The sequence below is a fragment of the Hordeum vulgare genome, chromosome 3H (genome assembly GCF_904849725.1).
Source record: "Hordeum vulgare subsp. vulgare chromosome 3H, MorexV3_pseudomolecules_assembly, whole genome shotgun sequence".
NCBI classification, from domain to species: Eukaryota; Viridiplantae; Streptophyta; class Magnoliopsida; order Poales; family Poaceae; genus Hordeum; species Hordeum vulgare.
The window spans coordinates 549,716,785-549,788,873 of record NC_058520.1 but is presented as its reverse complement, the minus strand read 5'-3'; the positions used below and the strand labels follow the sequence as shown (position 1 = coordinate 549,788,873).

General features: G+C 45.0%; 3 protein-coding genes across 3 annotated transcripts; all 3 read left to right on the top strand.

Moving 5' to 3' along the window:
* Positions 1-13,719: 13,719 nt before the first annotated feature.
* LOC123444926 (elicitor-responsive protein 1-like) lies at positions 13,720-15,353 on the top strand. The gene is made up of 5 exons (XM_045121810.1): positions 13,720-14,055; positions 14,224-14,289; positions 14,465-14,603; positions 14,800-14,938; positions 15,047-15,353. The coding sequence occupies exons 1-5, from the start codon at positions 13,989-13,991 to the stop codon at positions 15,098-15,100; spliced, it is 465 nt and encodes a 154-aa protein (XP_044977745.1). The 5' UTR covers positions 13,720-13,988; the 3' UTR covers positions 15,101-15,353.
* Positions 15,354-23,739: 8,386 nt separating this feature from the next.
* LOC123444925 (elicitor-responsive protein 1-like) lies at positions 23,740-25,080 on the top strand. Its single transcript, XM_045121809.1, has 5 exons — positions 23,740-23,950; positions 24,067-24,132; positions 24,257-24,395; positions 24,517-24,655; positions 24,759-25,080. Exons 1-5 carry the CDS (start codon positions 23,884-23,886, stop codon positions 24,819-24,821), a joined length of 474 nt encoding a protein of 157 aa, XP_044977744.1. The 5' UTR covers positions 23,740-23,883; the 3' UTR covers positions 24,822-25,080.
* Positions 25,081-37,299: 12,219 nt separating this feature from the next.
* LOC123444922 (elicitor-responsive protein 1-like) lies at positions 37,300-38,645 on the top strand. The gene is made up of 4 exons (XM_045121808.1): positions 37,300-37,590; positions 37,704-37,769; positions 37,898-38,039; positions 38,147-38,645. The coding sequence occupies exons 1-4, from the start codon at positions 37,524-37,526 to the stop codon at positions 38,364-38,366; spliced, it is 495 nt and encodes a 164-aa protein (XP_044977743.1). The 5' UTR covers positions 37,300-37,523; the 3' UTR covers positions 38,367-38,645.
* Positions 38,646-72,089: the final 33,444 nt, after the last annotated feature.

Here is a 72,089-nt window from a genome sequence, read left to right as displayed (position 1 = left end):
TCAACCACGTTCTCTAACGCTTCTGCTGTACGATCTACAAGGGTACGTAGATCACTCATCCCCTCTCGTAGATGGACATCACCATGATAGGTCTTCGTGCGCGTAGGAAAATTTTTGTTTCCCATGCGACGTTCCCCAACAGTGGCATCATGAGCTAGGTTCATGCGTAGATGTCTTCTCGAGTAGAACACAAAAGGTTTTGTGGGCGGAGATGTGCATTTTGCTTCCCTCCTTAGTCTTTTCTTGATTCCGCGGTATTGTTGGATTGAAGCGGCTTGGACCGACATTACTCGTACGCTTACGAGAGACTGGTTTCATCGTTACGAGTACCCCCCTTGCTCAAAGATGACTGGCAAGTGACGGTTTCTCCAACTTTAGTTGAATCGGATTTGACCGAGGAGGTCCTTGGATGAGGTTAAATGGCAACTCATAGATCTCCATTGTGGTGTTTGCGTAAGTAAGATGCGATCCTACTTGATACCCTTGGTCACCACGTAAAACATGCAACAACAAAATTAGAGGACGTCTAACTTGTTTTTGCAGGGTATGATTGTGATGTGATATGGCCAATGATGTGATGTGATATATTGGATGTATGAGATGATCATGTTGTAATAGAAATATCGACTTGCACGTCGATGGTACGGCAACCGGCAGGAGCCATAGGGTTGTCTTTATACTAACTTATGTGCTTGCAGATGCGTTTACTATTTTGCTAGGATGTAGCTTTAGTAGTAATAGCATAAGTAGCACGACAACCCCGATGGCAACACGTTGATAGATGATCATGGTGTGGCGCCGGTGACAAGAAGATCGTGCCGGTGCTTTGGTGATGGAGATCAAGAAGCACGTGATGATGGCCATATCATGTCACTTATGAATTGCATGTGATGTTAATCCTTTTATGCACCTTATTTTGCTTAGAACGACGGTAGCATTATGAGGTGATCTCTCACTGAAATTTCAAGACGAAATTGTGTTCTCCCCGACTGTGCACCGTTGCTACAGTTCGTCGTTTCGAGACACCACGTGATGATCGGGTGTGATAGACTCAACGTTCACATACAACGGGTGCAAAACAGTTGCGCACGCGGAACACTCGGGTTAAGCTTGATGAGCCTAGCATGTGCAGACATGGCCTCGGAACACATGAGACCGAAAGGTCGATCATGAATCATATAGTTGATATGATTAGCATAGGGATGCTTACCACTGAAACTACTCTCGACTCACGTGATGATCGGACTTGGGATAGTGTAAGTGGATCATGAACCACTCAAATGACTAGAGAGATGTACTTTTTGAGTGGGAGTTTAGCATATAATTTGATTAAGTTGAACTCTAATTATCTTGAACATAGTCTAAGTCCACTTTGAATATATTTGTGTTGTAGATCATGGCTCACGCAAGTGTCATCCTGAATTTTAATACGTTCCTAGAGAAAGCTAAGTTGAAAGATGATGGAAGCAACTTTGTAGACTGGGCTCATAATCTTAAGCTAATCTTACAAGCTGGAAAGAAGGATTATGTCCTTAATGCTGCGCTAGGAGATGAACCACCCGCTACGGCTGATCAGGATGTTAAGAACGCTTGGTTAGCACGTAAGGAGGACTACTCAATAGTTCAATGTGCAGTCTTGTATGGCTTAGAGCCGGGACTTCAACGTCGCTTTGAGCGTCATGGAGCATTTGAGATGTTCTAGGAGTTGAAGTTTATCTTTCAGAAGAACGCCCGGATCGAGAGGTATGAGACCTCCGATAAATTCTATGCTTGCAAGATGGAGGAAAACTCATCTGTCAGTGAACATCTGCTCAAAATGTCTGGGTACTCAAACCGTCTAGCTGAACTGGGGATTGAACTCCCGCAAGAAGCTATCACTGACAGAATCCTCCAATCACTGCCGCCAAGCTATAAAGGCTTTGTGTTGAACTACAACATGCAAGGGATGAACAAGTCTCCCGGCGAGTTGTTTGCGATGCTGAAAGTCGCAGAGTCTGAACTCCGTAAAGAGCATCAAGTGTTGATGGTAAGCAAGACCACTAGTTTCAAGAGAAACGGCAAAGGCAAGAAGGGCAATTCAAAGAAGAGCGGCAAGCCTGTTGCCAATCCGCCGAAGAAACCCAAGGATGGACCTAAGCCTGAAACAGAGTGCTTCTATTGCAAGGGTATGGGTCACTGGAAGCGCAATTGCCCCAAGTATCTGGCAGATAAGAAGGCGGGCAAAGAAAAATCAGGTATATTTGATATACATGTTATTGATGTGTACTTAACTTACTCTCGTAGTAGTGCCTGGGTATTCGATACCGGTTCTGTTGCTCACATTTGCAACTCGAAGCAGGAACTGCGGAATAGACGAAGGCTGGCGAAAGACGAACTGACGATGCGCGTAGGAAACGGTTCCAAGGTTGATGCAATCGCCGTCGGCACCGTGTCACTTCAACTACCATCGGGATTAGTGATGAACTTAAATCATTGTTATTTAGTGCCTGCGTTGAGCATGAACATTATATCTGGATCTTGTTTATTGCGAGACGGTTACTCTTTTAAGTCTGAGAATAATGGTTGTTCTATTTCTATGAGTAACATCTTTTATGGTCATGCACCGAATGTGAGAGGATTGTTCATATTGAATCTCGATAGCGATATGCATATACATAACATTGAGACCAAAAGAGTTAGAGCAAACAATGATAGCGCCGTATTTTTGTGGCACTGCCGCTTGGATCATATTGGTGTAAAGCGCATGAAGAAACTCCATACTGATGGACTTTTGGAGTCACTTGACTTTGATTCACTTGACACGTGCGAGCCATGCCTCATGGGCAAGATGACTAAAACTCCGTTCTCCGGAACAATGGAGCGTGCAAGTGACTTGTTGGAAATCATACATACCGATGTGTGTGGTCCGATGAGCGTGGAGGCACGCGGTGGATATCGTTATTTTCTCACCTTCACTGACGATTTAAGTAGATATGGTTATGTCTACTTGATGAAGCACAAGTTTGAAACATTTGAAAAGTTCAAGCAATTTCAGAGTGAAGTAGAAAATCATCGTAACAAGAAGATCAAGTTCCTACGGTCTGATCGTGGGGGTGAATATCTGAGTTTCGAGTTTGGTGCTCACTTAAGACAATGTGGAATTGTTTCGCAGTTAACACCGCCTGGAACACCACAGCGTAATGGTGTGTCCGAACGTCGTAATCGTACTTTGTTAGAGATGGTGCGATCTATGATGTCTCTTACTAATTTGCCGTTATCATTTTGGGGTTATGCATTAGAAACAGCTGCATTCACTTTAGATAGGGCACCATCAAAATCCGTTGAGACGACACCATACGAACTGTGGTATGGCAAAAGACCAAAGTTGTCGTTTCTTAAAGTTTGGGGATGTGATGCTTATGTCAGAAAGCTTCAGCCTGAAAAGCTGGAACCCAAAGCGGAAAAGTGCGTCTTCATAGGTTACCCAAAAGAGACAGTTGGGTACACCTTCTATCTCAAAACCGAGGGCAAAGTGTTTGTTGCTAAGAACGGAACTTTTCTCGAGAAGGAGTTTCTCTCGAGAGAATTGAGTGGGAGGAGGATAGAACTTGACGAGGTTGTCGAACCTCTCATCCCTCTGGATGGTGGCACAGGGCAAGGGGAAACCTCTGTCGTTGCGACGCCGGTTGAGGAGGAAGTTAATGATGATGATCATGAAACTCCAGTTCAAGTTTCTGTCGAACCACGCAGGTCGACGAGACCACGTGCTGCTCGAGAGTGGTACGGTAATCCCGTCTTATCAATCATGTTGTTAGACAACAATGAACCTGCGAATTATGAAGAAGCAATGGTGGGCCCATATTCCAACAAATGGCTGGAAGCCATGAGGTCCGAGATAGGATCCATGTATGAGAACAAAGTGTGGACTTTGGAGGTACTACGTGAGGGCCGCAAGGCCATTCAGAACAAATGGATCTTTAAGAGGAAGACGGACGCTGACGGTAATGTGACCGTTTATAAAGCTCGACTTGTGGCAAAGGGTTTTTCACAAGTTCAAGGAGTTGACTACGATGAGACTTTCTCACCCGTAGCGATGCTTAAGTCCGTCAGAATCATGGTAGCAATAGCTGCATTTTTCGATTATGAAATCTGGCAGATGGATGTCAAAACGGCGTTCCTTAACGGTTTCCTTAAGGAAGAGTTGTACATGATACAACCCGAAGGTTTTGTCGATCCTGAAAATGCTGACAAGGTGTGCAAGATCCAGCGATCCATTTATGGACTGGTGCAAGCATCTCGGAGTTGGAACAAACGTTTTGATGAAGTGATCAAAGCATTTGGGTTCATACAAGTGGTTGGAGAATCTTGTATTTACAAGAAAGTGAGTGGGAGCTCTGTGGCGTTTCTAATATTATATGTGGATGACATATTACTGATTGGAAACAACGTAGAGTTTTTGGAGAGCATAAAAGGTTACTTGAATAAAAGTTTCTCTATGAAGGACCTAGGAGAAGCTGCTTACATTCTAGGCATTAAGATCTATAGGGATAGATCAAAACGCCTGATAGGACTTTCACAAAACACATACCTTGATAAAGTTTTGAAGAGGTTCAAAATGGAACAGTCCAAGAAAGGGTTCTTGCCGGTGTTACAAGGTACGAGATTGAGTAAGACTCAGTGCCCAGCAACTGATGAAGATAGAGAGCATATGCACTCCGTCCCCTATGCTTCAGCCGTAGGCTCTATCATGTATGCAATGTTGTGCACTAGACCGGATGTTAGCCTGGTCATAAGTATGGCAGGTAGGTTCCAGAGTAATCCAGGAGTGGATCACTGGACGGCGGTCAAGAATATCCTGAAGTACCTGAAAAGGACTAAGGAGATGTTTCTCGTGTATGGAGGTGACGAAGAGCTCGCCGTAAAAGGTTACGTCGATGCAAGCTTTGACACAGATCCGGACGACTCTAAGTCGCAAACCGGATACGTATTTATTCTTAATGGGGGTGCAGTAAGCTGGTGCAGTTCCAAGCAAAGCGTCGTAGCAGATTCTACATGTGAAGCGGAGTACATGGCTGCCTCGGAGGCGGCTAAGGAGGGTGTCTGGATGAAGCAGTTCATGACGGATCTTGGAGTGGTGCCAAGTGCACTGGATCCAATAACCTTGTTCTGTGACAACACTGGTGCCATTGCCTTAGCAAAGGAACCAAGGTTTCACAAGAAGACCAGACACATCAAACGACGCTTCAACCTCATCCGCGACTACGTCGAGGAGGAGGACGTGAATATATGCAAAGTGCACACGGATCTGAATGTAGCAGACCCGCTGACTAAACCTCTTCCACGGCCAAAACATGATCGACACCAGAACTGTATGGGTGTTAGATTTATTACAATGTAATTCACATGGTGATGTGAGGGCTAGATTATTGACTCTAGTGCAAGTGGGAGACTGTTGGAATTATGCCCTAGAGGCAATAATAAATGTATAGTTATTATTATAATTCCTGTATCAAGATAATAGTTTATTATCCATGCTATAATTGTATTGAATGAAGACTCATTTACATGTGTGGATACATAGACAAAACACCGTCCCCAGCATGCCTCTAGTTGGCTAGCCAGTTGATCAATGATAGTCAGTGTCTTCTGATTATGAACAAAGTGTTGTTGCTTGATAACTGGATCACGTCATTAGGAGAATCACGTGATGGACTAGACCCAAACTAATAGACGTAGCATGTTGATCGTGTCATTTTGTTGCTACTGTTTTCTGCGTGTCAAGTATTTATTCCTATGACCATGAGATCATATAACTCACTGACACCGGAGGAATGCTTTGTGTGTATCAAACGTCGCAACGTAACTGGGTGACTATAAAGATGCTCTACAGGTATCTCCGAAGGTGTTCGTTGAGTTAGTATGGATCAAGACTGGGATTTGTCACTCCGTGTGACGGAGAGGTATCTCGGGGCCCACTCGGTAATACAACATCACACACAAGCCTTGCAAGCAATGTAACTTAGTGTAAGTTGTGGGATCTTGTATTACGGAACGAGTAAAGAGACTTGCCGGTAAACGAGATTGAAATAGGTATACGGATACTGACGATCGAATCTCGGGCAAGTAACATACCGAAGGACAAAGGGAATGACATACGGGATTATACGAATCCTTGGCACTGAGGTTCAAACGATAAAGATCTTCGTAGAATATGTAGGATCCAATATGGGCATCCAGGTCCCGCTATTGGATATTGACCGAGGAGTCTCTCGGGTCATGTCTACATAGTTCTCGAACCCGCAGGGTCTGCACACTTAAGGTTCGACGTTGTTTTATGCGTATTTGAGTTATATGGTTGGTTACCGAATGTTGTTCGGAGTCCCGGATGAGATCACGGACGTCACGAGGGTTTCCGGAATGGTCCGAAAACGAAGATTGATATATAGGATGACCTCATTTGATTACCGGAAGGTTTTCGGAGTTACCGGGAATGTACCGGGAATGACGAATGGGTTCCGGGAGTTCACCGGAGGGGGGGCACCCACTCCGGGGAAGCCCATAGGCTTTTGGGGGACACACCAGCCCTTAGTGGGCTGGTGGGACAGCCCCAAGGGAGCCTATGCGCCAAGATAAGAAAATCAAAGGAAAAGAAAAAAAAAGAGGGAAGAAGTGGGAAGGGAGGGGGACTCCTCCCACCAAACCAAGTCCAACTCGGTTTGGGGGGGGGAGTCCTCCCCCCCTTGGCTCGGCCGACCCCTTGGGGGTCCCTTGGACCCCAAGGCAAGGTCCCCCTCCCTCCTCCTATATATATGGGGCTTTTAGGGCAGATTTGAGACGACTTTCTCACGGCTGCCCGACCACATACCTCCATAGTTTTTCCTCTAGATCGTGTTTCTGCGGAGCTCGGGCGGAGCCCTGCTGAGACGAGATCATCACCAACCTCCGGAGCGCTGTCACGCTGCCGGAGAACTCTTCTACCTCTCTGTCTCTCTTGCTGGATCAAGAAGGCCGAGATCATCGTCGAGCTGTACGTGTGCTGAACGCGGAGGTGCCGTCCGTTCGGTACTAGATCGTGGGACTGATCGCGGGATTGTTCGCGGGGCGGATCGAGGGACGTGAGGACGTTCCACTACATCAACCGCGTTCTCTAACGCTTCTGCTGTACGATCTACAAGGGTACGTAGATCACTCATCCCCTCTCGTAGATGGACATCACCATGATAGGTCTTCGTGCGCGTAGGAAATTTTTTGTTTCCCATGCGATGTTCCCCAACAAAAGGGTGACATTGATATTACCCATGTGGGTACCGACATGCAGTTAGCCGACATTTTCACCAAGCCACTTAGCGTAGCTAGGTTCTGTCAACTTAGGCGTGAACTTGGTATCTTGGAGCTTGACAACATATCTTGAAACCTTGCACACATACACACATGTGCCTCATTTTCTCTGGCATGAGATTCGGCTTGCTAGCTTTCAGTACAAGCGAGCCTTTCCTCATGCCCCCTTCATCCAGGCTCTTATTAACCATGCTGCTGATTTCTCTGTGGCTGTCACTCACACACATCGCAAGTGGGTCATTCCCGCTCACATGACGGATAACTATGCTCCCAAGAAAACCCCCTCATCCTCCACATCCACTCGCCGCACTGCTGCCCGGTCAGCCACCCCCTCATCTAGCTCCGCTCCTCTCGGTCGCATTGCCAAATTCCTTGGCAAGGCACATTCTGCTATGATGAAGTTCGTCTCTTTCCAGTGTGGTCAAACCCATGATGTGGTTTCTCGCTTAGTCTCCTCCAAGAATGCCCTCAAGGCTCGTCTGAGAGCCTCGGGCGCTCTTGATGTGAGTGATGATGAGGCCCCTCCTGCTGCTCCTCCTACTGACTTTGGCTTCCCATCTGGTCCCGAGTGGGCTGATTTCCTTGACGAGGCTGGTGGCAGTGGCTTGCCTGATGATGCTGATGATGATGCTGATGAGCTCTGAGCGTGGTTGGTGCTATTGGTGCCTCCCTTTTTAGTACTTGGTGCCAAAGGGGGAGTAATGTATCGTAGTTTTTAGTCTTTGGAGATTTAATGTAATGGATAAACTCATGTATGGATACTTATGAATGATTGTGGTTGCTATGGATTGCTATGATATCATCATAGACTATTATGTTTGCTCCACTACTTCTATGATGATCTATTGTCTTTCTGTGATGATCTATTATCTTTACATGTTGATCCATTATATGTTTGATAAACACATTTAAGGGGAGCTTCGATATTTTATCATGCATATTCTAAGGGGGAGCTCCGTACTAAATATCTCCTAGGCTATAATGTATGTTAAATCTTTTTGAGACCTATGTATATGTTGTCATCAACTACCAAAAAGGGGGAGATTGAAAGTGCATGCTATGCCCCTAATCGACTTTTGGTGTTAATGACAACACATACATAGGAAACTAATCCTATTTGTTGAGTGTATCTCACGATGGCAAGTACTTTAGTAGGTTGAGAATTATGTGCCAAAGGTGGTCTGAGAAGATCGGGGTTTTGTACTTCGAGAAGGCTCGGGATTAAGAAAAGATGATGTAGACTATACTTTTGAGTTTACTGATATTGAGTATAGGGATCCCGCACTATTAAGAGGGGATCACGGGTTTTGCGAGGAACTTGCTCATACCACATCTTCACTGTCATACCCAATACCACATATTCTCCACTCTGTTCTTATCTCAAAACAGGTCTATTGCCTCGGACGTCCGGCTCCCTCCGGACGTCCGAGGGCCAGACGACCGGCAGGCTTCGGAAATCCGGAGCCCTTCACCAGAAGTTTGTGAGTCATATAACTCGGATTTCCGGCTCCCTCCGGACATCCGAGGGCCGGACGTTCGGCCAGCCTCGGAAATCCGGAGCCGTGCACCAGTAGAACATGAGCTCTATAACTCGGATTTCCGGCTCTCTCCGGACGTCCGAGGGCCGGACGTCCGTTCCCCTTTGGAAATCCGGAACCTCCCACCAGAAGAAGTTGAGTCGAATAACTCGGATTCCCGGTCCTCTCCGGACGTCCGGTCGCTGTTCAATTCACATTATTTTCAGTCATATCTACAGGCCTCGGACGACCGACCCCTGTCGGACGTCCGACCCCTCGCGGATGCCCGGACTTCCGGCAACTGTCGGACATCCGGACCCTGTGTGACTTAAAGTGTCCCCAACGGCTGTTTTTCACTCCCCACTATATATACTCTTCTCCTACCTCGTAAAAGGTTGTTCAACACAGCTAGAATACATCCAAGAACACCTTTCTTCTCACTCACTCTTGTCTACACCAAATCCTAGATCCCAAGAGCATTTGTGAGTCCCTTTGAGTGTTGTTCCAATCAAAAGATAGATCGTCTCCCTCTCCTCCTTCCCACCAAAGTGATTTGTGATTTGAGCAAGTTTTGAGCAATCCCCGTGATCTTGTTACTCTTGGAGGTTGGAGACTCCTAGGCGGTAGGTGTCTTCGGAGAGGAATCAAACCATTGTGATTTCCCCCGGAAAGTTTGTGAAGGTATGGAAGCCACCTCAAGGCTTACCACTAGTGGTTGAGAAACGCCTTTGTGGAGTTATCTCAAAGGGAGAATAGGGTGAGCCTTCGTGGTAACATCCGCCCCTCTAACGGTGACGTAGCTCCCCTCCAAGGAAGTGAACATCGGGATACATCCTTGTCTCTCTTGGAGTTTCGGTTATTCCTAACCCTAACTCTCTACTTGTGTCAATCGTTATTACGTACTTGTATTTGATTATTGTTTACCGCTTGTCTTACTTCACTCTAAATAGCTTACTCCTTGTCGTAGCAATTATTAGGCCTACACTCATATTCCGCACTTTTGCCTAAAATTGCTAAGTAATTATTAAAATTTGGATTTGTTCCTATTCACCCCCCCTCTAGGTCCATCTCGATCCTTTTCAGCAGTGGGGTCCTAATGGAAACTACGGGATATTAAGGTTCTCCTTTTAATAAAGAACCGGACCAACGCCTTAACACTTGGTGAATACATGAACTCCTCATACTATGGTCATCTCCGGGAGTGGTTCCGGCTATTGTCACTCCGGGGTTGCCGGGTCATAACACATAGTAGATGACTACAACTTGCAAGATAGGATCCAGAACACACATATATTGCTGAAAACATAATAGGTTCAGATATGAAATCATGGCACTCGGGCCCTAGTGACAAGCATTAAGCATGGCAAAGTAGTAGCAACATCAATCTCAGAACATAGTGGATACTAGGGATCAATCCCCGTCAAAACTAACTCGATTACATGATAGATCTCATCCAACCCATCACCGTCCAGCAAGCCTACGATGAGATTACTCACGAACGGTGAAGAGCATCATGGATTTGGCGATGAAGGAAGGTTGATGATGATGATGGCGACGATCTCCCCTCTCCGGAGCCCAGAACAGACTCCAGATCTGCTCTCCAGAGGAAGAACAGGAGGTGGCGGCGCCTACGTATCGTAAAACACGATGAACCCTTCTCCTTGATTTTTTTTTCCGATCGAAGGAGGATATATAGAGCTAGAATTGGAGGCGGCGGAGCCCCGAGGGGCTCACAAGCCCGCCAGGCCCGGTTAGGGGGGGGGGCCTGGTGGGCTTGTGAACTCCTGGCTCCGTCCCTCCAGGTGATTCTTGTGCGAGTATTTTTTATATATTCCACAAAAAATCATGGCAATTCCGATAACTTTTATTTCTGCACAAAAACAACACCATGGCAATTCTGATGAAAACAGCGCCAGTCTGGGTTAGTTCCTTTCAAATCATGCAAATTAGAGTCCAAAACAAGGGCAAAAGAGTTTGGAAAAGTAGATACGACGGAGACGTATCATGTTCCCACCATCCTTCTTCAATATCATGACACACGTCCTAGTTAATCTAGTCGACGAGATTGTTGTTCTGGGCCCTGTATTTTTACACAATATGTTCCCCTTTGAAAGGTTCACTGAAGTCTTAAAGAAATATGTTTGTAACCACGCTAGGCGAGAAGGAAGCATGTCCATGGGCCATCAAACTGAGGATGTCATTGGATTTTGTGTTGACTTCATTCCTGACCTTAAGAAGATTTGTCTCCCTCAATCGCGGTATGAGGGGAGACTGACTGGAAAAGGCACGCTAGGAGCGGACTCAATAATATGTATGGACGGGCATTCTTGGTCTCAATCACACTACACAGTTCTACAGAAATTCTACCTTGGTGACCCCGTATGTCGATGAACACAAGAATATTCTGCGCCCCAAACACCTGGAACAGTGTGACAAATGGATTACATATGAACACATCAGGATTTTCGGCAATTGGTTGCAAAAACGTCTCATGGGTGACAACTCTGTTTCTGATGAGCTGTACTCGTCCGCCTTTCGGGTCTTTGCCGTCAGCTGGCTGACGGTAAAGAACTCGTTGATAGTAAAGATAAACTTTGCCATCATGCAATTCTTTGCCATGTGTTTTCGTGAAGCTGACCGCAAAGAAATGGCTAATGGCAAATCCTCCGATTTCAGTAGTGCTCCTTGCAAGAACTCTGATACCGTACTTATTTGCAAGCTCTCTGGTCATATGCCTGCCCATTGCCCACCTACATTCCGTGAAACATGCAGTAAAATGAAATATCTAGCCTCTGTTTGTAGTGAATTTTTATCCTCGGGATGAATTGCTCCTATGCGCGCTTTTGAGGCTAGAGAGCACAGATTTCAGTATATCCACGATTAATATACTGCTAAGGAATTTAAAGATAGATCTTGTAGTGTTTTTTAACTTTTATCGAGGACCGTGGATTACAGCTTCCAAGCAACACATCTCATATGCCGACCATCGGTAGGGATAGCTTGCTGGAGGTGTTTTCATGATTGCTCTTGTGGTTTTGTTAGGAGTAGGCCGCTTACAACACGTATTAGAGTATCTACAACCAAGGTTGGTAAATATGACCCCTTAAATGTCTCTGAATGCATCGGTGGGTGTGTCCAAATGCCGGTCAGCTCGGATATTTGAGGCCCGTTTGAGACGTGCGACTGGGTCGATATCCCTTAAATGTCTCTGAATGCACTGGTGGGTGTGTCCAAATGCCGGTCAGCTCGGATATTTGAGGCCCGTTTGAGACGTCCGACTGGGTCGATCTTTTATGGTCGGTGAGTGACCGGACGGCGTGCCCGGTCGTTTCAGACGCATATGATGGGTCCGGTCGTAGATGCTTTTATGGCTTGCTGCTTTATGTGGTTTTCATCCGATTTTTCGTAATTAACTAGGCAACTCTTTTTTCTTAATTAATGAGTAGGACAAATTTTTGGCTTATGTTTAAAAAAAATATTCTTTTCGTAAGAAAATATAAAAGCGTTTAGATCATTATTTTTATTAAGGCTTGAGGACAATGCAACTCGTAGACACGGATTGAACAAGCCTTTTGAATTGCAAATTTGGCGATGCACTGCTCGAACTATTGGTCATGACGTACTCCCTCCGTTCCAAAATATAATACCTTTTAGGGATTTCACTAAAAGACTACATATGGAGCAAAATGAGTGAATCTATACTTTAAAATATGTCTATGTACATCCGTATGTAATTTATAGTACAATCTCTAAAAGGTCTTATATTTAGGAACGGAGGGAGTACATGCCATGGGGTTTCCTAACACTAGGGAAGTTTCTACAGAACGTGACCCTGACCCAGACTTGAGAAACCAGGTCCCTTGCTCTCATCGCCGTGTCCCTAGTCCACTAGTGTTTCTTCTCATTTCCATCTCATCGCGTCGGGAGTTTCCATGGACGTCTGTTCGCCAACAAAGCACGCGCGGCCCCGTATCAACGCTCGGTTTCTCACCTCGCGTACGAGGAACGGCAGAATTCCCAAAACGCGCTAGAGTTTGGCTTTGGCAAGCAGGCAGGCAGGCAGGCAGGCATCTAGATTCTCAGCAGATAGGCATCGCTGTCGACCGTCATGGTCGTACAAGCCGCAGATGAGAATCCAGAACGAACCATCCAATCAGCGGTTGAGCACGATTAACTATTAGTCGTGACCTGGGACTCGGAGCAAGGAATCACACCCATGTTCTTGCTAGCGATGGCTAGCTCTACCATGTTGCCGAGCGGCCAAATAAGAGCATCCCGCCAGAAACACTTTTTCAGCACCGACAGACAAAAGAAAGTTTCACTCACATCCCAACGTCTAACTTTTTGTCGGATTTGTTCAGAAATAGCGTCGGCAGATCCAAGCCGAACCCAATCCGAAGGAGGCGTCTGGGACACCGACGGTATTTTCTACATGCAAATGGTCCACCATAAGTCGCTCATCCCCTGTCTTTCTTCTTTTTTCTGTCTCTGCACATGGCACAGGGCACGTACAAAGGGTACGTAATCGGTGTAGAGTGCCCCGTCTGGTGGCTAAGAGCACGACGACTGAAATTTCTTTTCACCCCAAAGTAAAAATTACACCGGGACAACCCAACCGGCATAAAAAAGGCCTCCCGAAGGCTCAACGGCTGGAGATGTGGTTGGCGCCGGCCGTTTCCTAAGGAGGAAAAGGTTGGCAATAGCCCGTTTCCAGGAAGACGTCAATAGAAAACGTAAGAGCAGGGCGCTGCAGACAGAACTACTGGTGCAGCAAAAAGAATGGCCAGTTGGTGGGATAATAAAACGGAGATGGCGGCTCCGCCTTCTTTCCGTGCTGGCGTGGGAAGTGAATGTATGAAGGAGAGAGGAAGCGTGGGAAGAGCCTTGAACCGGTCCAAACAGCAGCTTTCTCCACGGGCACCCCCTTTCTCACGCTGGCGACCGCTCGAGAGCTTTGACCTGCTAGAACGGCCAGCCAAGGCAGCGAATGCGTACAAATACATGGGCTGGTAGGAGGCGGCCGTGGTATCTTGCCGCCAGACGTCAACTAATAACCAGAGCAAGATAGACCCGGAGGAAACAAGGTGAGGGCAGAGCAGCCTGCGAGAAGGCGAAGGACAGAGGAGGTGCTTGTTCCTGTTAGATCCGGAGGCGATGGGCAGGGGTGTTCTGGAGTTGCATCTCGTCGACGCCAAGGGCCTCTTCGGCAGCGATTTCCTAGGTGTGTACCCCCCCCCCCCCCCCCCCCCCCCCCCTCTCCTTCCGTCGAATTGTAAGAAGGAACTGGTGGTATCTTCTTGGTTTCGCTTCTATTTGCTCCCTTCTTGTGTTCTGCTCAAGTTGCTGCTCAAGTTGGAGACTGACTCATCTTTGTGCTGGCCATGTGTAGGGAAGATAGACCCGTACGTGATCGTGCAGTACCGGAGCCAGGAGCGCAAGAGCAGCACCGCCCGAGGTCAGTGCTGCCTCCGCAGCCCTCTGGTTTTGTTTCCCTCTTCATGATTTTTTTCTCTCTGGTTGAAACGGAGCAACCGGGTGTTCAGATGAGGGGAGGACTTTGGCAAGATAGACCCAAGAGCCATCCATGCCCTGCGAGGCTGTGACTGACCGCGTGCTGTAAAATGATGCAGATGACGGGAGGAACCCGAGCTGGAACGAGGTGTTCCGGTTCCAGATCAACTCCTCGGCGGCCAACGGGCAGCACAAGCTCTTCCTCCGGATCATGGACCACGACAACTTCTCCAGCGACGACTTCCTCGGCCAAGCAACGTGAGTGCTGCTCCTACTTGTTTTTTATTCCTGTAATGACTTTTTGGATCATAAGATTAGATTTGTCAAATCCCTATGTGGAATGAAATACTATGCATCCCATCATGAGCCTATACATATAATATTTTCATTTCAACAAACCAAATGCAGAATGAAGAACGAAAGTTGCTGACATTTTGTTCCGTGAATGATGCAGGATCAATGTGACTGACCTGATCAGCGTTGGCATGGAGAGCGGCTCGTCGCAGCAGAACCCGGCCAAGTACAGTGTCGTCGCCGCGGACAACTCGTACCACGGCGAGATCAGAGTGGGCCTCTCGTTCACGGCCGCCAAGGTAAACAAATACGCCCATGATTTCGTACTGTGACCGGCCGGACCCCATTGGTTTCTCCTGGACTCTTGGCTGTTTTGGTGCTGATTCAGTGTTGATTCTCTATGTCAGGTCGAAGAAGACGGCGCACAGGTCGGAGGCTGGACGCACAGCTCCCGTGAGTAGAGCATGTGGTGTTTGCCAAGGACGTTACTCTCCGTCGCGTTAGCCTTAGCGTTAGCGTTAGATGTTATGCCTGTGATTGAATGATGTGATTCAAACTGTATGTACGTTGCACCTGCAGCTTTGTAGAAGATGTATAGTAGCCAGAAGTCAGAACAGGTTAGAGGCGTCAAGTCCGTTAATTAATTGTCGATTTGTGGTTCTTATTCTAGGGGAAACTGTGATTTGAATTTCTGAAAACTTGTCCGTCGCTGAATGCTTGCTTGTTGGTCCCTTTGATGGACAGATAGCTTCTTTTTTACTCATCATTCTGGTCCCTTGGAGGCAGGCTCGGAGCTCAGGCTGCAGGAGGGACTGACCGCGGGCGTCCCACCATAGCCCACTTCGTCCCATCATGGTTCCATGGGTGATAACTAACAACCCACTGCTTCTTCCGTTCCTAAATATAAGTCTTTGCAGAGGTTCAACTAATAAACTACATACGGATGTATATAGACATACTTTAGAGTATAAATTCATTCATTTTGCTTCGTATGTAGACACCTAGTAAAATATCTTAAAAGACTTATATTTAAATACGAAGGAAGTACAATTTAGATGGATTAGCTGGGAATAAGTGGGATACCACTAAAAAATTGTATAACTCACGCTGGTGGAGAAGACGCTGCCGCTGCCACCGTTGGAGTAAGTCGTGGGATGTGACAACGTGACCATTCCCGCGCCCTGCAACGGGGGCTGGAGCCGGACCTCGACCCACAGTTCAAGCGCTTCCTGCTCGAGCCCCGCAACCTCAGGTAGCTCTAGACGTTGCTGCTCTTCGAAGTGGTCAAGAAGGAGGCGCACTCCCATCATAGTGTAGCGCAAGTGTTCATCGGCGCCGGCGTCCGGGGCAGGCGGCGGGGTGACCACCACGTCCAACAGTTGGTAGGGTGAGAGTGTTGGGACAACTCTCTTCCACAGCTGGACGGAGGTAGAAGAAAAGAGGAGCACAGGAGGAAAGGAAAAGGATACACTGGAGTTTTACCCGGCCGCACACACAGCCCCGTTTTTTATTCCAAAGCATCAACACTTCTCAGATACAAACACACTCGTGCCTGTGGCTTTGTAGTTCCACACCAGCGCAGCCCCCAAGTTTGCATGCGTACGTACGCGCGAACCGCCCGGCCACGCCACGCCCACGACGCGCTCTACGCGCACGACGCGGCCGGCCGCTGCTAACAGCCCGACTACACCGCAACTAATGCATGCACTCCCGTCTAGCTAGCTGACCAGGCTGTGGGATCACGTATCACCACGCCACATACATATGCTACTGCCATAACCACACACACGTTACACACGTACACACACCGTCATGACCCAGCCCACGGATCCGACCTGACGCACCGACGTCGGTCGCACCGTCACGGACCCGACCTGGCGCACTGACGCCGGTCGCACCGTGCTCCGTCACGACTTATTTCCAACAATCACCCCCTAAGTCGTGACCTAGAGGAGCGTCGGCCCGACGTCGTCGTCAACCGCCGCGACAAGCGCGTGCTCCGCCGCCTCCGCCTGACGTGGCCTCGGGCACTCCCGCCGGAAATGTCCACGCTGGCCACAGTTGTAGCAGCGCCCATGGCCTCCTCGTCGCTTTGCTGCGCCGCCCGACGCCGTGCTGCCCGCACCGTCATCATCGTGGTCGAAACCGCCGCCGTGCTGACGTCGCCTTGCCGCCCATTGAGCCGCCGTGAGTAGGAGTTTGTCACCGCCACGTCCGCCATTGTCCTGAGTGCGCCGCCTCGTCCGCTCTTCGAACGCCTTCAGCCGGCCGAGCGTCTCCTCGAACGGCATCTTGTCGACGTCGCAGAACTGCTCAATTCCGGCCACCGCTGCGTACAGCCGGTCCGGCGCGGTGTCGAGCAGTTTCTTCACCATTGCCGCGTCGTCGAGCGTCGCTCCGAGGGCCGCATACCTTGCTGCCATGCTGCTGATCCTCCCGGCGTACACGTCCACTCGTCGCCGTCCTCCATGCGTAGGCGATCGAACTCACCGCGGAGAGTGGAGAGCCGCGCAGCCCTCACCCGGTCCGCACCGACGAACCGCGCCTTCAGGCTCGCCCACAGCTCCGCCGCCGTCTTCTTCGACGACACCTGCAGCAGGATGTCTTCGGAGAGCGCTCCGAGGAGGTATGCCCTCGCCGGCTTGTCCTTCTTCGCGATGACCGCCGCCGCCGAGTCCTCCATCGGAACCACCGCTTCCCACAACCCTTGCGCGTCGAGGTTGGCCTCCACCTTGATCGCCCACACGGTGTAGTTGTCACCGGTGAGCATCGGCACGGGGAGCGACACCGTGCTCCCTCCGACGCCGTACGAGACGATGGACATGGTCGACGTAGTGGATCGCAACGACGCTCTGATACCAAATGTTGGGACAACTCTCTCCCACAACTGGACGAAGGTAGAAGAAAAGAGGAGCACACAAGGAAAGGAGAAGGATACACTGGAGTTTTACCCGGCCGCACACACATCCCCTTTTTCTATTCCAAAGCATCAACACTTCTCAGATACAAACACACTCGTGCCTGTGGCTTTGTAGTTCCACACCAGCGCAGCCCCCAAGTTTGCATGCGTACGTACGCGCGAACCGCCCGGCCACGCCACGCCCACGACGCGCTCTACGCGCACGACGCGGCCGGCCGCTGCTAACAGCCCGACTACACCGCAACTAATGGATGCACTCCCGTCTAGCTAGATGACCAGGCTGTGGGATCACGTACCACCACGCCACATACACATGCTACTGCCATAACCACACACACGTTACACACGTACACACACCGTCATGACCCAGCCCACGGATCCGACCTGACGCACTGACGTCGGTCACACCGTCACGGACCCGACCTGGCGCACTGATGCCGGTCGCACCGTGCTCCGTCACGACTTATTTCCAACAGAGAGAACAGCGGAGTCCGAGGGTGTCGACGCGGAGGCCGAGGCGAGGAAGCGCTGGAGGTCCATGCTCACACTGCGTTTTGATTTTCGGTTTGTGGAATTTTTCACCCAGGACCGAGATGGCGGAATTTCGGTCATTTTCAAAAATTTTGGACTAAATTTTTGTTGAAATTTGACAAAAAATCTATTTTTTCGCTGAAAGGTATTTCTCGCCCTTGGCCGAGATGGCCGAAATCCACTTTCAGCAGCTCACATCGTTCAGTTCCTGAACGGCAATGTCTGGCACCATCGTCGGGAGCAGCATCACGATCTTCATGAGATGGCTATGCGCATCGCGGAAGGGGCCGGCGGCGCTCTCCATTGAGCAGAACCTGGTCGTAAGCCCATAGATGCTGGTCCGGCGCCGTCATTTCCAGCTGTAATACGAAAACTAACTACTACAAGTTATGACGAGGGAGATGAGGGGAGATGAACGGCGAGGTAGAAGAGAGCAGCGAGCGGCGACAAGAGGGGCGGCCGGAGGAGCAGCGCGCCCCAGGTGGCCAGGCCGGAGGGACGGTGGCTGGAACCATACTCGAGAGCTCAGCGCAGACGAAAGGAGACTGGTTAAGTGGTGTGATGGATTCCCAGCGGGTTTAATTGCAGAACCCATTTATTTTTTCTCTTGCCCATGGGTGCCTATTAAGATGATTAAGTAGGATGGGCTTAATTAGTCCCATTTATGTCCACCTCCGAATCGGAGCAGCCTTCGTCTGCTCAATCGACGGTGGTACTCCGACGAACTGAGGTGGTCAGAGAAGGAAAGGTGGCGTTGCTACTTGCTACTCCCTCCGTACTTAAATATAAGTCTTTTAAGATATTTCACTAGATGTCTACATACGAAGCAAAATGAATGAATCTATACTCTAAAATATGTCTATATACATCTGTATGTAGTCCGTCAGTTGAACCTTTAGAAAGACTTATATTTAAAAACGGAGGGAGTAGTTGCTAGTCCCGGATCCTCGGAAGTGGGGAGCAAGGTGACCTGCTTGACCAGAAAAAGTGTCAAATTGACAGACTGAAACTCAGGGGCAGCTGAACGCCAGCCATTGGGGGTGAGCCAAGCAGGAATGACGCATGCGCGCAGCTCCCGCCGATATATCTGACGAGGGGGAGTGGGAGCAATGCCACCGGCGTGACGCACCTGTCGCACCTCTCATGCCACAATGGTTGGTCATCAATGGTAAAAGTTACCTCGTTTAAAAAAATACGGTAAAATTTACCTCGAAATGAAATGGAACTAGCAAGATAGTCCTCTCCAAACATACATAAATAACGAAAACGTTTGGGCTTACACGACTGATAACAAGCGTGTGTACCCCACCTAGCCTGAGCGACACATGTCATTGGGCCGTAATACACCGCTCCTCTCTTTCTTCGTGCAACCTTAGAGCATCTTCAACATCGGCCCTTAAACCGTCTAGATTTCTCCGGGCCAGAGAGTCCGAACGCTGCAAATCATCCAACACGGTACCTCACCGATCCATAAACTGGTTTGGACGTCTGTTTCCCGCAAACCATAAGCAAACACAGGGAGGGGGAGGGTCGTGCGGGCATTTGGACACCAGTCACGCGCACGTCCGACACCCTGGACCCACCCGAAAAATCCCGACGGTCTCACTGAGTTCTCGCTTATCACCAGCGCAAGCAGCCGCCTTCTTATTCTTTCATCCCTCAGCATGACCAGGGCCTCGCTATGGACACACATCCGACCGCAACCTACCTCTCCCCTTGTCATCTTATTGGTCCGTAAAAGGGAGAAAAGGAGTAGGGTTTGAGTTACGAGCGTAAGGTAATGGCGGTTGTGTGTGTGTGGGGGGGGGGGGGTGGCAGAACGGAAGGAGAGACATATTTGGGGCAGAGGTAGGAGAAGGTAATAGGTGCTCTCTTTTCCTCTTTACATCCGCCAAGAAAACTGAAGCGACGAGCTCCATGGCCTCACATCAGACTCTGGTTATGATAAGACAGGATGGGATGGTGATGCTTCGATGCGTGCAGGGCCTCAGATCAAGCTCTGATTCACGAGGCCACGTACTCACCCAAACCCTCGAGCTACATCGCTTTAGGGTAGCCAAGAGCAAGTAAGCCTCCAAAATAACCTCAAGCCCTTGGGCCTTGACGCGGAACATAGCATAACTGGAGGCCCGAATCCTTGAAGCCTCCGCTAACCACTCCAATGTATATGAAGGTATCGCTCAAGAAGCTGCACGACGGGCAACCCGGAAGGCCTTTTTGAAGGTGGACTCATAAAGGCAGGCCACAAAGATATAGGGACCCCGCCTGGGTTTCTCGAAGATGAAGATACTCCAACTCCAGACATGCTTGAGGGCTACTAACAGTGTAATACACTAGGGGTGGCCTCTCGGTGGGGAGCCCAATAGCATGCCCGCTTCAGGGCCCATGAAGCTTGGCAAAGCTCCGACCGCAACAGGAGCCCCAGAGCCTGAAAGAGCATCAAGCGATCATCTAGGCAGAATATTGTATCTATCCTATGTAAAACCCTAGCAACAATCACCTACATAAGGTGGAGGCTTGGGGCAGTCATTCGTCGAAACCTACTCTCAATAGGCATACATCATCCCCCATTGTACCTTCCCATGAAGTACTCCACCATGACAAAAGCAAGGTGTAGGGTGTTATCGCCCCCAATGGGGTCTGAACCTAGGCAACTTCCTCGTGTGACCTATGTTTTGGTACTTTCAGACGTGTTCACTATCCTACTGAGGGTACTGATGTTTCTACGTACTGTGAGAGGTAGTAGATGAAAACACTTACTTATGTGCCTCCACCTAGAAAGTGGTTAGAACGAAGGAGGGGATGCAATAGCTGTTGAGCGTTGGGACGTAGCATGATCGAACTGTCCGGTGGAGGGGTGTTCGATACATGAGCTACGGTGGGCTTAGGGAACACCGGGAGCATACATGGGTTGCGGAAGAGACGAGGCTGAGGCAAAGACGTGACGTTCCAATCGCGATATGTGTTGGCATCAAGCATTGGAGGGGCCCAACACTCGTTGTGGCGATGCAGAAGGTACATGATGGATATGAACGGGCCTTGCCATAAGGGTAGATAGAATTTGTATTGAACAAAACTGAATCCTAGCAACATGTGGTTGTCAATCAGTATATAGATAGAAGGAGCATTGTTCTTGGAAACGATGAAGAGACCCGCTGACCATGTAAGACTGTTGTATGGGCGCCTCATGATCGTACCTTTTTTCGTCAAGGACGGCCGCGACCGCCGCTCACGAAGTAACGTCGCAAAAGACAAACATGGGCATAAGAGAAGAGAGGGACGGGCCGTGGGGACCTTACGATGGTATGCTCCAAGGCCGCAACTAGTGCAAACGTCCTAGTTGCCATCTCAGAAGCCGACATGGTAAGAGCCGCGACAGCCGTGGTGGTCCTTCTCCATAGCTTGAGCCAACTGCAGTAGAAGAAAACGCAAGGACGACACCGTGACCTGCATGACACGAAGAACATAATTGCAGTTAGCAGTAAGATTGGGCTTCTAAATTAATATGCACACCAACTTGAAATTCTTGCTTGGTTCAGAGATAACCTTTGATATCTCCATTCTAAAAGTAAATTTCTCCCCAAGCCAATTGATTCGAGAGCATTAGCGTACTTGCTTCTATGCTGATTAGACTCCTGCATGTGAAATACAAAAACTAAAACCGTGGACTACAAATTGGAAAGCTCAATGTACTTAAGAAACTATAATGACCAGAAATTTAATTTCTCATCCCACACATTAATTAACATGAACAGCTAATCTATAGTTTATGTTGTTCTAGAAGGGAAACGAAATATAACCTTCATTCAAACAAAAATTGGCAGTAACCAATCAATATAATTACGCCCAAGTCAAAAATCTTGATGCAAAGATCCATTTTTTTGTAGAGATAAATCAACCTTGCACTTGTCTTCGAAGCATGTACTGGATGTATCAACGATGGAAGGGAAAAGGGAGAAAAAGGGGAGCCAACCCAATGGAGAAGAAATGTATACCTTGCCGAGAGGGGTCGTCACTTTGGTTGCAGTGGTATTCACCTCCGTGCCGTCAAACGACAGCGAAACTTGGTCCAGGTTGAGAAGGGGAGTTTGGAGGGGGGGGGTGTTGATAGTCGTGGAAGCGGCAACTGAGTACTATCATGACCCACCCGAGCACAACCACATCCATCGAGGCCGACTAACAACAGGAACTGAACCTAGGGATTGTGTCTGCTGGCCCCCATGGAGCCAAAGTGGATGAGAGCAGATGGGGTGCGGGGGAAGGGGAGGGAGCCGTAGCAACGGCGGCGTGGGTGCAGGGCATCGAGCACGGACCCGTGGAGGAAGCAGCGGCGGCTCTCCTTTCTCCATGTCTATCTCTCTGGAAGAACGAAGAGGTTTCAAATATTTGTTGCCTTCATTGGTAATTTTTTAGGGGTGTAAAAGAATCAAAAAGAAAAGAAAATCAGGCCAACATGTGTCGATCTAGTGGAGCAACATCGCTAGCACTGGGATTGCATGGGAGGGCTGCTTGCTTAGTAGCTTTAATATAGTAGTATTATATGCTAACTCTTGATGACATGTGATGTTTATATAGCCAGTAGATGGTTATACTATTAACCATGCTCTGAGTCGGGCCATAATAGAAGTAATTTAGATGGTATTATGTACTTAGGATTAGCAAACATGCTGACGTGGTGTGGTAGATAATTAAAGAAGAGAGAAAGGATTAGAGTAACATATGTAAAAACCATAATATGTTAAATGTTGTGCTACTATGTGTCATGCATGTCAATAAGTAAGATCATCTATGATACTAGTTTATGATACTATGCATTTTGAAGGTAGTATCATATAATAGTATCATACTCCCTCCGTTTTTTTAGTCCGCATATAAGATTTGGTCAAAGTCAAACTTCATATACTTTGACTAAATTTATAGAACAAAATATCAACATTTATAATATGAAATCAATATTAGTAGATGCATAATGATATTAATTTTTATAACATATAGGTTTAGTATTATATATGTTGATATCTTTTGATATATATTTGATCAAACTTTGTATTACTTGACTTTGACCAAATCTTATATGCAGATTAAAAAAACGGAGGAAGTACCTCCCACTACGAACGGCCCCTCTTAAATATGGGGTGTCGAGATCAGGTCCAGTTACGTTTCTGCAGATATAGGCGAATTCATCCGAGACCGCGATCCAAATATGTTCCTTTCTTCCATGCCACCGCGTAGAGAATTTCACACACGTCAACAGAGCACGCGCGCGCAGCCCATAGCAAAGGTTCGTTGGTGATTGGCAAGTGAAGACCTAGTCCGGGCGAAACGAAGGACTCTAGTTATCGTGCCTCGAGGCTCAACCAGTAAAGAACTACAGTAGTTGGCAACTTGGGTGAAAGAAGAGGCAATCAGATTTCGGAGAGGGCTCCACCTTGTTCCCGTGCGGGAAGGGAAGGAGAGTGGAAGCCAAGCGGAGCCTTGAACCGGTCGTCCAAGACCGGCCAAAATTAATGGTTAGATCTTCCTCACGTTGGCGACGACCTGCTCCGGAGTTTTGAATGGACCAGTAGAGCGGCAGCCGCCATCCATCCAACTCCGAGGAACCAAATGGTGTATATATACGCCGGCGCGCGTCAGTCACGGCACCTCAATTCCAAACGCGAGCTGCCTGAGAGCCAAGACGAAAGAGAGAAAGACATTCATTCACAGGGGCAGAGCAAGAGCAGCCGGCCGGCCGTGGGAGAGAGGGGATCGAGTGTTGGTTAGGTTTCCAGCTGAGAGCGAGAGAGCAGTACAATGGCGCGCGGTCTTCTGGAGGTGCACCTGGTCGACGCCAAGGGTCTCTCCGGAACCGATTTCCTAGGTGAGTACTCCGCTACACGCACGCCTTCCGTCCAACTTGGGTCGGCTTCGATTTGCTCTCTTCTTGTGGCTGGCTGGCTGGCTTGGATTCATCTGATCTTACCTCTATACGCGCAGGGAAGATAGACCCGTACGTGGTGGTGCAGTACCGGAGCCAGGAGCGCAAGAGCAGCACAGCCCGAGGTCAGTCAGGCAGTGCTTCCGTTCCACGCAGCTCTGTTTCTCGGTTCATCGTCGCGACCCCGGTCCTCAAAATATAGTAGTTTTGCTGAACGAACCAACCAACCGTCCGTGTGCTGTAATGCAGATGCGGGGAGGAACCCGAGCTGGAACGAGGTTTTGAGATTCCAGATCAACTCCTCCGCTGCCAACGTGCAGGATAAGTTGTTCTTCCGGATCATGGACCACGACAACTTCTCCAGCGACGACTTCCTCGGCCAAGCAACGTGAGCAGACTCTTCTTACTCCCAGCTGCGCAGCATCAGCACTTCAGCAGCTGATGAAAAATGCAAATTAAAGACGGAAGCAAGATCTGAATCCCGTTCTTGGTTACCTCTGTGGGTGCAGGATCAATGTGACTGACCTGATCAGCATGGGCATGGAGAGCGGCACGTCGCGGCTGAACCCGGCCAAGTACAGGGTGGTCACCGCGGACAATTCGTACCACGGCGAGATCAAGATCGGCATCACGTTCACCGCCGCAAAGGTAGGGACATACATTTTTGTGATTTTGTAAAGTGGCGGGCCAGCCTCGGTTGTTCTATTGTGGACTAGCTGAGTGCTGATTGGATGTTAATGCCCGTTGCCAGGTTGAAGAAGACGGAGCACAGGTTGGAGGCTGGATGCACAGCTTTCGTGAGCAGAAGGTCTGAGGCTCCGGTCGGGGTCGTTCGGTTACATAATTAGTGGTGTTGGATGTGGCCTACCGCAGCATATGCCTGTATGATTGAATGATGTGATTCCAAGTGTATGTATGCTGCATTTTCTAGCACTTTAGGTAGTCAGAACAGTTTAACTTAGCCAAATTCGTTTAGCATTAAGATTCTTTTGAAACAGCATGCATTCTACTCCCTTCGTTCCTAAATATAAGTCTTCAAAAAGATTTCATTAGTGGACTACATACGGATGTATATAGACATACTTTAGAGTGTAGATTCATTCATTTTGCTCCGTATGTAGACTCCTAGTGAAATATCTTAAAAGACTTATATTTAGGAACGGAGGGAGTACATTGTTGAACGCTTGTTGATGCCTTGATAACTTGGTAGTTTGTACAAGGGGTTTGTTTATGTAACTACCCGTTTTTCGGTTCAGACTTGTTAAATCTCAATCCACTGATACTTGATTATGTCTTAGTCAACGTTATGTTTGTGATATCAAATCAATATCCGTGCAATTTTCTCCTTTAATTTTCTTTTACATTTTATGCCACTTGATTTTGTCTCAGTCAGAACAGTTTAACTTAGACCCCGCTTGGTTTGTCGTTTTGGCCCTCAAAACACCTGTCAATTATACCCATGTAAAAAAATACAGATGGGCCTCGCATGGATGCTTGGCATGTCGTTTCTGGGCTGTAATATTTACACTGGTTTCTTATATACACACGTAACAGGCCGGTATTTGATACAAACCGAATCACGTCGTTTTTTCCCACCTCGTCTCCATCGTCTCGCTCGAAACCCTATCGATACAGATCGAGGGCTGCGCCGTCGGGGGGCGCCAGCGCCGGTGTGTGTGACGGGGTGAATCAACGGCGACGCAGCGAGGCGCTGACAACAGAGGACAACGCGGCGAGGCGGCAAGGTGGCTATGCGCCTCCTTGCAGTAAAGTAAACAAATTCCTACCGTTATCACACGGGTTCTGTTGGAATAGATGAATAGATGTTGGCAATTGTTAGCATTCAGGTTGGAATAGATGAATGGATGCAGGCTGTTGGGTTTAGTCCCACATCGGTTGTGGGAGAAAAAGTAACACGACTTATAATGGTGAGGGTGTCCCCTCCTAACAGGCTAGTCTTTTGGGAGAGAGGGCCCAAGGCCTGTCATAAGTCGATGTTGCTCTCCGGTTGGGCATGTTGACGCATGTGGGTCGGAAACGCTGGTGTTAGCGGACCCGGGATTGCGTAACAAGTGATATCAGAGCCCAGGTGCCCGGAATAAATCTCAGTGTACTCACGGGTGATCGGGCATGGTTGATGGGCTGGAGACGCTAGTATTAGCGGGCCCATGGTGACCGATGTGTGAGGGGGAGATTGTTGGGTTTAGTCCCACATCGGTTGTGGGAGGAGAAATAACACGGCTTATAATGGTGAGGGTGTCCCCTCGTAACAGGCTAGTCTTTTGGGAGGAGAGGGCCCAAGGCCTGTCATAAGTCGATGTTGCTCTCCAGTTGGGCATGTTGACGCATGTGGATCGAAAACGCTGGTGTTAACGGACCCGGGAATGCGTAACACAGGCACTTGTTAGCAATGGATACATCAGGGTTCAGTTTCGGCCAATTGTTAGCATTCAGGTTCGGCCATACGGGAGATTTCTTTGATGCCAATTGTTAGCATTCAGGTTCAGCCATACGGGGGATTTCTATCAAAGAGAAACGCTAGCATGAATGATTGAGGAATCATCCAATTGGCAAGGAACTAATTGCTGCTTTAGGCAGATATAAGATGTTCAACTTCTGTTCGTATTTTACGATTATATATAGCTATCTAGTTATCTAACTTCTGTACATTTTTGCGTTTTGATACATCTACCGAGTATAAGATGTATAATTGCGCCACCTATTGTTGCTACGATTTATTTTGTAATCTCTTCTTGCTAGACAATGGATACGAGTAACCATGATGATGGATATGAGCCATGTACTGATTCTGAAGAAGAGGAGAAGGAGGAGATAATGTTTCTTGTCTTCCCAGCATTATATTGTATATCTTTTAGAAGAGAAAAAAATTGAATGAACACATCCATTCTTACGAGAGCTAAGTATATCCGGGAAATATTGGATGACCACCCTCAACGATGCCTTGATATTCTTAGGATGGAATCCCACATCTTCCAAGATCTATGCGACTATCTTATATCCAGAAATCTTCTACGAAATTCAAAAGGACTCAGCGTTCAAGAGCAACTAGGGATGCGAGTTATCATACGCTGACTGATAGGTTTCAGCACAGTCCGAAAATAGTGCATAGACATATCAATGGATGCTTCAACGCTATAAGCTCATTGGCATTTTAATTTATCAAGCATAGTTTGCTAGATACTCATTGGAAAATATCAACAAATCCCCAGTTTTTGCCTTTCTTTGAGGTACACGCCATCCCTTGGTATGTAATTTAGGAATTTATATCCTTCCTTAGTATAACATATAGTAACCTTTACTTGTTTAATGCAGAACTGCCTAGGGGCAATAGATGGGACTCATGTTCCCATGACCATAGCATCCAATGAGGCTGCTCCATACAGGAATAGAAAGGGGGCCCTCTCCCGAACTGTGATGGTCGCCTGTGACTTCGATCTCAACTTTGTTTATGTGTCAGCTAGTTTGGAGGGGTGTGCCTTAGATGCTGGAGTACTGAAATCTATCATTCAACCGGGTTTCCATGTACCTCCGGGCAAGTACTATTTGGTTGAAGGAGCTACGCAAGCACACCACGGTTTCTAGCTCCGTACCATGGAGTTCGTTATCATCTACAAGATTTTGGTAGAGGTGTCCCTCGTCCAAAGAACCCGAAAGAACTTTTCAATCTAAGGCATGCCCACCTACGGAACCATATAGGGCGTACGATTGGTGTCTGTAAAATTTCATTTCCTATTTTAAAAGTTGGCATGCATTACCCAATTGACATCCAAGCCAAAATTCCTATGGTGGCAGCTATATTTCACAACATAATTCGGAGTCACAAAGGCGATGAACAATGACTAGATACACAAGAAATGCAAATTGATCATCTTATGTGTGTCACTCTTCCTGATGGAGATGACATACCTCGACATATTCCTACATCCTCAAGCAATCAAAGGGACCCTGGTAATTCTATGAGAGATGAAATTGCCAACAAGATGTGGGAGGACTATCAAAGAATTTGAAGAGGAAGATCATCACGAAGATCTTCTCGCTAATAATCTTAGTTTTTATTTCTGTCAAAGTATGTTATTGTAATGATGTGGAGTTTGAGATATAAAGATGGCATTTGAGTTATATTATTAGGATCTTTCTTATAAATTAGCAACATTCGAGTTATGTTAATGTTTCATTTCATATTACTTGATGTGATTTTGCATTTTCATATTCTTATATTTCTTAATGTGATGTGGGGTTTTCAGGTTGCTTAATGTGATCAGATTCTTGTGTTGATTTATTGCTAAAGTTTCATTGTTATAGGTTCAATATGACGCAAAGTAGGGCTAACTGGACAACAAGGTACGAGAAAGGTCTTGTGGAGGTACTTACAGAGTACAATCTATCTCATCACCGTGCGAAAATGGGTGTACTATCGAAGGATGGAATCAAGTTGTCAAAGAATTGAACAATTTATATCCAGGGGCAAGGTTTACCAAGGATTGGGTCCAAGATAATGAAGCTGAGTTGTAGAAGAACTATAACAATATCAAGTCCATAGTCAACCGCTCCAAAATATCGTGGAATGATGTTGCATGTGTGATCAACACAACACCTGGAAAATGGGAGGAGATCATTGCGGTAAGTTCTTATTCCTTCTAACTTGTGATCTCCTTGTGTGCATGAACTTTTTTGTACCTATGCATGATCTTCTCAACCTTTCTATTGATTATATGGACGATTCCAAGCTCAAAGTGTATGAAGGAAAAAAGATTCCCCTTGTATGAGGCATTGAGTGTGCTCTATGAAGGGCACATTGCTCAAGGAAGGCATTGTCTCACATCAAGGAAGCCTCTGATCGTCACAAAATTAGGTAGAAACTTTCGAGCAAAGGAGAAGATGGTTGCCAACACGAGCAAGAAAAATACAAGAGATGGAAGTGATGATAGCATGATGACTCCTTCGATAATTGACATGAATGATACTCCTGTATTGGATGATGTGAATGAAAGACCAAACACCGCCCATGACGATGAAGAATTTGGCAGTGAAGATGCTGCTGGAGATCAACCACAAATAAGTGAATCAAGTACCAAAGGAAATAAAACCAAAAAACAGGAAAGTGTCACTTCTGTACATTGCCTTGAAGATTCAATGATGGCTTATGTGAATTTCGAGAAAGGATGGGCTACTAAGAAGGAGAAAGTGTGACAACAAGGAAAGCGACCCTCAATTACAAAATGCTTGGAGATCTTTGATACGTCTTTGTCATATCTATAATTTTTTATTGCTTCATGCCAATATTCAACAACTTTTATATACATTTGGCAACATTTTATATTATTTTTGGGACTAACTTATTTATCTAGTTCCCACTCCGAGTTCGTGTTTTTTGTGTCTTTTTTGTTCCGTAGAAATTTCATATCAAACGGGCTCCAAACGCAATAAAAATTTATGGAGATTTTTTGGAATATATATGGATTTTGGGAGTCGGAATCAACGCAACATGGTGCGTGAGGGAGGCACAAGCCAAGAGGGTGCGGTGTGGGGCGCCTTGATGGCGTATGCCCACCCCTTAAGTCGGTTGGAGCTCTCCTTTGGTCGCAAAAAGATAATTTTCCAATAAAAAATGCTTCAAAATTTCAGCCCGGTCCGTGTTATAGATCTCCGAATATTTAAGAAATGGTAAAGGGCTAGAAAACAGGTCGAGAAAACAGGAGAGAAACATAGAGAGAGTTCCAATGCCAGAGGGGCTGCTGCCCTCCGGGCGCCATAGCGGCCATGGATCAGAGAACCTCCCACCTAGGGAGGAGGCCAAGGAAGAAGAGGAAGGAGGGGGCTCTCTTTCCCTTTCTCCCGATGGTGCCACAACGCTGCCGGGGCAACCATCGTGATGGCGATCTACACCAACAACTTCGCCGCCGTCACCACCAACTCTCTCTCCTCCTCTATGAGGCGGTGTAAAACCTCTCTTCCCCGCTGTAATCTCTACTTGAACATGGTGCTTAATGCTATATATTATTATCCAATGATGTGTGGCTATCCTATGATGTTTGAGTATATTTCTTTTGTTCTATGGGTTAATTGTGATATGGTGTCATTGATATGTGTTGTGTGTTGATATGGTGTTGTCCTGAGGTGCCTTCCGTGAGGTGCACAATTGAAGGATTAACGCTGGAGGTTTTACAATATGTTCATGATTCGCTTATAGTGGATGGCTAGAGTGACAGAAGCTTATACCCGAGTAAGGGAGTTGTGTGCGTATGGGAGTTAAGAGGACTTGATGTTTAATGCTATTCTTGGGTTTACCTTCATGATTTCTAGTCATTGTGGATGCTTGCTAGAGGTCCAATCATAAGTACATATGATCCAAGTACGGAAAGTGTCTTAGTGTATGCCTCTACCTCATTGCATACGATATGTATCAATGATGTTATATTCAATTTCCTATGGACAATCTTTCTCTTGCGTTACACAAAAAGCTTTCTACTAAACAACCCCTAACTTTTATTTACTTGCTCTTTATTTTCTTGCAAAACTATCTACCACACCTACTAAGTACTTCTAGTTTCTTTCTCGCAAAGTAGTTTCATACTTGTTCTACGTAAAGTAAGCGTTGGCGTGCATAAAGTTTTATCGGTGGTTTATAGAACTTGAGAGAATATTAATTCTACCTTTAGCTCCTCGTTGGGTTCGACACTCTTACTTCTCAAAAAAGGCTATAAATGATCCCCTACACTTGTGGGTTATCAAGACCTTTTTCTAGCACCGTTGCTGCAGAGCAATAGCGTAGTAGTTGATATTCTCGTGTGTGCTTGTTTGCTTTATCACTAAATAATTTTTATTTTCTGTGCTAAGTTGTGTTCTATCTTTAGTTATGGGTAGGAAATACAAAATACCAAAATAAATTAAATGTATTTGGAAACCCAGTGGTTGAGGAACCAACCAAAATGTATCCTTCTATTGAAGCTTATTACTTGGATCGTCTTTGATCCCTTTGTGCTTGTGCTGAAAACCCAACTAGCTTAGTTGAGGGAAAGCATTAAATGAGTATGCTTATTAGGTGCGACATCGTCTATCTCAAAAAAGGAAACTCTTGTGGCATCAAATTAATACTTTGTGTTGCTATGCTTGGAATTTATACGAAATATATGATTTTACTTGTTGTTATGAACAAACTAAAAACACCCTCCTTACTAATGTGTATTCAATGATAATTAAATATTATCCTCTTATGCCATGGAAACCTATTGTTATTGTGATGTTAAACAAAATTGAAGAATTTTTTGCTTTTAAGGGTGCTTATGAAATTGCCACTTTGGTTGAAAAGTATGATGCTACTCTTTACAAATCTGAAAACAAATCATACTTAAATATTGCTATGAAAACTATGCTTCTAATGCTTATGTTAAAGAATTTATTGAAAAAATGGCTGATGCCTTGCAAGATAGTAATATTTCACAGGAATCTATGGAAGAAGAAATTGCTGAAATTGTGAGCTCGTTAGATGAAAAAGATGAGAGTAACTCTTCAACTCATACATTGTTTAATTTACCTTCGTACCTACCGAAGGATGAATGCTATGATCCCTTGGATTCATTTGAAATATCCCTTTGTGATGAACTTGATGCTTGCTATGCTTGTGGCCATGATGCCACTATGAATTATGCTTATGAAGATGAACTTGCTATAGTTCCTTATGTTAAGCATGAAATTGTTAATATTGCACCCACACATGATAGTCCTATTATCTTTTTGAATTCTCCCAACTACAACATATCGGAGAAGTTTGCACTTATTAAGGATTATATTGATAGGTTACATTTTACCACTTCACATGATGATTTTGATGGATATAATATGCATGTGCTTGCTTCTCCTACCTGCAATTATTATGAGAGAGTAACTGAATCTTCACCTCTCTCTGTTTCCAATACGATAAAATTGCAAGAAACTACTTATGCTATGTATTGGCCTTTACTTTGTGTGAATAAATTGTTCTTTTATGACATGCCAATGCATAGGAAGGGAGTTATACTTTGTTGCTACATGATATACATCACTTTGTTCTCACTACTAAATTACAAATCATTGTTAATTAAAATTGGCGTTGATATACCTTTGGATCCGGGTGGTTCAATTACTTGAGCAGTGTATGCCTAGCTTAATGGCTTTAAAGAAAGTGCTGCTAGGGAGACAACCAGGAGGTTTTAGCGAGTCATTTATTTCTGTTGTGTGATTTTAAAAATAGTTAAAAACAAAAAAATAAAGTGGGGAACCTAAAACTTTTTCAAAAAGAAAAGTCAAAGTGAGAAAGACGATCACCGTTGAAATTGGGGCTAGCCTTGAACTTTGTTCATGCCCATGGAAACTTTGTGAATCTTGATTACACAAACTTTTTAACAAAAATAATTATCCCCTTGTGCAAATCCATTGTATTATAAAAATAATGTGCCAAGATTTACCTTTAGGATGTTTAAATTGCTTGTTTGATATGTGTTGTGCAAAAACAGAAACTTTGGTTGTAGTGTTTGATTTTTCATATTTTAATGAAACTTTTACACAAAACTGTTATACAAATTTTTTACCACTTCCTAAATTGTTATAATTTTCTGAGTTACATAATTATACGTTTCATCTACATCTTTCCAGACTGTCCTGTTTTTCACAGATTGTTGTTATAGTTGCTTTGTGTGCTTATGTTTTGAATTCTTGTTGAGACCCATTGACTTGAGAGCCATAGAATTGTGATAGCATACACTGTAATTTTATATTATAACTATACAATAATGTTATGGCAGGACATGATGCGATTTGTTGTTATATGAACTAACCTCTCTAATAAAATTTCTATCAAGTTTTGTGTGGATGAAGAGTTCGAAGATCGAGGAGGTATTGATATAAGAAGAATAAGGTGAGGCAGGAGCTCAATCTTGGGGATGTCCAAGGCAGCCCAAGTAATTATTCAAGGAGACTCAAGCGTTTAAGCTTGGGGATGCCCCAGAAGGCATCCCATCTTTCTTCTTCAACAACTATCGGTATGTTTCGGTTTTTGTTTTGTTCACATGATTTGCGTAAATTCTTGGAGTGTTGTGTGCATTTTATCCTTTTATCAATGCACCATGCTGGTACGAGAAAGTCAATGGTGGATTTTTAGAATGATCTTTGCACTTCACTTATATCTTTTGAGTATGGCTTTATATAATGTTTCATCTGCTTGACTTATATCATTGGAAGTGGGATGCCTCTTTTTCTATATATAGAAGACCGTTATTTGTAGAATGCTCTTTTGCTTCACATATATTTATTAGAGAATGTCCATGTCTTCTGTAGAAAGGACTAAACTTCCATGCTTCACTTATACCTATTTAGAGAGTCAACATTAATTGGTCATTTACATGGTTAGTCATAAAATCCTACATAAAACTTGTCGATCATTGAATCTGGTATGTTTGATTCCCTATAATAGTTTTGTGACATTAAGATAGTAATATGTGGGTGCACTAGTTGATGATTGTGGATTAGTAAGAATATTGATGTTAACGTTTGTGAATCCCCAAGCATGCACGTATAGTATCTAGTCATGGGATGAAGATTGGAGCATAATTTATCCTTGATTGAAATCCTTTGAGCTGTTCTAATCGGAGTCACACGATGGTTCACTCCTCCCAACCTTGTCCCTAGGATCATGTGAGTAGTACTTTACTTCAAGAGAGCTAATAAAATCTATTTCCCACTCTTTATGGGATGCCCCTTCTAGAATTTCTCCTGCTGAGAATGATGCCTTAATTCTGCCTCTCTCTCATGAGGAGATTTGGGATATTATCAAGTTTGCTAATCCCAATGCTGCATCGGGCCCTGATGGTTTCTCCATCCGCTTCTTTAAAAAAATTCTGGCCACAGCTTATGTCCCTTGTGTGTAAGATCATTCAAGGGTTCTGTCTTGGGATGGTGGATATATCCCGCCTTAACTATGCTGTTATCTCCCTCATTCCCAAGGTCAAGGGTGCGGAGCTGATCTCCCAATTTAGGCCGATTGCCCTTCTCAATAATATGGTGAAATTTCCTGTCAAGGGCTTTGCCACGCGTCTGTCTCCTGATGCGCATCGCATGCTTAGCCCTTTCTAATCTAACTTCTTAAAGGAAGATTTATCCTTGATGGGATTTTCTGCCTTCATGAGATTGTTCATGATCTTAAGTCACGCAATGCGAAAGCGGTGATCCTAAAGCTAGACTTCGAGAAATCTTATGACTCGGTCAGTTGACCTTTCCTTAGACAGGTTTTGCTCGCCAAAGGTTTTGACGGGGTTGATGTGCATCAGATTATGCAGTTGGTTTTTGCTGGTCACACGATGATGTCGGTCAATGGTCAAACTAGTACTTTTTTGCCAATGGCAGGGACCTGAGGCAAGGGGATCCTTTTTAATTTTGTTGCCGATGCTTTTTCGTGTATCCTGTCTAGGGTCGTTGCTTCTGGTCACATCTATCTGGTTATATCACATCCCATCCCCCACGGGGTCACCTATCTTCAATATGCGAATGATACCATTATCATGGTCGAGCTTAATGATTCCTGCCTTGCTCATATCAAGTTCATCATGCTTTGCTTTGAAGCCTTGTCGGGGCTCAAAATCAACTTTGCTAAGAGCAAGGTCATTATCACTGGTGTTGATGATGTTGAGGCTTGACGAGTGACGCACCTCCTTAAATGTAGCATGGGCTCCTTTCCTTTTAAATACTTGGGTCTCCTGATTACCCCGAGTAAGCTTTGCGCCAAGGACTTCGCGCCTATTGTTACCAAGGTTGGTAATAGGGTGTTGTCGTGGGGGTAGATATAATACGAACGTCGGAAAAGTGGCCTTGACTAACTCCTGTCTCTCCTCCCTTCCCATGTTCATTATGGGCTTCTACCTTCTCTCTACGGGTACGCATGACGGTTTCGACAAGTATAGTGGTGCTTTTTACTAGAACTCTGCGGAGAATAAGCGTAAGTATCGGTTGGTCAAATGGAATAGCATATGTAGGCCCAAAAACCTGGGAGGGTTGGGCATCATTAATGCCGCGGTGATGAGCAAATGCCTTATGATCAAGTGGTGGTGGAAAATCATGTCCTCGGGCCGAGACTCCCTTTGGTTCTCTATTCTCAAGGCGAAATACTTCCCCTCCTCTAATCCTATGTTTGCCTCCCCTAGGGGGGATCATAGTTCTGGAAGGATTTGGTTAAGGTTCGTCCTCTTTTCAAGGGCCATGTCAAATTTTTGGTGGGTAACGACGTCTCGACCCGTTTTTGGCTTGACTGCTGGTGCGGGGATTCTACTCTCTCGGTGGCCTTCCCCTGGTTTTTCTCTTTCTGTCCTAAACCTGAGATTTCCATCGCGGAGCTTGCGGGTGACAATTGGGACTTGACATTCTGTCATGTGATGCCTCCTGAAGAGTTGGTTCAATGACAGCGTCTTGTTGCCCTTTTTCCCTCGCTCTCGGAGGCGGAGGACTTGGTGGTCTGGCCTCACTCTGCTTCGGGTCGCTTCTCTGTTAAGTCCCTTTATTCCAAGCTTATTGCTCGTATTCCTATGAATAAGTTTTGTCAGATTTGGCATTCGCGTATTCCGCCCAAGATTGAAATCTTCATGTGGCAAGCTTTCAGGGCCCGCCTTCCGACGGCTGATCAGATTCGAAAACGCAACGGCCCTGGTTCGGATCGTTGTGCCTTATGTGATGCTTTGGAAGATACCAATCATATTATTTTCAATTGTGTCTTGCTAAATTGATCTGGTGCTACTCTACATCTTGGTTGCAAACGTCTTGGGCTCCGACGTTTTTTTCTGAGCTCCGGACCCTCGCCATTCCTCTGATTGGTGTTACGAAACGTTTGTTCTGGATTAGGCTGGCGGCGGTCTGTTGGGTCCTGTGGACTACCAGGAACAAGTTTACCATTGAGCATATCTTTCCTGCTAAACCTGCTGATTGCTTATTTAAAGCTTGCTTGTTCCTACAACAGTGGAGATTATTGACTAAGCCGGAAAACAGATGCTACTTCGACCTGCTGATATCTAAGATTCGGGTCTCGGCATCTTCCATTTCGCGGCAGGAGCCTGATGTCTAAATCTCGGGGTGGTTGAGGGATTGGCTGTTGTTCTTCTTTCTCTCGGAGTTTGCTGTTTGTCCGGCCTGCGTGCCGTGGGTTTGGCTCGCATGTCATGTATCTCGTTCTTTGCTTCTCGTTTGGCCTCGGATGGCGGTTGAAACTCGTGGTGTTATGTGGTTTGTTACTCTACGTGATGGCTTTATTTATAAAGTCGGGCTCATGTCTTTTCTCTAAAAAAACTATGCATTGGAGACTTTAGTTGCTAAACTATTTAGTATGCTTAGCACCTCATCTTAACACCAATGCATTGAAAGTGGCCTAAGGCATGTGCCAATGCAAAAAATTTAACGCGGTTTCATAGGTATTTTTCCTATGTGGCACTATATTTAATGAAGAGAGACAGTAAAGTTGTATCTTAGCTAAAATACAATCTTAACACGTGGCCATAAACGAAAAACAGGTGCTAATCAAACCAATCATATGCATGCATGAGCCACAAACCATTAAACTTACATACAACACATAAAATATAATGCATTATACTAGTTGTTTTTTATGTTTTTATTACGCATATAATTACGTGTTAAAAGATCATGCATTGGCGTATGCCTAAGGCTTCCTCCAATGCAAAGGTGCTAAGTAAGGTGCTAAGAGCATTAAATATGTTAAGCAACCATAATCTCCAATGCATTGGTGCTTAGTTTGTTGTTGCTAAGGTTGTCTCGTTTAATTGTTTAGCAACTAAAGTCTTGCATGCATAGGCTAGTTCTCTTCATTTTTAATGTTTTGCATAGGTTCCCGTGACTAGCACCGTTTTCTTCTGAGGACACCAAACTTCTCCCTCTTTTTAATTAAATTGCCACATAGGATTTTTTACCTTGTTAGAATGCTTAGCACCTATCGAAAGTGAAGCATTGGGAGCAGGCTAAGACCAGCCAAGCTTAGGCCAACGATACCTCTTAAATATGTGGTGTCAAGACCAAGTCCTGCTACGTTGCTATGGACCGCGGTCCAAGTCCGTTTCTCCTTCCATCTCACCGCGTAGGAATCTTCCTAGACGTCAACGGAGTTCGCGCTCGCGGCCGGTGCAACACTCGGTTTCTCGCATAGAAGCGGTCCAAACCGGCTAGAATGCTGCGACCTTCCTCACGTTGGCGACGACCAACTCCATAGTTTTGAACGGGCCCGTAGAGCGGCTAGCCGCCAGCCATCCAAGGAGCCGAGTGGGAGTATATAAATACGCCGGCGCGCGTCAGTTACGGCACCAACAAATTCCGAACGCCAGCCGCTGGAGAACAAGAGCGACAGGCCTAGTCCCAGACGAAAGAGAGCAGGACGGTCAGAAAGGGCAGAGCAGCCGGCCGGCCGTGTCCCTGGGAGAGGTGGAAGATATATTGGTCAGCTTTCCGGCGAGATCCACAGAGCAATACGATGGGGCGCGGCCTTCTGGAGGTGCATCTGGTCGACGCCAAGGGCCTCCCCGGCACCGATTTCCTCGGTGAGTACTCCACTGCGCGCCTTCCGTCCAGCTTGGGTTGGCTTCGTTTTGCTCTGTTCTTGCGTTCGGCTGTGGATGGAGATTCACCTGACTTTACCCGTATATACGCGCAGGGAAGATAGACCCTTACGTGATCGTGCAGTACCGGAGCCAGGAGCGCAAGAGCAGCACCGCCCGAGGTCAGTGCCTGCTTCACAACCACAATCACGACCCCGATGCACCCTTGACTTTCACCATGTCTGCCAATCCATTCCATACCTATGGCCATGGCAATTTCTAAATGAACCAACCGTGGGCTGTAATGCAGATGCTGGAAGGAACCCGAGCTGGAACGAGGTGTTGAGGTTCCAGATCAATAACTCCTCCGCAGCCAACGCGCAAGATAAGTTGTTCTTCCGGATCATGGACCACGACAACTTCTCCCGCGACGATTTCCTCGGCCAAGCAACGTGAGTAGCTTCCTACTCCCAGCTGCCAAGCATCAGCATCAGCAACTTCAGATAACTGAAAGGGCAAAGGTCTCGGTTCAATTACTGAATATATCTCCGTGATGCAGGATCAATGTGACCGATCTGATCAGCATAGGCATGGAGAGCGGCACCTCGCAGCTGAACCCGGCCAAGTACAGGGTAGTCACCGCCGACAACTCGTACCACGGCGAGATCAAAATCGGCATCACCTTCACCGCCGCGAAGGTTGATGCCCATGGCAAGATTGGAGAAGACGGAGCACAGGTTGGAGGCTGGATACACAGCTTTCGTGAGCACAAGGTCTAAGTCTTCGGTCGTACAGATTTAGTGTTGTATTTCATTTTTTTTCGCGGAAAGACTTGGTGTTGGATACTTGGATGTAGCATGCTGTGTTGGTTGCTCTGCCAACTGCGTCATATCTCATATGCCTATGATTGAATGCTGATGTGATTCCAAGTGCACGTATGCTGGCTGGATCAGGATCTTGTATAGCACTTAAGATGTATGGTCAGCACAGCTTAGCTTCGTCAAATTCGTTCAGGATTAAGGTTCTTTTGAAAAAACATACTCATACTCCGTGTCGAATTCTCCATTGTTGAATGCTTGTTGACGCCAGTATCAGTATATAGTGCATACATGTACGGCCCTCTGGCAAGTACTACTAGCTAGGGAGTCCAGTTCTTTGACACCGGTAACAAATTTCCCATTTCACAAAAAGGCAAAAGGGTCTGCTTTACCTCCTTCCTACTTCGCAGAAATATTCCCCATTCCACAAAAAGGCGAAAGGGTCTGCCTTACCTCCTTCCTACTGTGTGGGCTGGGATTTCCCATCCATCCTTTTCTGTGAGGTCTATTCGAGTTTTAGGGGCTGCAGCTCCACAACCTATCTGTGGGTTCCATCATACGCATCTCAGGTTTCGTAGCCCTATGCGAGATGTTTCTGACATGCGAATCTCATTTCGATTTATGTAGGAAGTACTTTTGCATTATAACCCGGAATAATGGAGCCTCCATTCGGGAAGTAGGAGGGGCCGAGGTGCGGCGCAGAGTTGCTACCGGATACCCATGCGATACACCGAATGAAGAGACCGGCGAATGGTCTTCGGAGTGGTTCTATATCGACGACGCCCCTTTATTCAAGCCAGTTCGGCGAGGCCTTCCCGAGTACTCAGCGGCTTCCTTGAAGAAGCGATTTAGCTGGTGTCCGAAGAATAAGTGTGAAGAAGAGAGCTCGGAAGTGAGGCGCCTAGCCGCCATGGTAAAAATACTGGCTCACGGTGGTCTGACCATCGTACAAGTGATGGCCACCGTTATCACCACGTGTGATCAACCACTCCAGCAGCGCATACATCCTTTATGGGACTACAGTGGGACATATGACTCGACGCTTTGCAAGCGGCAATGTCCGAACACCCGCGATGACTTAGCGGACATTCTGGCTGATTTTTTTCAAGGGGGAAAAGGAAGACCTCGCCCGTCTCGCCTTCCGAGAAGGTTTCGCATCATACTACCCCATCCAATGGGTAAGTACAGATACGTCTGCAGATATCTTACCTGATCGTGTTACCAATAAACAATAAACGTAAAAACCCATGATCCTTTGTTTGTAGTATTGGAAGTGCTGGATCGATATAGTGAGCTGCCCCGCTCCCCGGCCCAAGAACTACGCTCGATAAGGTGACCCTCGATTCCACGAAGATCTAGAAGTCTCCATCATCTTTGAAGATGGGGTATTTTATCGGGAGAGTCTCGACGGACACGTAGTGGCCCTTCTGGCCGATAACCCAAGGTCTATTCCAGCTTCGGCGAGCAAGCAAGAGGTGGCCACTTGCCGTGGGACTGCTTCAAAACGTCGTCGGAGCACGCGTCGAACAGCTTCCCGCGTTCCTTCGACTGAGGTTGTGTTGACTGAGCAACAACTTCCCGCACAGGCGGCGGCATGCAATATTCCGTCTGTCCCTTCATCTAGGTACTGATATCCACCAATTATTTTTACAATAGCGGTGGCTTCCTTGGTGTACTTACAATCCCTTTTGCCCGTAACTGTAGGAAATGAGTGTGAACCTCCTTGCCCGGAAATGGGGCTGGGGGATTGGAAAACCAGTCGAACCCACAATCTTCGGCCCCTACGGGGGATCCAAACACTTGCCCGTCGCCCGGTCCTGCCGATGATGTTTCAGCGAAAATTACAAAATCGATAGTGCTATGAACCATCGACAACGCAAGGAGTCATTACGACACCCTGCCTTCTCCGAGCAGCAGTTTAATGCTCTCAATTCGGTGGATGCCTATATTGGCACTGCGAGGAATAGTATTAAAGTAGTAGCTTTGCAGATGTCGGCCCAACTACACGTTTTTATCGCTCCTTTTGTAATTTGAATCAAAGTTCAGGTCTAGTAGTCCCCGAGCCTTAATTTGGTCAGAACGGACGAGTTAAGGCTCGACCTGACCATTGATTTTGTTTTTTCTAGGCTTTGAAGGAGGAAAATAAAAAATTGTGTGAAGATGTGCGGCGAATGCAAACCGAACTTTAAGCCAGTAAGGTAGAGCTCGAGGACGTAAAGAAGTTTACCAAGGAGGCTCATGGTAAGGGTAAAATGGTTGATGGTGTAATATATTACAAAAGGCCGATTACTCATCAAAGGACCTTGTGATGTAGCACGTGAATCCATAAACCATATGCAGAGGGATCTAGACGCAGCTCATGAATCTCGAAGATATGCCGAATCCCAGCTTGAAGACGGCAATTGAGTATCAACAAGTTGCCGCGAAGAAAACAAGCAGCTCAGGGAGGAGAAGAAGAACCAATCCGAGGAAATTTAAGCTTTAAAAGCTCAACTGGCACAGAGCAATGAAGAGAAGCAACAGCTAAAGAGCGGTTTATTTCGTAAGTAAAGAATCCCTCACTTGTTTGTTTGATACATCATTTAAATGATGACGGATACCGAAAGACTTCCGTTGTTTTATTTTACTTTTAAAAGGTCTCTTGACCGGGCGTCGCATGACGAAAGCTGATTCCTTCAGGGAGAATGTGTTAGAAGAGCTTTCCGTTGTTCACGAGTGGGCTTGAAAAGCCATGCGAAATATGATCCGAGCTCTATGGCCGGACGAGACTCCTCCGCGAGGGATGGATGGACTGTCTGAACCCTTCAAGAGAGCGCGGAGCCGTTTTGAGCTATGGAAGACGTCAGCGTGTCGAGAAGAAGCTCGGGAAGCGTCAGCCATGGTGAAGAACCGCTACACTCGTCTTGATACCGAGCACATGGCCCCAGTTGGTCCGGTAGGCACTGATGGCACGAAGGTTCCTGTACATCTAGTGTACGATCAAGTGATGTCGGTTGCCCGCTTATCGTAGGAAGACTGCGCTCCGGACACAATAATAGATGACCTTGACCAACCAAGGGTGTAACCATGTGTAATTTTTTATATTATGTGTGCCAAGACACTTCCCGTCAAAAAGTTTGGAACATCTGTCATAACCGGCCATCGGCTTCTACCTCCCGTAGCGTAAAAGAATAAGGGAGTGTTTCGTACTTTGTTCCTGGTGATATTAGAAATCAAACTCCAAGAACAAGGCAATCCAGCCATATGTTACGAACGAACAAAAACGGTATGAGGGGAGTATGTTATATCACGATGAAACGTGAGAAACATCTTCCAAAAAAATGTTTCTTTATGGGTTCCTTTTTTCGGGTTGGTGCATAGTTGCGACGGCAACAAAAGTCTCTCCTTGGCGCTAGGAATTCTTCTTGTTACTTCTCTGGTTTGCGTCGGTTTTTCCCTTGAAGAGGAAAGGGTGATGCAGCACAGGAGCAGTAAGTATTTCCCTCAGTTTGAGAACCAAGGTATCGATCCAGAAGGAGGGTCTCGTTAAGTCCAAAGTACCTGCGCAAACACAAACAAGCTTGCACCCAACGCTTCAAAGGGGTTGTCAATCCCTTCAAGATTGTTTGCAAAGTGAGATCTGAAGGCGGAAAGTGCAACGAAGTAAAAAAGTGTAAGGCTGAAAATATGGTGTGGAGTAGACCCTGGGGGCCATAGTGTTCACTAGAGGCTTCTCTCAAAATAGCAAGTATTACGGTGGGTGAACAAATTACTATCGAGCAATTGATAGAACCGCGCAAAGTCATGACAATATCTAAGGCAATGATCATACATATAGGCATCACGTCCGAGACAAGTAGACCGATGCTTTCTGCATCTACTACTATTACTCCACACATCGGCCGCTATCCAGCATGCATCTAGTGTATTGAGTTCATGACGAACAGAGTAACGCTTTAAGCAAGATGACATGATGTAGAGGGATAATCTCAAACCAATGATGAAAACCCCATCTTTTTACCCTTGATGGCAACAACACGATGCGTGCCTCGCTATCCCTTCTGTCACTGGGTGAGGTCACCGCACGGTATGAACCCAAAACCAAGCACTTCTCCCATTGCAAGAATCATAGATCTAGTTGGCCAGACAAACCCACAACTCGAAGAGAATTACAAGGATATGAAATCATGCATAAGAGAGATCAGAAGAAAGTCAAATAAGATTCATAGATAATCTGATCATAAATCCACAGTTCGTCGGATCTCGACAAACACACCGCAAAAGAAGATTACATCGGATAGAACTCCATGAAGATCATGGAGAACTTTGTATTGAAGATCCAAGAGAGAGAAGAAGCCATCTAGTTACTAACTATCGACCCGTAGGTCTATGGTGAACTACTCACGCATCATCGGAGAGGTCATGGTGTTGATGAACAAGCCCTCTGTATCTGAATCTCCCCTCTGGCAGGGCACTAGAACGTGCCCCAGATGGGATATTGCGGAGACAGAAGCTTGCGGCGGCGGAAAAGTAATTTCGATGATCTCCTGATTTTTTTGAGATTTTTAGGGAATATATAGGCGCAACCCCTAGGTCAGGGGACGCACAGGGGGCCCACAAGCCTGGATGGCGCGGCCTCCCCCCTGGCCGCGGGGTGGGGGCTTGTGGGGCCCCTGGGGCTCCCCTGCCTTGGTTCCCAAGCTCCCCGATCTTCTTCCGTTCCACAAAAAATATTTTCGGGGATTTTCTTCCGTTTGGACTCCGTTTCAAAATCTCCTCTGAAAGGGGTCAAAAACATGGAAAAAACAGGAACTGGCACTTGGCACTGAGTTAATAAGTTAGTCCCAAAAAATATGTAAAATGCATGCAAAACATCCAAATTTTGACAAGATAATAGCATGAAACCATCAAAAATTATAGATACGTTGGAGACGTATCAAGCATCCCCAAGCTTAACTCCTGCTCGTCCTCGAGTAGGGAAGTGATAAAGAATGAATTTTTGATGTGGAATGCTACCTAGCATAGTTGTCCTTTTCAACTTCTTTCACGTGACATGAATGTTCAGATCCGTATGATTCAAAACAATAGTTCGCTATTGACATGAAAACAGTAGTACCTCAAGCAAACTAGCAAAGTAATCATGAGCTTTCAAAATAACAAGGCCAAAGAAAGTTATCCCTACAAAATCATATAGTCTGGCTATGCTCCATCATCCTCACACAACTAATGTAAATCATGCACAACCCCGGAATTGTCCAAGTAATTGTTTTCGCACTCTTACTTTCTCAAACTTTTTATAACTATCACGCAATACATGAGCGCGAGCCATGGATATAGCACTATAGGTGGAATAGTGTGGCGGTGGTTGTGAGACAAAAAAGGAGGAGATGGTCACACTGACTCGGCATATCAATAGGCTCTGGAGATGCCCATTAATAGATATCAATGTGAATGAGTAGGGATTGCCATACAAGAGATGCACTAGAGCTATAAGTATGTGAAAGCTCAAAAGGAAAACTAGTGGGTGTGTATCCAACTTGCTTGCTCACGAAGACCTAGGGCGATTTTGAGGAAGCCCATCATTGGAATATACAAGCCAAGTTAAAAAATGAAGATTCCCACTAGCATATGGTAGTAACAAAGCAAGAAGCTCTCAATCATGAAGAACATGGTGCTAACATGAAGCACAAGTATGGAAAAAGATAGTAGCATTGTCCCTTCTCTCTTTTTCTCTCTTTTCTTTTTTTGGGCTCTTAGGCCTCTCATTTTTTCTCCATTTTTTTGTTTTTGGGCTCTTTGGCCTCTCTTTTTTATTATTATTATTTCCTCACATGGGACAATGCTCTAATAATGATGATCATCACACTTTTATTTACTCACAACTCAAAATGGTGATGACTCTATAGGAAATGCCTCCGGCAGTGTACCGGGATGTGCAACGATCTAGCATGGCGTATGACGTTGAGACATCTCGCTAGCTATCTTACGATCATGCAATGGCAATATGAGAGTGACGACATAAATCATGAGATGGAACGGTGGTAGTTGCATGGCAATATATCTCGGAATGGCTATGAAAATGCCATAGTAGGTAGATATGGTGGTTGTTTTGAGGAAGGAATTTGGTGGGTTTGTGCACCGGCGAGAATTGTGCGACACTAGAGAGGCTAGCAATGGTGGAAGGTGAAAGTGCATCTATACCATGGACTCACATTAGTAATGAAGAACTCACATAGTTGTAGCGAAAGTTTTTATTAGTAATCGTAACAAAGTGCTAAACGCATACTCCGAGGGGAAGGGTTGGTAGATGTAAACCATCGCGCTATCCGGAACTCAACACAAAGGATGACAATCAATAGATCAATTATGCTCCGACTTCCTAACATAGAGGTTCACCATACGTGCATGCTACGGGAATCACTAACCCCAACACAAGTATCTCTATATTCATAACACCCTACTAACATAACTCTTAATATTACCGAATCCATGTCTCAAAACTAATTGAGAGGAATCGAAACTTCTCTTTCTACTCAATGCACATGAAGATGGAGGTTTTTGCATCCTTTTTGGGTACCTACCACATTTGGGGCTACTTTCATAGCATAAGCCAACTACCAAATCACGCACCCCCGTGCTCTAAAGATATAAGTGAAGCACAAGAGCAAACGTATCTAGCTCAAAAGATATAAGTGAAGCACTAGAGCAAAAGTATCTAGCTGAAAAGATATAATTGAAGCACTATGAGAATTCTAGCAAGATCACGATGAGTGCATGTCTCTCTCTCTCAAAAAGGTGTGCAGCAAGGATGATTGTGACACAACAAAAAGAAAAGACTCATATGATACAAGACGCTCCAAGCAAAATACAGATCATGTGGTGAATAAAAATATAGCTCCAAGTAATGTTACCGATGGATTGAAGATGAAAGAGGGGATGCCTTCCCGGGGCATCCCCAAGCTTAGGCTTTTTGGTGTCCTTGAATTTGGCTTGGGACGCCTTGGACATCCCAAAGCTTGAGCTATTTCCACTCCTTATCTCTTTGTCCATGAGAACATCACCCAAAACTTGAAAACTTCACAACACAAAACTTAAACAGAAACTTGTGATAACATTAGTACAAGAAAACAAACTACCACTTCTTTTGGTACTGTAGCAAACTTGGATTCCATCTATGTTGATGATGGGCTACTGTATTCTCACTTTTCCATGGCTAGTACCCCCCCCCCCCCCACGCGATACTAACCATAGTTTCATCAAAACAAGCAACCAACTCAACAAAAAACAGAATCTGTCAAAAACAGACCAGTCTGTAGCAATCGGTATACTTCGTATACTTCTGGTTCCTGAAAAAATCTGAAACATTACAACGGCCTGGGAAAAAAGTATATCAATCAGCAGCAAAAATAATCAACTCAAAAGCTCTTTCTGAATAAAAATGAAAAATCATCTCGTGAGCGAAAAGTTTCTGTCTTTTTCCAGCAGGATCAAACAACCATTACCAAGACTAGTCATAAAGGCTTTGCTTGGCTCAAACACAAAAAGAAACACAAAAAACAGAACCACAACAGAATTATGAAAGTGTGGACGCAACAAAACAGAAAGAAAAAGATAAATTCATTGGGTTGCCTCCCAACAAGCGCTATCGTTTAACGCCCATAGATAGGCATAAAAGCGATAGAATCACGTATCGTCGTCTTTGGTGCTCAAACCATAAGTGGCCCTCATCATGGATTCATAAGGCAATCGTATTTTCTTTCTAGGAAAGTGTTCCATGCCCTTCCTTAAAGAAAATTGAAATCTAATATTCCCTTCCTTCATATCGATGATAGCACCAATAGTCCTTAGGAAAGGTCTACCAAGAATAATAGGGCATGTAGGATTGCAATCAATGTCAAGCACAATGAAATCCACGGGTACATAGTTCCTATTTGCAATAATAAGAACGTCATTGATCCTTCCCATGGGTTTCTTGACCGTAGAATCAGCAAGATGCAAATTAAGAGAAGACTCTTCAATCTCATTAAAACCCAGAACATCACATAAAGACTTTGGAATCGCAGAAACACTAGCACCCAAATCACACAAAGCATTGCACTCACAGTTTTTGATTTTGATGGTAGGTTCCCACCCATCATGAAGCTTTATAGGGATAGAGACTTCCAATTCAAGTTTCTCTTCAAGAGATTTTATCATAGCTTCGACGATATGATCGGTAAAGGCTTTGTTTTGGCTATAAGCATGTGGAGAGTTCAACATGGATTGCATCAAAGAAATGCATTCAATCAAGGAGCAACTATCATAATTGAATTCCTTGAAATCCACGGTAGTAATTTCATTACTACTCAAAGTTTTAACGTCTTCTACTCCACTTTTAATGCTTTTAGCATCAAGATAGATGGACTTTGAATCATTGGGACACTTTTCAACCAAAGTGGATTCATATCCAGTCCCATAATCATTAGGTTTGACACAAGAAAACAAATATTCAATGGGAGTCACACCAATCACTTTAAGATCTTCATGATTCTCATCAGACCAACACGCCTTTTTAAGCCATTCATGTCTAGCATGAATTTGGGCAGTTCTTTCTTGGCTCTCAATCATGGAAACACGCATAGCTTTCAAAGTTTCATCCATGTTGATTTTGGGAGGACCACATCTAACTTTCAAAGCATCAACATCACAAGAAATTCTATCCACGGTCTTAGCCAAATCGTCAATTTTGAGTAGTTTTTCCTCTATGGACGCATTAAAAATCTTTTGAGAGTTGATGAACTCTTTGATATTACTCTCTAGATCAGAGGGTAATCTATTGTAATTTCCATGAGTATTGTTGTAGGAGTTGCCAAAGTTATTAGAGGAGTTACTAGGAAAAGGCCTAGGAACATAATTTCCTCTAAAGGCATTGTTGTTGCCAAAGTTATTCCTACCAACAAAATTAACGTCCAAGCTAGCGTTTCTACTCTCAATCAAAGAATACAAAGGCATATCATTAGGATCCAAAGGAGCACTTCTACTAGCAACCAAATTCATTAACTCATCCATCTTAGCACTCAACGAGTTAATTTCTTCTATAGTGTGTACCTTCTTACTAGTAGGTGACCTTTCAGTGTGCCATTGAGAGTAGTTTGTCATGATGTTGTCTAAGAGCTTTGTGGCTTCCCCTAACGTGATTTCCATGAATGTTCCACCTGAGGCGGAGTCCAAGATATTTCTAGAAGCGAAATTCAAGCCAGCGTAAAAGATTTGAATAATCATCCAAAGGCTCAAGCCATGAGCGGGACAATTTCTAATCATTAACTTCATTCTCTCCCAAGCTTGTGCAACATGTTCATGATCAAGTTGCTTGAAATTCATGATATCATTACGGAGAGAGATGATCTTAGCCGGCGGAAAATACTTGGATATGTAAGCATCTTTGCACTTATCCCAAGAATCGATACTATTTTTGGGCAAAGAAGAAAACCAAGTTTTTGCGTGATCTCGCAACAAGAAAGGAAAAAGCTTCAATTTAATCACCTCATTATCGACATATTTTTTCTTTTGCATATCGCAAATCTCAATGAAGGTATTGAGATGGGATGCGGCATCTTCACTAGGAAGGCCAGAGAATTGCTCTTTCATAACAAGATTCAGCAAAGCGGCATTGATTTCATATGACTCCGCACTAGTGGCGGGAGCAATCGGACTACTAATAAAATCATTATTGTTAGTATTCGAGAAGTCACAAAGTTTGGTGTTTTCATTCATGGTGACTGTTGTAAATATGCCCTAGAGGCAATAATAAATTAGTTATTATTATATTTCTTTGTTCATGATAATCGTTTATTATCCATGCTATAATTGTATTGATTGGAAACACAGTGCATGTGTGGATACATAGACAAAACACTGTCCCTAGTAAGCCTCTAGTTGACTAGCTCGTTGATCAGAGATGGTCAAGGTTTCCTGACCATAGGCAGGTGTTGTCACTTGATAACGGGATCACATCATTGGGAGAATCATGTGATGGACTAGACCCATACTAATAGACGTAGCATGTTGATCGTGTCATTTTGTTGCTACTGTTTTCTGCGTGTCAAGTATTTGTTCCTATGACCATGAGATCATATAACTCACTGACACCGGAGGAATGCTTTGTGTGTATCAAACGTCGCAACGTAACTGGGTGACTATAAAGATGCTCTACAGGTATCTCCGAAGGTGTTCGTTGAGTTAGTATGGATCCATACTGGGATTTGTCACTCCGTGTGATGGAGAGGTATCTCGGGGCCCACTCGGGAATACAACATCACAAACAAGCCTTGCAAGCAATGTGACTTAGTGTAAGTTGCGGGATCTTGTATTACGGAATGAGTAAAGAGACTTGCCGGTAAACGAGATTGAAATAGGTATGCGGATACTGACGATCGAATCTCGGGCAAGTAACATACCGAAGGACAAAGGGAATGACATACGGGATTATATGAATCCTTGGCACTGAGGTTCAAACGATAAGATCTTCGTAGAATATGTAGGATCCAATATGGGAATCCAGGTCCCGCTATTGGATATTGACCGAGGAGTCACTCGGGTCATGTCTACATAGTTCTCGAACCCGCAGGGTCTGCACACTTAAGGTTCGACGTTGTTTTATGCGTATTTGAGTTATATGGTTGGTTACTGAATGTTGTTCGGAGTCCCGGATGAGATCACGGACGTCACGAGGGTTTCCGGAATGGTCCGGAAACGAAGATTGATATATAGGATGACTTCATTTGGTTACCGGAAGGTTTTCGGGCATTACCCGTAATGTACCGGGAATGACGAATGGGTTCTGGATCTTCACCGGGAGGGGGGACCACCCACCCGGGAGGGCCCAAGGACCTTGGGGGTGGCGCACCAAGTAGGTGGGGTCAGCCCAAGGCTGTCTTGCCCAAGAGAAAGAAAAAAACCAAAAGAAGAGAAAGGAAAAAAAGGGAAAGGTGGGAAAAGAGAGAAGGACTCCACCTTCCAATCCTAGTTGGACTAGGATTGGAGGAGGACTCCTCATCCCCTTGGTGGCGCAGCCCTTGGGGCTCCTTGAGCCTCAAGGCAAGCCTCCCCTCCCTCCTCCTATATATATGGAGAAATTAGGGCTGATTTGAGACAACTTTTTCAAGGCAGCCCGACCACATACCTGCACGGTTTTACCTCTAGATCGCGTCTCTGCGGAGCTCGGGCGGAGCCCTGCCGAGATTAGATCATCACCAACCTCCGGAGCGCCGTCACGCTGCTGGAGAACTCATCTACCTCTCCGTCTCTCTTGCTGGATCAAGAAGGCCGAGATCATCGTCGAGCTGTACGTGTGCTGAACGCGGAGGTGTCGTCCGTTCGGCACTAGATCGTGGGACGGATCGCGGGACGGTTCGTGGGACGGTTCATGGGGCGGATCGAGGGACGTGAGGACATTCCACTACATCAACCACGTTCACTAACGCTTCTGCTGTGTGATCTACAAGGGTACGTAGATCGGAAATCCCCTCTCGTAGATGGACATCACCATGATAGGTCTTCGTGCGCATAGGAAAATTTTTGTTTCCCATGCGACGTTCCGCAACAGTAACTTTGGCAAGCAAGCAAGCACACAAGCAAACAAAGAGCAGACGAGAAAAAGGGCGAACGAAAAGGCGAACAAAAAAGGCAAATTGGTGAAATGGGGGAGAGGAAAACGAGAAGCAACTGGCAAACAAAATAAATGGAAGAGATGAGTTTGCGACACCAACTTGGATGAGTTCTTGACTTGATCTTCCTCCCCGGCAATGGCGCCAGAAATTCTTATGCTACGGCAACAAAAGTCCTTCGTTGGCGCTAGGAATTCTTCTTGTTTCTTCTCTGGTTTGTGTCGGTTTTCCCTGGAAGAGGAAAGGGTGATGCAGCACAGGAGCAGTAAATATTTCCCTCAGTTTGAGAACCAAGGTATCGATCCAGAAGGAGGGTCTCGTCAAGTCCAAAGTACCAGCGCAAACACAAACAAGCTTGCACCCGACGCTTCAAAGCGGTTGTCAATCCCTTCAAGATTGTTTGCAAAGTGAGATCTGAAGGCGGAAAGTGCAACGAGTAAAAAGTGTAATGCTGAAAATATGGTGTGGAGTAGACCGTGGGGGGCATAGTGTTCACTAGAGGCTTCTCTCAAAATAGCAAGTATTACGGTGGGTGAACAAATTACTGTCGAGCAATTGATAGAACCGCGCAAAATCATGACGATATCTATGGCAATGATCATACATATAGGCATCACGTCCGAGACAAGTAGACTGATACTTTCTGCATCTACTACTATTACTCCACACATCGACCACTATCTAGCATGCATCTAGTGTATTGAGTTCATGACGAACAGAGTAACACTTTAAGCAGGATGACATGATGTAGAGGGATTATCTCAAACCAATGATGAAAACCCCATCTTTTTAACCTTGATGGCAACAACACGATGCGTGCCTCGCTACCCCTTCTGTCACTGGGTGAGGTCACCGCACGGTATGAACCCAAAACCAAGCACTTCTCCCATTGCAAGAATCATAGATCTAGTTGGCCAGACAAAACCCACAAATCGAAGAGAATTACAAGGATATGAAATCATGCATAAGAGAGATCAGAAGAAACTCAAATAAGATTCATAGATAATCTGATTATAAATCCACAATTCATCGGATCTCGACAAACACACCGCAAAAGAAGATTACATCGGATAGATCTCCATGAAGATCATGGAGAACTTTGTATTGAAGATCCAAGAGAGAGAAGAAGCCATCTAGTTACTAACTATGGACCCGTAGGTCTATGGTGAACTACTCACGCATCATCTGAGATGTCATGGTGTTGATGAAGAAGCCCTCCGTATCCGAATCTCCCCTCCGGCAGGGCACCAGAACGTGCCCCAGATGGGATCTTGCGGAGAAAGAAGCTTGCGGCGGCGGAAAAGTAATTTCGATGATCTCTCGATTTTTTTGGGATTTTTAGGGAATATATAGGTGCAACCCCTAGGTCAGGGGAAGCTCAGGGGGCCCACAAGCCTGGATGGCACGGCCTCCCCCCTGGCCGCGGGGTGGGGGCTTGTGGGGCCCCTGGGGCTCCCCTGCCTTGGCTCCCAAGCTCCCCGATCTTCTTACGTTCGAGAAAAAATCTTTTCGGGGATTTTCTTCCGTTTGGACTCCGTTTCAAAATCTCCTCTGAAAGGGGTCAAAAACATGGAAAAAACATGAACTGACACTTGGCACTGAGTTAATAAGTTAGTCCGAAAAAATATATAAAAGGCATGCAAAACATCCAAAGTTTGACAAGATAATAGCATGAAACCATCAAAAATTATAGATACATTGGAGACGTATCAATAGTGTGTACGTGTTTAGTATGTGTTTCCGATTAGCTCGGGTGTGTAATAACTAGTATTGCTGATCGTTTGGCTCCGTTCGCTGTCGACCAAGTTGCATATTAAGAATGCTAGCTTTCAGCTTCACCCGTGTGAGGTACGAATCGAGGCGAACTAGACGTATCAATCACACAGGTGCTCCCTTTACTCTCTAGCCGAATAGATCGGTAACGTAGAGAGTAAGCACACGAGCGAGGCAACCCAGCTTTGCAAAGATCTTAAGTTCAATTGATGCATACCATGGCGCGAATTTACTTTAAGTCGAGGTTTATGCCGGATGGGTATGTTTAAACATGTCCAGCTGCTTCGTTACGAAGCCCCAAGGTGTTGTGCTCGGATATATGAATTTACATGAGTATTCAGAAAAACACAGTGTTCGGTTAAGCCAAACTCGCCTGAGGGTAATCTAGGAAGATCCTACAAAGAAAGAAGAAACAAACAAAACAAAAAAATGTTCAAAAAGAAAGGGATAGGAAGATAAAAAAATGCTAGTCTAGCCGTAGAAACGCCGAAGGCAAGCCGCGTTCCATAGGTTTGGCTCGAGCCGATTGTCTCCTGGATTGCGCACACGATAAGCTCCTCCCATGAGAACTGTATCAATTATGAAGGGGCCTTCCCATTTTGGGTGAAGTTTATGCCTCTGTTTTTATGGGAGGCGAAGCACTAGTTCACCCGCGTTGTATGCCTTGGCATAAACTTCTTCGCTTTGATAGCACCGAGCTTGCTGCTAGTAGAATGCTGATCGGGTCGAGCTATGTACCACTCGCCTTCTAGGGCGTCCAGATCGTCCTACCTGCCTAGCTTGGCTTACTTTTCCTCGTACATACGCACGCGAGGTACATCGTGGATGATATCACAGGGAAGGACCGCTTCGGCCCCATATACCATAAAAAATGGCGTGTATCCTATGGAACAGTTTGGAGTGGTACGCAGGCCCCATAGCACGGAATCGAGTTCCTCCACCCAATGGCAGCCTAATTCTCTATGAGAGCGTACCAGGTGTGGTTTAATACCACTCATGATGAGTCTGTTGGCTCGTTCGACTTGGCCATTAGTTTGTGGGTGGTATACTAAGGCGTAATCGAGCTTGATGCCCAGATTTGCACACCAATCCTTCACCTCCTGGGCGGTGAAATTGGATCTGTTGTCGGTTATTATGTTGTGCGGGACACCATAACGGTGCACAATGCTAGATATAAAATCGATGACTTGCTTGGCCTTGGCGGAACTGATCGGCTTTGCCTCGATCCACTTGGTGAATTTATCGACCATTACCATGATATATTTGTTTTTGTTGGTCCCCCCTTTAAGTGGGCCGACCATGTCCAGACTGAGACCGCAAATGGCTAGGTGATCGGAATCGTCCGAAGGGCTGCAGGAGGCATATGGCTTTGATTCGCAAATAGTTGGCATCTGCGCATCGTTGAATGAGTGTCTGGGCGTCTTCTCAAGCTGTAGGCCAGAAGAAACCAGCTCGAAAGGCCTGGCTGACCAAGGTCTAGGCTCCTGCATGACGGTCGCCCATGTCAGAGTGTACCTCGGCCAATAATTGTTTCCCCTCTTCTTCGGATATGCACCGTTGAATTATTCCGGTGGTGCTCTTTTTATAAAGCTCACCCTCATGGACCTTATAGGCTTTAGATTAGCGAATAATGAACCGTGCCTCATTTTGGTTCTCGGGGAGCTCCTTGCGTAATAGGTAGGCAAGGAATGGTTCAATCCATGCAGCAATTATTGCCATGACCTCAGGTGCTGAGGGTGTTTCCTTAATGGAAGGTCTGTTAATGACTTCCTTGTGTGGATGTACTGTGGCGGGGGGGGGGGGGTGTTTTGCTCCACCATGTCGGTTGTTTTGCTCCTGACTCGTCCTTCCACACCATGGATGGCTTAAAGAGCCATTCCAGGTATATGTTATTGGGGATGGGCTCGCGTGTCGCACCTAAACGGGTGAGGACGTATGTGGCTTGGTTATTATCCCTTGAGACATGATGGAATTGTAGCCCCTCGAATCGTGCTGAGATCTTGAGGACGACATCTCTATATGCTGCCATCTTTGGGTTTTTGGCATCGAATTCACCATTAATTTGTGATATGGCGAGGTTGGAGTCTCCTCGTAACTCAAGGCATTGTATGCCCATTGAGACCGCCATTCGAAGACCGTGCAACGGGGCTTCGTATTCAGCTGCATTATTGGAGTCGGTGTACATAATCTGTAGAACGTATCGCACATTGTCTCCGGTAGAAGATGTGAGGATTACTCCGGCTCCTAGACGGGGCAGGGTTTTTGATCCGTCAAAGTACATGATCCAATGAGTGTAGGTGTTGTATTCTTTGGGTAGTTTGGCCTCCATCCATTCCGCGACAAAGTCGGCCAGCACTTGAGATTTGATGGCTCTCCATGGCTTATAGGTGATCTCGAACGACAAGAGTTTGATGGCCAGCCCCCTGGTCGCGCCCTGATGGCTTGTCGGGCCCACGTGGCTCCATTTAGCATGATTCCAATGCCAAAAATTTCTACTTGATTATTATGGCCTCGTATTTCTTCTTAAATATTTGGATTTTGTTTGGCCAACTTCATCTTTTTATCTTGCAATGGTAAGAGGTGCTTTGTGATGGGTTCGATCTTGTGGTGCTCAATCTCAGTGACAAAAAGAGACATGACACGCGTGTATCGTTGCTATTAAGGATAAAACGATGGGGTCCATTCCTACATGAATAGATCTTGCTGACATCATGTCATCATTCTTAAATCATTACTCCATTTCTCCATGAACTTAATACACTGGATGCATGCTGGATAGCGGTCGATGTCTGGAGTAATAGTAGTAGATGCAGACAGGAGTCGGTCTACTTGTCTTGGACGTGATACCTATATACATGGTCATTGTCTTGGATATCATCATAATTATTCGTCCTTCTATCAATTTCCCAACAATAATTTGTTTACCCACCGTTTGCTATTTTCTCGAGAGAAGCCACTAATGAAACCTACAGCCCGAGGGTCTATTTTACATCATCTATTTGCAAGATCTATTTTTCTATTCGCTTTTCCAATTTAGTTTCTCTTTTGTTTTCAGATCTATATTATCAAAAACCCAAAAATACCTTGTTGAGTTTTATTTACCATTACTTTATTTGCATCTATCAATCTATTCTTTTATCATTTTATTCTACCCGTGAGGGATTGACAACCCCAACACGCGTTGGGTTGCGGGGTTTGTTATCTATGTCGAGGTACCGCTCTAATAGTCTTGTGAATCTTCTTACAGGATTGATACCTTGGTTTTATAACTAAGGGAAACACTTGTCGTCGTTGTGCTACATCATCCTTTAAGCTTGGAGGGAAACCAATGCAATCATCGAGGAGTCAATCCCCCCTCCAACAGGGTACCGCAAACGGAGCTCCAGATGGGGTCGCCGTGGAGCAGAGACTTGCGGCGGCGTAAAAAGTGTTTCTCTCTTTATTTTCAGGATTTCTGGAATATATGTGAATTTATAGGCGAGAGAACGGAGCAAGAAGGGCCACCAAGGAGGAACAAGCCATCAGGGCGATGCCACCACCCCCTGCTCGCGCCCTGTTGGCTTGTATCTGCCTCATGTGGCTTTAGGTCTCCTCCCAAATCTTCCAGGTCTTCTTTTGGTCGAGAAAAAATCATAAAAAAGTTTCCTCGCAATTGAACTTCGCTTGGTACTGAAAACCTAAAAAACAAAAAAAACACGCACAAAACAGCAACCGGCACTGGGTAGTGGGTTAATAGGTTAGTGGTTAAAAATTATATAAATTGATGAATTATGAACCAAAAAATATTCTAGGATGATAATATAACAACATGGAACAATCAGAAATTATAGATACGTTGGAGACGTATCAGGGCCCACAAGTCATGCATAGCCACCCAACAAAATTGTAAGGGAGTGAACATGGTCCAAGGTGTTCAATGAGAGAAGACAAGATGAGAGCTTAAAATCAGCAAAAGAAAAAGGGCAAGAACAAAAGAGCCAAAATGCAAGTGAGGCCCAACTATCCAAAGACGCATGCATGCATGTATGAAGGGGAGTGGTGCACCATAGACTGTTTTTTTATGCAATTATATGGATTTTTGTATGCTTTTTTTACCTTGTCAAATTGAATTTTATTTTCTAAAACATGTTAAACAAAGCACAATTTTATTATAAAAGTGAAAATAATATGGGCTAATGGGCAATGGGATGAGTAGCAAAGAAATAAATCCCACGGACACGAATCCTCATAGGAATTTTCTATTGGGCGCTCCAATAGTCGCCCAAACGCACAAGAAGCAACGCGATGAGTCTATCTGGGCGGCGCATTTGTAGTATCTATTCAAATTTCTACCAGATTTGGAATCCTACTAGAAGGTTGATGAACCAGTTTTGATGTCATTTTCTTTACCAAATTTTCTGGTTTTACTTTGTCTTTTATTTTCCTTTTTCTGTTTATCTAATTTAAACAAAAATCTCAATTTTAAAAAATATAATCTGCATTAATTGTTTAGAATTAAAATCTTTTTTACGAAAGAAACTCTGAGTCTCAAAGTTTTGTTCACATTTTTTCAATTTTAAAATTTGAAAAATAAATCACTTTTATTTAAAAAATGTTTAGAACCTTCAACAATGTTCACAACTTTCAAAAATTGTTTGCAATTTCCAAATTTTGTCACATTTGTCAAATTTGATTGTATTTTTTAGAAAAATGTTCAGAATTTCTCCAAAAAGAATATTCATAACTTTCAATAACGTTCAGAAATTTAAAAATTATTCAAAATACAAATATAAAAAAACTGATCGAGTTTTAAAAAATCAGGGTTTCAGAAAATTCACACAAACTAGAATTATCCATGCTTCCAAAAATTGTTCAGTTTTTGAAAATTTGCTAACAATTTTTATAAATGCCGCTACGGTCTCTACTGCTCCGGTACCCCACGTGTTGTAGTAACTCCCCTTGGTACAGTATCCTCTAATAGGTTGGTTAGTCAAACTGCCTTGTGTGGCTGACATTCGTACTGCACTTAGCGAGCGTTGAACATTTTGTATGAAACAAAATGATAAACCTGTATAAGAAAATGTTGAACATACGTGTGTCAAACATATTTAATGGCAATAAACAGTTTTGTCTTTCGAGTTTTGGGACGGAGGGAGTACATCAGTAGCATTTTTATATACATGTCTATTATTATTTAGATATAGAATTAAGTTTCTTAAACATATGTTTTTGGATGTCTAATATTAATTAATGTACTGTTCTACCATTTGTTCGTACATGATCAACATTCTAAAATACATGATCAAATAAACTGCATATATAAACAAAAGAAAACAATGAAAAACAATAAATAACCAAAAAACAAAGGAAATCACACAAACAAAACCGATGAAGAACAGAAAGTTATAAAAAGGAAACCTTACATCAAGAAGAAGAAAAGACAAAAAAGATAAAACCAGCGAAAACTCGAAAGAAACAAGAAAACGAAGGAAGCTGATAGAAAACAAGGAAGAACATGAAACCAGACAAAAGTAGAGAAGAAACAAAGAAACCACATTCGAACTATTATAGCGGTCTTTCTCGAGTGAGCGTCGCCAGCCAGAGAGCAGAAAAAATGATAAATAGCCGAGCCAATTGCTAGGCGAGGTAAAATGCCATCCATGCCATAGAAGCTAACGACTAGCACTAACAGAAAAATAGTCTCACTTATAGCAAGATGTAGGGCAACGTCGTCCGAACCAAATGATATACTGGGCCGGCCCAGCGCGTGGGAGGTTCACAAAGTCATTTTTTTCTGTGCTTCTTTTCATGTTTTATGTTTTATGTTTTTGTTATTTACTTTGTCTAAAAAAATGTTTTTGTTCCTTATTTTTATTTATACTTCAAGTATTATAAACATATATAGTACAAACAACAGTATACATAATTCTTTTCTTATGTTTTTTTAGAAATGAATGTATCTAAATACCAAAACATGACTAGATACGTTCATATCAAGACAAATCTAAGACAAGAATTTTAAGATGGAGGAAGTACATTATAAAATTAATCTTGTATTTAAAAATGTGAAGAAAACATTTGGGGAATACTAATCAATTACTAAAAAATTGTAATAACGTATTTGAAAATGATAGATATGTATATAGAAAGGTATCACAATAACTATGAGAAATATGTACAAAAAATGATGACCATGTATTGAAAAAGTGTTATCCGCATATAAAATGTTAAACGTGTATAAAACATCAACAATTTGATGAATATTTATTAACTACCATATTGTTTTTCAACACAATGTACATTTTTTGCGTAAAACAGGAACAAATTTATAGATGTTTAAATTTTTTAAATGCAGTATTATCTTTTTTTTAATTTGTATATTTTTCTACAATTTTTTACATTTGTGGTTTTTGATTTCTAATTTTATATGATGTATGTTGCATTTTTTTATTCATGAAAAAACATTTTTATGTACATGTTTAACATTTTAAAAATCCATGAGCAACATATTTTTATATAAATAATATAAATATATAAAAATGGAAGCCAAAAAATAAACAAACAAAATCAAAGGGAAATGTCAATGACAACTACTTCAAAAGGAATGGAGAACAATGAAAACAATAATAAACAAAGAAAATGAAGAAAATCAACAAAAAACAATAAGAAACAAAGTAAAAGAAACAGCAAAAACAATAAATAAATAAATGAAAACCCGATAATGAAACGGCAAGACTGGTGAAGAAACAAAAAGAATAAAAGATAAAAATAGATATGAAAAAATAAAACCATTCAAACCTGCATCCTGAGCCAATGAGTTCAAAAAAATACAGAAATAGGCTGTCCCCATTGTTATGCAAGACAAAAGTCCTCGAGGGTAGAGAAGCTAACAGCTTGCGCTATGCGCGAAATAGTTCGCGCGGTCTAATAGGTGTCCAAACGCTTGAAGGGCTAGCATTTGGGCTGGCTATTTCCACCTGCCATTGAGTCGATGTTACTTATTTATTTTTGTACTCTCTCCGTTCCAAAATTCTTGCCTTATTTGTCGATATATGAATGTACATAGTCACATTTTAGTATTTAGATACATCCATTTCTAGACAAACTTAAGACAACAATTTTGAGACGGAGGGAGTATTACATATACTATAACATGTATTCTATTAATATGTTAATAACTATTGTCAAGTAGTAGTTGAAAAAATAAAAAAATATTGCAAAAGATACGGTTCATGTGTAGGAAAGAAAATATTCACGTATTGAAAACTTGGTACATTCTATGAAAAAACCATAGGTTTTTCAAAGTAGTATTCATACTCTTAAAAATATATGTTCATGTAGTACATACATTTTTTTAATGTGGGGCTATCGAAGGAATGTTAATTTCTAAATGGAATTAAAAAGTGAAAATAAAACAAAAAATGAGAAGTTTGGATTTGGGGGGGGGGGGTGGTGAAAATAAAACGTGAAACTGAAAATGAAAATAAAATAAGCAAGAAATAAAGAAGGAAGGAAGGAAACATAAAATACTACTCTCTCCATGCCATAACGTAGTTGTAACGATTAAGATGCGGTCATTTCCTATTTAGGGGGCGATGCCCCAAAAGGGAAAGAAGCGCATCCAAGCGTTTCGCAAGCGAGATAAACATAGCACATACATAATTAAGATTGACAAATAGGGCATTCATTTGCCATCTCACATAGATAATATCAGAGTTACATCCACACATTTATTCAGACAAGGTAGTTCCACTACGAACTACATAACACAAGGAAAGGTTATGCTATCCCGATTGCTTGCCCACGATCACGACCACGCCTCAGTCTTCTGGATAGTTCACGTACAGGCGGTCGTTCTCCTCATCCTACTGCCACGCCAGCTGCGTGCCATCTAAATCACCTGCGTCGGGCGTGCGTGTATCTGTTGGGGTGTTGAAGTAATCTGTGAGCCACGAGGACTCAGCAATCGATGACCTTGGTACCGAAACTAGTCAAGTTATTAGGTGAGGAAGGTTGAGTGTTTAGGTTGCAGCATCCTAAGCATTTATGGTGGCTAACTTACGAAGATCAAAGTTATAGATGTGGTGGTCTACGCGAGCGGTCGACGACAAGATGATCTCTAAGTGATCCTGAACACCTACTTACGTCAAGCATAACCCCACCGTGTTCCCGATCGAAGAGAGATCTTCGAAGGGGATAGTCACGGTTACGCACACGGTTGGCAGTTTTATTAGAGTTAGTTCAAGTTATCTATAACCGGATGTTAACAAATACTCCATGTTGCCACATAACCGCGCGCACGGCTTTCCGAAAGATTAAACCCTGCAGGGGTGCTCCAACTAGTCTATCACAAACGGTCATGGGCCGCAAAGTAATCCTCTATCACGAACTCGTGATCTCGTCGGATTCCTTAGAGGAAAACCTCAACTCTGGGGAGAACCAAAGTTTCACCGGGATTCCTATACGCAAGATAGATCGCTAAGGTAAGACAAGACTAGCAGGACCTCCCTCGTGTCGACGACCCCGATAAGAGTCGTGTATCTCAGTCTCAGGACACGACGGATGGAACTAGCTAAGAGAACCAAACCTCAAGTTTCCTTGTGGTGGCCCCGCAGGCAAAAGCTATTCAAAAGCTCTACAAGTTTGAGCAAGAAGATAATATAAAGGAGTCACACACAGGAAGATCTACAGGTGCTAACTTGGACAAAAATAACAGATTTCGGGGACTTAGTGAAAATCTCAGATTTTCACCAACTGCTTATGCTCTGAAGCATTTTGACAGCCTCCAGAATAATATCTACAGGAAGTGAAAGTGCATGAAATTTAACAGAGAGCTAGAAAAACACAAAAGCTCCAACTCTCTAGTTGATTGCAAGGGTTGATTCCCAACACATGAGCTTTTGCAACCACAACAACAAGGGAAGAAAATAACAACAGTTTCTCAGACTTAGTGAAAATCACAGATTTTCATCAAGCTGACAATTTCAGCCACATGACAACTTTGACAAGACACAACTTGCACATACAAACTCCTAAACATAAAACAAAACTACCAAGCTGTAGAGGGGTTCAGCCACTACTGCCACATCAAGGAATCATCCTCATAGGCTCATCACACCACATGGCACCAAGCTCTAAACATAGCATCAAGACAGAAAAATGACATATCCAGAAAGTGCCCCAAAGTGAAATCTGATTCCACGAATGGATTGATGGGATGATTCTATCCCAAAAACATATATAATACCTAGGTACTTGCATACAACATGTAGGCACAAAGTTGAAAGGAAAAACAACATAGAATCATATAGTCTCAAATAGTGCCATATCACATGTGGTACTCACTAGTTCATCATCCACACTTGCACATGCTCACACTCACAACTCGAATGGTGAACATGAGGGGTAGCCCTCATGTTCATGTGCCTTAGCACACCACCACACACACACATACATGCTTGCATCACAAGTGCTCATGCACACACACCTACACATGCTAGTTCTAATACACACACCTACATACACTCACACAAGCTACCACTAACACACACACACACACATGCTAGGGGTTCAAAGGAACTCCCCATGCTCACTAAGGCAAAACCATGCCTTGGTCATGTGTGTGTCTTACACACACATGCACCACATGGATACATACACACACACACACACACAACCACATGGATGCTTGCACACACATACCCTCCTACACACATACACAAGCACACACTAAATCTGCGCACTAGCTAAAACAAGGGGAAAACCTACTGGATGTGAGGCATAAACACCTCACCTTGCTGCCCAAGACAAGGTATGATGCAGCTAATCTGAAAACAACAACAAACAACACACACAAAAATATGAGGAGGCACAAGGGTTCGAACCCAAGACCTGCTGCTGCCCAAAACATACACTACCACTGCACTACCGCCCATGGGTTCGACAAAACAGAGGGAGCTACCAGGGTAAGCTTCCCTGTTGCTACTGTACCAGAAAAACAAACAACAAAAAGGTGTGCTTGCGGGGGCTTGAACCCACGACTTGCGCAAAGACAAAATCACCCTACTGCCACTGCGCTACTCGAACAATGCTTACTAGAGAAGGGGTACTAACTCTCTTAGAAACACCCCCTGCTTCTCCTACCACGCGACGGCGACCGGAATAGGGGAGGGTCACCCCCGATGCTACGCTACAAATTGATCTACGGCCTCTCGCGGGGAGGAAGAGGGACTCAAGGCGAATCCATTTCACCACTAAACTCGTTGAGAGATGCTCTGCAGCTACGACTCCACGAGTACGGCGGCGCCGGTGACACAGAGAAACTACAACGCGAAGTTATGGCCCTAGACGACAGAGAGAAACAGGGGAACGGTAAGGAGACCGGCTGCTCACCCACTAGTCGAGGAGGACGCGCTTGAGGGAGAGGAAGAAGGGGTCAACGAGGAAGTAGCCGCTGCGGAAGAAGTCGTCGGAGCAGAAGGGGGTCGTCGTCGAAGTAGTGGAAGCAGAGGCGATTGTCGTCTCCTAGCTCCGGGAACGGACTCCCCTGGTACTCCGTGTGCTCTTAGATCGTTCGGAGAGGAAGAAGAGGGATGGCATCGACGGCGGCGACCTCAACAGGGGTCGGCCATGGCGGAGGAGGAGCTCGGACGCCTTCTATCGACGAGGGAGAGGGAGGAGGAAGATGGGAAGGAGGTGGCAGCGGCTTGGAGGAAACCTAGAACAGGGCACGCACGCCGAGGGTTATATAGGGGTCGAGGGGGCCGCCTCGACGTCCGTGAAGCCACGGCGTCGAGTCCCTCTCTCGCTCTCTCTCTGATAGTCTGACGGAAAGCGGAGGAAAGAAGACACGACATCAACACGAGAGGAACGGGGATGGGCTGCCGTGCGAGGAAACAGCTGGGCCAGTGAGGAGGAGGGAGCCCACTCGGTTGCGCCAGATAAAGAAAGAAACCCACTGGGTTTCCCCATTTTAAAACAAAATAGAAACAATAAAATGCACAAGGCAAAAACAGTTGGCCCGAAAATAAAATAAAAATGTCTCCTCACATAAGTGAATTATGCCACATTTAATAAAAATGAAAAGGGAGAATTTTTGAGCAACTAAAATAATCACCAAACAAATTTATCAAATCTGTTTTGAAGTTTTAACACAAGGAAATAAGTTTTCCAAACCCCTCTTTCACATCTCCACACATACAAAAATAAGCACTAAAAGGCCAACATTTCTAAACCAGAAAAGGAGCAAGTAAAACAAGAGCTTTAAGAAAAAGAAGAAGGAGAGGTTTAGTTGAAACCTAGCTTGGGACAAATAGGCAAAGTTGGAAGCCACTCTTTCTCATCACTTCACACACCTCACATTCATCACAAACACACATGAAGATCAACACCACAACAACGAACATGGTATGTATGCTATGGATGCATGAATGCAAAGGGAAATACAAAGCATGAGCACATGAAATAACACATGAAATGATAATCCATAGAATGACATCATGGACCCACACATGGCAAGGTTCCAAATATGGCAAGGTTACACTTGGGGCATTAGAGTAGTGTGGACAAAAAACACAAACATTGCAAGGTTTGACCATGCTTATCGATAAATTTATGTAGATTAAAATACCAAATGCATATAATTGATAATACTTGAGTTATATTTTAATGTTGTATAAGTTTGTGATTGGTTAAAACTCTGCCACCATTATGAAGATGAAATGCAAAAGTTTTCGTTGGGCGGCGTAACCCTCTCAGCGACGCGCTACATCGGCACCCGTGTGTGGTGTCAAATGGGAAAGGGTCGGGCCGTCACCCCCCTCATGGTGCGTCATATCGTGATTTGGATATGATGGCAAGTGAGCAAGGATCGGGTCGTCGCATTCTTAGTGGTGCGCTATATCGGCGTCCCAAGTGTAGTGGAAAATGGACAAGGATCTTTGCATTTGACTCGCACTACAAGAAATATGTCAACTAACGACCTTCAACATTGGTCACCGAATGGTCATTGATTTCCATTTGCGACCTTTTTACGACCAAAAACAAACGGACAAAAGCTGAGGGTCTCTAATGAGCTATAACGACCTTTTTGTTGTATTGGTCGTAGGATTTTACGACCAAATAAAAGCATTGAAATTATTTTGGTCACTAGCAATCTGCCCACGCCACGTCGGAGCTGACATGGCAAGCTGACGTGGCATAGAATTAGCCCGGTCCAACTCGGTGTTTTAAATGGGCCGAGCCCATTAATCCAGCCCATTTAATGCTTTTTTCTCTTTATTTTGCTTAGCTGCATGGGCCTGGCCCAATAATCCTCAACATTTTAGCCTTTTTTATTTTGGTTGTGGCCTTTTACTTTCTATTGATTTTATTTTTTGGCCATTTTATTTTTGTACTGGTCCCACATGTCATGTTGATCTCATAATTTGTATCGACACCATAAATTTTGTAATTTGTCAAACAATTTGTGATGTTTCCATTTCATAGGTATACAAATCACATACGAAATCAATATTTTGAACAGATCACAGAACAAATGAAATTCGTCCAAAAAACACTAAATTAGTCTATTACAATGTTTACACTACTACAACTCAAATATGCCCACTACAGCCTACTATCCAATACATAATATGCTACTCTTTGCATATAGGCTTCACGACTTCACGCTTGGCTCCACATTTCACCTATGCAAAAAATAAGAACAAAATAGTATAATATGTACATGTTGACGGTACTAATCGATGAGAACCTTTGGAAAAAGACCTTAAAGCTGAGGATGGAACCTAATTAATCATGTTATCGTGGAAAACACAACACGTAAATAGTATGACTAACACTAACCAATATGTGTTTATGGAGTGACTAAAATATTCTCACTAGCTAGGATTTTTTAATGTATAATATACGGACATGTGAAACTTTAATTAAATTGATCATAGAAATAAAAAGAACTATAAAAATGAGTTCATTCAGACATGTCAAATTTTAAGCACCAGCAAAACAGATCTAAAAACGAGACCATGATCATCATGCATCACGATTTTTAATGGGGAATGGTACTTGTTGTCTACAAAATCATGATCATCATGCATCAGGTTGACAAATATTCATTAGAATACACACTCATGGTCATCATGCATCAGGTTGACAAATGATCATCACGCAAAAGTTGTAGTACTAGTTCTATAATAAATCAGATTATCCCCTACGAATTTCAACAAAGGCATATTCTGAGACTTGAAAACATATTGAACACATTTAAATTGATTTGTTAAGCTACAGCAACAACAGGTGTACTTGTATTGCTGGAATAAATCAAAAGACCTACAAATATATTCATGAGCTGAACTGAACAAAACACAGGGGAAAAGAAACAACAGCTACCTAAAATCCACAGTTAAAATGGGCAAGTAAAGGTGGCATTAGAAGGTTTTCCTGTGTTATACTGCTACCATTCTAACGAGCATGCCCTCCAACAAAACAAGAGAAGAATAAAAGCCACAAACACAGGTTCAATGACAAATCAAATTATAAAGTCAATCTAAGGAACTAGACCAGATCCCACAAGACCACTGTAAGAACTTGATGGCCCTAACATAACAGAGGAACCACAAAACAAACAAAAGAAAATAAGCCTCCTGCTTTGACTTTCTATCTATCATGATTCCAGTAGAAGTTGATAGCAGTATCTGGCTTTCGTACATTGCCAGTACGTGTGCATGTGGAGCATTTGTCACGACTTACATAATGGTTAAATTGGTTTATTAAAACGAGACTAATAAAGTGTGAAATGTGAGGATTCAGGATGGGTGACTGACACAACAATGGACATATGGACCTATATCCAAATTAGGCGTGTCTGACATAACCACGAAAGTTTCTTCACATGGTAAGTAGCATCTGTAGTAACAAGTCTCAACAAGGGCGCAGTCTCCCTATACTCCGTTAGTGTCACCTCCTTGATGGACATCAATCTGCATGAAACGAACAGGTCTGAATAATCCATACTCCCTCCGTCCCAAAATAACTGTCTCAAGCAACTGAGACACTTATTTTGGGACCGAGGGAGTACATACATACGTACATACATGGCCTCCTGCAACTGCAACTGCAAGGACTGAACACAAGTAACGTACCCAGCAGGGCTGGCGTCACGGGGCGGCGGCGACGGCACGACCCCGACGTTCTGCTGGCCGCTGGTGACGACCGACTCGCAGCTCGTGTCGGTGGTGGCCAGCCCCGCCTGCAACGGCAACGGGAGAAGGGGAGGAGGGGTAAAGGCGTGAGCTGGCGAGCGTGGCAAGCGAGGGGGAGGAGGAGGGCTCGTCGTCGCCGTCATGGGAAGAGGAGGAGGAGGGGGAGGGCGTACGTTGTGCGTCTGCTCGCGGTAGTATCCGTTCACGTAGACGAGGTGGGAGACCTGCTTCTGGAGGCGGTCGTTGTCCTCCATGAGCCGCTTGTTCATGGCGGCGAGCTTGCGGTTGAGCGACTGCAGCCGCCCGACTCCTTGCGCTGCTTCTCCCGGCACCGGCGGTTCTGGAACCAGACCTTGATCTGCTTGGGGTCGACGCTGGCCAGCACGGCGCACTCCCGGACCAGCTGCTGGCGGCGCAGCGAGCTCGGCTTGGGGCACTCGTAGTAGAGCCGCTCCAGCGCCTCCACCTGCTCCGGCGTGTACCGCACGTACTTGCTCGCGTTCATGGCCGCCGCCTTGATGGTGGCTCCCCGTGAGTATGAGAAGATGCTCGCATCCATGGCGGCCCCGATGAGGATGCTCCCCGTGATGAAGATCCCCCTGACAACAGCAAAACCATAGTGGGACGGTATGATAAGATGTGTTGAGTAAATGGGCAATTTTCCGAACAGATTAATTCATGAAATAATTACTAACCTGACATTGACTAGGTTCATGACATACTGATCACTGAATATACTAGCAAGTACTACGCATATACCAGAAACATCTACGCATATAGGCAATACTACTAGTGGAGACAAAAACAGGAGAGAGACAAACACATCATACCCTCCGATTGGCCAGTTGGCCGTAGCAGCAGCGGCGGCGGCGACAGTATCCTCTGCCGCCTTCTTCTCGGCTTCGGCCTTCTCGCGGACGAGACGGTCAGCTTCGCTTGGTGAAGACATGGCGATGACGAGGACGACGCGGACGTAGACGAAGCAGACGGACGGAGACGAGCAGTCGCGTGATCGCTCCCCAAAAACCTAATCGCCCCTCTCCCGTACAGGAACCGGAGAGGCGAGGTTTCGGAGGCCTGCTCTCCTGTCGACCGTGTACGCGGTAAACGGGACGGAGTCGCCGGCGCCAGCAGCAGTCAAGGAAGGAATGCGTGAGGCAGATGTGATCTGATTCTCGTGACGGCTAGGGTAGGCGATAGGCTGCTTATAAAGGCGGCTGGGTGGAGTGACGTGGGCCAAACCCACGTCCGAGTCGGTAACAGCCATGATCCGACGTCTCGGATCGTGCCTTGTCCGTTACGTATTCTCCGTTCCTGACCGGCAAAAATAAGCGCGTAGGTATGAGCTCGGCTCATTCCCGCAACCGGTGGCGCGTCGTGACGAGGCGTGGTGAGGCGGGGCGGCGGAGGAGGAGTGCGCGAGGGCACCTTCTCTTCTCACTCTCCAATAGCATGTGGAAGAGAGACCCTTATAAAGGGGTCCAATTTCTCCTCCACTAGCGGGGTGGGACTAAACTTCCCACCACCTTGTCATGCCACCACCTACATGGGCCCTTGGAGATTTTTCTGAAATTTGTCTTATGGGCCTAAGGCCCATCTCTAATTTCAACAATCCCCCACCGGATCTCAAGGGCACATCGTGTTCCCTCGTTCCAAACACTGTTTTAATATACCAGCGTTTCAGTGAAGACCTGTTAAGGTTGAGCTTCACCTAGAGCAAGTAGCTACACCCCTTTACAACTGAACAATGGACTATGCCTTGAATTGTCAATTTGGCGTAAAGGAGCTTCACCACAAGTCTTACTAGTACTAGGCTGCCGAAGGTGACCCCTCGGGTGGAGCATATTAGTCACACTCCTGGCCTATTCATGAGTTTACTAGAGATCACCCAAATCTCATAGACTGTGACCAGGAGTCAAGCTCATATAGGTGTGTTCCTCCAAAGATCGCTCTGTAGGACAGCATCTTGATTACATATAAGCTTTAGAACACATTAAGACAGTAGTCATCCTACCATAAAGTATCCGAGAGTATTGCATCTCCAACGGAGTGGGTTAGTAAAGTTACTCTCCTCAGTTCACCACTGGCTTGTTTTCCCAGGTCCTACTTCACGGGATCTCCGATCATATAGGTTGGGTTACTGCCATGGCAACTCATGTGGGTCTCATACCATCTCCCTCGATGCACTGTCTATCACAACATGTGATAGCCCTTTAGTAAAGGGATCTGCCAGATTCTTAGCCGTTTGGATGTAATCCAACGCTATCACTCCGGAGTTTCTCAAACGTCTGACAGACTTCAATCTCATTCTTATATATTTGTTGGACTTCATATTGTCCTTTGAACTCTTCACTTTAACAATAACTGTTTGATTATAGCAGTTCATAAGGATAGCCGGAACCGGCTTCTCAACCACAGGTAAGTCCATCAAAAGATCTCTAAGATATTCTGCTTCGACACCAGATGTGTCTAATGTTGTTAATTCTACTTCCATTGTCGATCTTGTTAAGATCGTTTGCTTGCAAGACTTCCAGGAAACAGCACCACCCCCAAGAGTAAACATATACCCAGTAGTGGCCTTCATCTCATCAGCATCAGAGATCCAATTCGCATCACTATACCCTTCAAGTACCGATGGGAATCCCGTATAGTGAAGCCCGTGGTTGACAGTACCTTTCAAGTAGCGCATAATTCTTTCAACAGCACGCCAATGAACATCGCCCGGGTTTGCAACAAACCGGCTAAGTTTGCTCACAGCAAACGTGATGTCAGGCCTCGTTGCGCTAGCTAGGTACATAAGTGAACCGATAATTTGAGAGAATCTCAATTGATCTATAGTTGTGCCTTTAAACTTTCGAATAAGCACACTAGGATCATATGGTGTTTGACAAATTTTGCAGTCTGAATATCCAAAGCTACTCAAAATCTTATCAACATAGTGGGATTGCAGAAGTGTAATCCCACCCTCATCATCTCTCAACAGCTTGATGTTCAAGATAACATCAGCCACCCCAAGGTCCTTCATCTCAAAGTTTTGAGACAGAAAAGACTTAACCTCCTCAATTACTCTGAGGTTGGTTCCAAATATCAGTATGTCATCAACATACAAACACAATATAACTCCTTCGCCCCCACCATGGCGATAGTATACACATTTGTCAGCTTCATTAACAACGAAGCCAACAGATGTCAGAGTTGTATTAAACTTCTCATGCCATTGCTTAGGTGCTTGTCTCAGACCATATAAAGATATAAAGATTTCAGCAACTTACACACCTTTCCTTCCTGACCTTCTATCACAAAGCCATCTGGCTGTTGCATATAGATTTCCTCATTTAGCTCTCCATTCAGGAAAGCCGTCTTAACGTCCATTTGATGAACGAGAAGACCATGAGAGGCCGCCAATGAGAGTAGTACTCGAATGGTGGTCAGTCTAGCCACAGGTGAATAAGTATCGAAGAAATCTTCTTCTTCTTTCTGGGCATAGCCCTTGGCCACAAGCCTAGCCTTGTACTTTTCAATCGTACCATCGGGCCTAAGCTTCTTTTTGAACACCCACTTGCATCCCAATGGTTTGCAACCATAGGGACGATCAGTGATTTCCCATGTCCCGTTAGCCATGATGGAACCCATCTCGCTACGGACTGCAGCTTTCCAGTAGTCAGCATCTGGAGAAGCATACGCTTCTGAAATAGAAGTGGGATTATCATCCACGAGGTATACGAAGAAATCATCACCAAAGGTCTTTGCAGTCCTTTGTCTCTTGCCCCTACCACGGGCTTCCTCGTCATCCTCCTCAGGATTTTCATCATGTGTTTGTTCATAGTATTCCATAGGAATGGCAGGCTCAGGAGTTATCTCAGATTCCTGTCTAGAAGTGCTTTGCATATCTCTCATGGGAAATATATCCTCAAAGAATGTAGCATCCCTCGACTCCATTATTGTACCGACCTTCACGTCAGGTACCTCAGATTTCACTACTAGAAATCTATAGCCTACGCTATTCTTAGCGTATCCCAAATTAACGCAGTCCACAGTCTTTGGTCCAAGCTTACGCTTCTTGGGGATCGGTACATTGACTTTCGCCAAGAAGCCCCAAGTACGTAAGTACGAGAGCGTCGTCCTTCTCTTCGACCACTCCTCGTAGGGAGTGACCTCATTATCTTTTGTAGGAACTTTATTCAGGACATGACACGCGGTCAATATAGCCTCCCCCCACCATGCCTTGGATAAACCCGATGTATCTAACATGGTGTTAACCAAATCAGTTAGAGTACGGTTTTTCCGCTCGGCAACCCCGTTTGACTGGGGTGAATAGGGAGGCGTCCCCTCATGAATAATGCCATGTTCCGCACAAAATGAATCAAATTCGTTTGAGAAGTACTCTCCACCACGATCAGACCGGACTTGTTTAATTTTCTTTTCAAGTTGATTCTCAACTTCTGCCTTATAGATTTTAAAGTAGTGTAGAGCCTCATCTTTAGTATTTAACAGATACGCATAGCAAAATCTAGTGGAATCATCTATCAATGTCATGAAGTATTTCTTTCCACCTTTAGTCAACACACCATTCATCTCACAAAGATCAGAATGTATGAGTTCTAATGGTGCCAAGTGTCTCTCCTCTGCAGCCTTGTGAGGCTTGCGAGGTTGCTTTGCTTGCACACACGAATGGCACTTAGAACCTTTGGCTAAAGTGAAAGTTGGGATTAAATTCAGTTTTGCTAGCCGCGACATAACACCGAAACTTATGTGACAAAGACGTGAATGCCAAACTTCAGATTCATTAACACTCGAATGAATATTGTTCACGACTTTATTACAAAAATCTGCAAGAGAAAGGCGGAACAGACCTCCGCATTCATAACCTTTTCCAACGAAAAGTCCATATTTCGTAACTACTACTTTATTAGACACGAATACCAACTTAAACCCTTCTCTACACAGAAGGGAGCCACTAACGAGATTCTTCTTGATGGCGGGGACATGCTGCACATTCTTCAGCTGCACGATCCTTCCCGAAGTAAACTTCAGATCGACCGTGCCAACACCAAGAACAGAAGCACTCGCGCCATTCCCCATCAATACGGACCCGCGACCGGTGGCCTGATAAGAAGAGAACAATGATAAGTCAGCACACACATGAATATTTGCACCCGTATCCACCCACCAATCGGTGGACTGACAAACTGTAAATACAGTAAGTAAATTACCGCACCCAGATGCACCACTTTCATTGTTGCCCACAATCATATTGGCAGACTTGGAGTCCTGCGCCGGCTTCTTGTACTTGTTTGGGCATTTGTTCGCCCAATGTTCCTCTGAACCACAAGTATAGCAGCCATCTCCCTTCTTATTCTTCTTGAAGAGCTTCTTTCCCTTCTTCTTGAAGTCGGTATTCTGTTGGACAGGATTCTTTCCCTTGGGCTTGTGGGAATTGAAGTTCCTCTGATGTATCGTATTGGCAGCAGAAGAGCTTTCCACCGCTTTTCCATTGGAGTCCTTTGCTCTCGAGTTCTGCTCAACACTCAGATGGTCGATGATGTCCTCTACTCAGAACTCACGCCTCTGATGTTTCAGAGTAGCAGCAAAGTGCTGGGGAACGTCGCATGGGAAACAAAAAATTTCCTACGCGCACGGAGACCTATCATGGTGATGTCCATCTACGAGAGGGGATGAGTGATCTACGTACCCTTGTAGATCGTACAGCAGAAGCGTTAGTGAACGCGTTTGATGTAGTGGAACGTCCTCACGTCCCTCGATCCGCCCCGCAAACAATCCCGCGATCAGTCCCACGATCTAGTACCGAACGGACGGCACCTCCGCGTTCAGCACACGTACAGCTCGACGATGATCTCGGCCTTCTTGATCCAGCAAGAGAGACGGAGAGGTAGAAGAGTTCTCCGGCAGCGTGACGGCGCTCCGGAGGTTGGTGATGACCTTGTCTCAGCAGGGCTCCGCCCGAGCTCCGCAGAAACGTGATCTAGAGGAAAAACCGTGGAGGTATGTGGTCGGGCTGCCGTGGAAAAGTCGTCTCAAATCAGCCCTAAAACCTCCATATATATAGGTGGGAGGGAGGGGACCTTGCCTTGGGGCTCAAGGAGCCCCAA

Excerpts from the sequence above, each read along its gene's own strand:
- LOC123444926 (XM_045121810.1), top strand. The coding sequence starts at position 13,989 with ATGGGCAGGGGTGTTCTGGAGTTGCATCTCGTCGACGCCAAGGGCCTC. Across the intron at positions 14,056-14,223 it reads CTTCGGCAGCGATTTCCTAG|GGAAGATAGACCCGTACGTG; the intron begins GTGTGTACCCCC and ends GGCCATGTGTAG. Across the intron at positions 14,290-14,464 it reads CAAGAGCAGCACCGCCCGAG|ATGACGGGAGGAACCCGAGC; the intron begins GTCAGTGCTGCC and ends AAAATGATGCAG.
- LOC123444925 (XM_045121809.1), top strand. The coding sequence starts at position 23,884 with ATGGCGCGCGGTCTTCTGGAGGTGCACCTGGTCGACGCCAAGGGTCTC. Across the intron at positions 24,396-24,516 it reads GACTTCCTCGGCCAAGCAAC|GATCAATGTGACTGACCTGA; the intron begins GTGAGCAGACTC and ends CTGTGGGTGCAG. Across the intron at positions 24,656-24,758 it reads TCACGTTCACCGCCGCAAAG|GTTGAAGAAGACGGAGCACA; the intron begins GTAGGGACATAC and ends GCCCGTTGCCAG.
- LOC123444922 (XM_045121808.1), top strand. The coding sequence starts at position 37,524 with ATGGGGCGCGGCCTTCTGGAGGTGCATCTGGTCGACGCCAAGGGCCTC. Across the intron at positions 37,770-37,897 it reads CAAGAGCAGCACCGCCCGAG|ATGCTGGAAGGAACCCGAGC; the intron begins GTCAGTGCCTGC and ends GCTGTAATGCAG. Across the intron at positions 38,040-38,146 it reads GATTTCCTCGGCCAAGCAAC|GATCAATGTGACCGATCTGA; the intron begins GTGAGTAGCTTC and ends TCCGTGATGCAG.